General features: G+C 33.3%; 1 protein-coding gene and 1 pseudogene across 1 annotated transcript; one reads left to right on the plus strand and one right to left on the minus strand.

The window, feature by feature from the left end:
- Positions 1–15,318: 15,318 nt before the first annotated feature.
- On the minus strand, positions 15,319–17,041 carry LOC117929529 (DELLA protein GAI-like). The gene has a single exon (XM_034849837.1). The coding sequence runs from the start codon at positions 17,010–17,012 to the stop codon at positions 15,528–15,530; it is 1,485 nt and encodes a 494-aa protein (XP_034705728.1). The 5' UTR covers positions 17,013–17,041; the 3' UTR covers positions 15,319–15,527.
- Positions 17,042–17,249: 208 nt separating this feature from the next.
- Positions 17,250–45,475, plus strand: LOC117930499 (annotated as a pseudogene).
- Positions 45,476–72,089: the final 26,614 nt, after the last annotated feature.

Raw genomic sequence — 72,089 nt, forward strand, 5'->3', positions numbered from 1 at the left:
AAATGGAGAGGTGGCTGTTCATGAGTTCCAGAAGGTACTCAGCTGGTGCGTGGGGCTCTGTTGGCATTTTAGCAACTTCCCTTAGCTTTGCAAGGTGTTTTTGCAAACTTCCCTCCATTTTGCAAGTCAATTTCACAATTTGAAGGCCATTTCGAAGCTTTGAGATGATTTGGCAGCCATTTCGAAGCTTGGAGATCATTTCATAATCATTTCGAAGCTTGGAGGTGATTTTGCAGCCCAAAAGTGCCCTGCAAAATGGAGCTTTGGCTGCGAAATTGGAAGTTTTTACGTTCGCAGCCATTTTGCAGCTTTTAAATACCCTGCGAAATTGGGACTTTGGCTGCGAAATTGGGAGTTTTTATGCTTCACAACCGTTTCGCAGCTGCGAAATAAGGGTCACCGTGCTGCAAAAATGGCACTCGTGTGCCAAAAGTTGGTTTTGCAGCTTCGAAATCCTCTGCGAAATGAAGCTTTCCCCGCGGGAATGGGATCTTTCATGCTTTGGTGGTTCGCAGCCCACTTCGGAGCTGCGAAACGGGGGTCACTGTACTGCGGAGTGGCACTCGTGTGCCAAAAGGTGGTTTCGCAGCTGCGAAACACCCCGCGGAATGGAAAAATTGCTGAGAAATCGCTGCGGAATTGGGGCTTTTTACGCCTTAGTGATTCGCAGAGCACTTCGCAGCTGCGAAATGGGGGTCACTGTACTGCGGAGTGGCACTCGTGTGCCAAACACCGGTTTCGCAGCTGCGAAACCGTTCGCAGAGGGCTAAAAAGTGTTGCGAAGTGATTTTTCAGCAAAAAGCCGATTTCGCAGAGGCTGCGAAATCTCGCAGACCCCTGTTTTCCCCTGTTTTTGCTCTGTTTTCGCTCCGATTTCTTCCCGATTTCTTCCTTTGCAATTCCTCTTGATTTTGATCATCCAAAAACCTATATTACATCAAAACAAAGTAGAATTAAATCATTAAAATCAAAATTAAAGCATTTAAATCAAAATTAAAACATTGAAATCAAAATTAAAACAAGTAATAAATAAAACAAAAAGCTATGGACTAGTTAGTCTTAAGAAAGACTAAGTCCATCAAAAAATTTGATCCTGATTTAGCTTGCCCGGATCCCATATGAAGTTTGCATCTCTCACTAGAGATTTGCTGAGTATGATGGCAACAAAACCAATTCCCTTTTTGCCATGCAAAGCTTGGAGAAAAAGTGGATGCATGTGTTTCTTCATTTTTTTCCTTGATGACTATCCTCTGTGGTTCTTCATCCAATTTAAGATCATAGTCATCTTTCTCTATGCTTTTCCCCTTTTTCTTTCCTTTGATTTCCTCCCTATTTTCTTTTTCTGTTTCACTCTCTACCTTATGCTCTAGCTTGCATGTGGGCAGATCAACCTCTTTACCACTCAAAGTGATCACTTCTTTGACTTCCCTCTTTTGTGAAGATTCTCCCTCCTTAGCCTCCATTTCATGGATACTCATGGAATTTTGATAAGGTTGAGAAGGAGAGTTTTCTTTCTCTTGCACTGTGTTGAGGTTGGCAAACCTTGAGATTGAATCTTGGAGATTATCTATCTTCTGAGATAGATAATTTTGCACTTCATCCATCTTTTTCTCTACACAGTCATTTCTTTGACTGAGCTGAGCATTGATGGATTTGTTAGCTTCAACAAAGTCTTCCATGACCTTGTTAAGATTCATCATAGCTTGGTCAAGGTTTGAGGCTTGCTGAGGTGCTTGAGCAGGTTGCTGATACTGAGGCGGCTGTGGTTTCCAAAAGAATGTTGGATGGTCCCTTCAATTGGAATTGTAGGTGTTGCAATCACCAAACATTTCCCTCTCTGTTGGAATAATAGGACACTCTTCAACCAAGTGCTCATATGATCGACAAAGGGAACAAGGCATAGGTAGCAATGGTGTTTGAGAGATGGCTTGCACTTCTTGCATGTTCTTCATTTCTAGCTCATCCAATCTCCTTTCCATAGCTGCAATCTCTGCCTTCATGTCTATGCCATCATTTAAAATATACATCTCATTTTTGGCATTAGGTTGAGACATCATTCTTCCCATATTTCTAGCATTTGGTTCACCCCATTCTCTTGAAACTTCAGCCACATAACTCATGAAGTTCATGGCTTCCTCTGCTATCTCGTATTCAATATGGCATGCACAACTAGCAAATTGTGAATTAAAAACAGAGAAAACAAAAGAAAAACAATTCAAAGAAAGAAAATTAAGGTAAACTAAAAACTAAATAAAAGGTATACTAAAATATGAACAAAGAGAGAAACAAAAACAAATAAAAAGAGTTAGTAAAAGGAAAAGAAAAGTCACCAAACTTGTGATGAAGATCACAAGTGTTCTCAAAAGATCATATCACTGCAAAGTGGCGCCATCCCCGGCAACGGCGCCATTTGATTCATGCCTAATTGGTGTCTCAGCTGATTCGTGTCCAGCTGGTGCTCCTTGATTGAGGGATTAATCAACAAAATTTATAACCTATTACACCATATACTAGGGTAGCAAAGACAAAGCTACTATGGCATAGTGGCTCTAGGATCGTTCACTGGGATGGGTTTTCACTTCACAAATGATATCAATTCAAAGCTGAATTGGTGCCTTTTCATTTCAAGGTTAGCTTTGAAAGAAAACATAAAGATGTTTGAATGAAAAAGGAAAGGTTTTAAACTAACCAAAAAAATAGTAACTGATTTTTCTTACAAAGAAAAGTGTTTCTTGGAGTTTCAGATCACTAGGCTCAGATTCTTCATACAAAAAGGAGAGTTCCGGTCACTTGTTTCTTTTCCTCGCATTAGAGAATTAACATATAGTTCCTTCTCCAACCGGTGTTGTACAGATGCTTCCCATTAATGGGTTCAAACACTAAATCCCTCTCACTGATGCAACTTGCAATGGCTCATACCTCTCACCTAGCACTTGCCATTCAAGGTGATCTTTAACCTTGGATTTCCCTTCAAAAGCTCGCAAGAGATAACTAATGGATGTCTCCTTGGAGTCCAAAAGATTACCAAGTGTTGGCTATTCTAGAAAATCCTACCTTCAAGTCACCTCCCAGAGGCTCGCAAGGGGTAAACTAGTGAATCTCCATGGACGGAGATCACTTGCCTTACCAAGTGTTGGCCCAGGTGATTTAAAGGCGTTTTAAGTTAACTAAAAAGATAAAAACCATTAACGGGTCACACTTTCTCTTCATTAAAAACTAAAACAACAAAACTTCCAATTTATGCATGTGGAAACTTACCTGGTTACCTTAGCTCCAAGAGACAAAGAGTCTAGCCTCTCATCCTCTGAGAAAACATCTCAGAGAATGTTTGGCTAGCAAGAAAATGAAAATGAAAGAGAAGACAAAAAAAATATATGAAAAGCAGAGCAAGTGCTCTGTATTTTACTTCCTTCCCAAAACTGTACAAAGGATCCCCCTGGAACCCAAAACTCTAACACTCCCTGAGAGTTTATATAGGAAGGTAATTTACCCTTCCTTGGATACTTCCTAGCTAAGGAATTACATAAGTGGCTGAATACAAGGAGAAAATGGAAATTTAGACACAAAAATATCAGAAGAAAAGATCTAAAAGAGTCGGTGCACAACTATCAGGAAGCTTCAGGACCATTTCGCAGGTGAAAATGAGGTCTGCGAGATTTTGCAGATGCACAAAAAGGCTGCGAAATTTCTTCATAGCAACCAGCTGATTTCGCACTACTGCAAAGTTGGCTTTCATCTTGTGGTGTTTGGCTTCCATCGCATCGTGAAGCTTCAGGGGAAATCCATGGTACTGTACAAAAAGGCTGCGAAATATCTCGCAACAAAAATGGTGATTTCGCAGCACTTTTCTGAAGCCTTCCTTCAGCTTGGAGTGATTGGCTTCCAATGATTGTAACTTCCTCATTTCAGCTCCAAATCGTGCACCGTTTGAAGCATTGGATTCTTGACTTCCTGAGCTTTGAAATGGTATATAGCATGTAGAAAATGGACTTCGGGAAGTGCTCCAAAAGTGCGAAAGAAGACTGCAGCTGCTGTCCTCTGTTTTCTTCTTTGCTTTTCTCCTCTTTGCTTCTCTCCTTGCATACTTTGAACGACTTTGGAAAAGGGCTATGGAGCTCCAAATCTTGGTTCTTCATGAATTTGAGCTCTTCATTGCTTTGCCATGGATTCCAAATAACTCTCCTCAATCTCCTAATGCTTTGGTGATCAAAATACTAACAAAAACACCAAAACTTACACATTTTGATTAGAATTAATTGAAAGGGGCCTTAACATGCTAACTGGGTTAAAAGGCACTAACTACTACTCAAAAGTGTTTAATAGGATTAATTACAAGCTATGAAATAGCACTTTTTGAGTAGTAATCACTCAAGTCATGTACAATGTAAGTAATGCAAACTTGAATAAATAAATAATGCATAAATGAGATAGTGAAAGGGTAAGTGTGGACCCCGCATTTCGGCTCATGCGTCTTCCACTCGATGATGAGCTCAATTTTAATTCGAAAAATGATTTTTATTGATTAAGAAAATGACTTGGAGTCGCCACTTATTTTTGTTTTATTTTTAAAAGGGTAAACAAAATAAGAAAGAAAACCCTAAGTGCAACTCCTTATTTTGGAAAAGGTGATCTACAAAAAATCGGATCAGGCTCGGGGGTCAGGTTACTTATCAGGAAGATACGGTGAAAGACCATAGCACCCCTCTAAGTCCCTAAAGTCGGGTCTCTACTAATAAAATGAAGCTGACGTGGCAATTTACGAGTAAATTAATGAATATCCTGAATGATCATGCACACATAAGAGTCGAGACATGCATAGAGAACGATTAGAGGGAAAATGGGTACATACTTGGGCAACGAGCCACCATGTGCTATCAATAGAGAGGGTTAGTGCACAATTTAGGAATAATCGCATGTATGTCGGAGAGTAGGGTAAATCAATCACGTATGATAATCAAAGCAAGCGATCAATCAATCAATCATAAAGTCACCCATGTTGGGCCCCCATCAAAGCCCGTTTATTTAGCATGACTTAATGTCACAGATTCCATTATTCTGGAATTATGAAAAATTCGTTCACGCTTATTAAGATCAAGAGGAGCGGAAGATCGTTTGAAAACCAGAGCGGAATTAAAGCTATTTGAGAGAAAATTAGACTTTTGAAGTTTAATTGAAAAAATGGAATCTCGAAGATCACTAAAAAGTTGGAGTTTTAGAGTTTATTTGAAGATCAGACTCTTAGAGATTGAATGCGAGAATGTGAATTTTAGAAATCGAATTTGAAAGAGGTTGGAATTTTGAAAATGATTTGAGGGTTCGGGATCTTAAAAAAAAAAAAAAAGATTAAGTTACGAAAATTGGGATTATGAGAGTTGAATTTTGAAAGAGATCAGAATCGTAAGTTATTTGAGAAGTAGAAATTATGAAAGTTGATTTATGAAAATTGGAAATCTCGAAAATCATTTGAAGGCGGGCTTTTTAGAAATGAACAAATAAAATGGTAATAAAAATAATGATGGTAACAAATGAGTAACTGGGTAAATACGGTAATCGGAACATTAGGAATTGAAAATTAGGTTCGGAGATAGGACACTTGGAGTTTTAGATAGCTAAATTTAGAAATCGGAATTTTGAAGAATTAGACTTTAATGATTGAGATTTTTAAGAGAAATAAATGGGTAAATATGGAATAATGTTATTAATTAATCAAAACGATATTTGGACGGATGAATAGTGAATAGTGGGGTCTGTGAGATTAAAAATTAAATTTGGAAAATCGGATTTTGACGAAAGTGATATTTGAACGGATGAAAGTGAATAGTGAGATTTTGAAAATTAAGTTTGGAAGTTGGATCTTTGAATAATTGGACTCTAATTACTGGAATTTTTAGAAGAAAGAAATAAGCAAACGTGGAATTTATAACAATGATAAGGAAGATGATATTTGAATAAATAAAAGTGAATGGTGGAATTTTTGAGTCTCAAGGTTAAATTTGGAAATCCGATTTTGAAGAATTGAATTTTAATGATTGAAATAAATAAATAAATAAACATAGAATAATGATACTAATTAACAAAAATAATGTTTAAACAAATAAAAAAAAAAAAGAATAGTGGAATTTTTCTAATTGAGAATTTGAATTAGGGCGTTGGATTTTTAAAGGATATGACTTTGAATAGATAGGTAGGTATGAGATTATAATACTAATTAACGAGAATAATATTTAGGCGAATAAAGATGGATAGTAGAATTTTTGGGATTGAAGTTTTAATTAAGGCATGGGGTTTTAGGAAGATTGGACTTTGAATAGACATGGAATAATGATTCTAATTGATGAGGATAAAATTTAGACGGACTGTAGAATTTTTAGGATTGAAAAATTGAGTTAAGACAAGAGATTTTTGAAGAACTAGGTTTTAAATAAATAGACGAATATGAGATAATAATCCTAATTGATGAAAATAAGATTTAAACGAATTACTGAGAAACTAAATTAAGACAGAGGATTTTTGAAGGATTAGACTTTGAATAACTAATAATACGGGATGATGATTCGATTTATGAAAATAAGATTTAAACGAGTATTTGAAGAATTAAATTAAAACTTAGGATTTTCGAAGGATTGGCATAGATAGATAGGAGAATATAGGATAATAATTCTAGTTGATAAATATGAGATTTGAAAGAGTATTTGAAGAATTAAATTAAAACATGTGACTTTTTTGATAGATTGGACTTTGAATAAATAATAAATACAGGATAATGATTTGATTTATGAAAATGAGATTTAAACGAGTATTTGAAGAATTAAATTAAAACTTAGGATTTTTGAAGGATTGGCATAGATAGATAGGAGAATATAAGATAATAATTCTAGTTGATAAATATGAGATTTGAAAGAGTATTTGAAGAATTAAATTAAAACATGTGACTTTTTTGATAGATTGGACTTTGAATAAATAATAAATACAGGATAATGATTTGATTTATGAAAATATGATTTAAACAAGAATTAAATTAAAACTTAGGATTTTTGAAGGATTGGCATAGATAGATAGGAGAATATAGGATAGTAATTCTAGTTGATAAGTATGAGATTTAAAAGAGTATTTGAAGAATTAAATTAAAACATGTGACTTTTTTGATAGATTGGACTTTGAATAAATCATAAATACGGGATAATGATTTGATTTATGAAAATATGATTTAAACAAGAATTAAATTAAAACTTAGGATTTTTGAAGGATTGGCGTAGATAGATAGGAGAATATAGGATAGTAATTCTAGTTGATAAGTATGAGATTTAAAAGAGTATTTAAAGAATTAAATTAAAACATGTGACTTTTTTGACAGATTGGACTTTGAATAAATAATAAATACGGGATAATGATTTGATTTATGATAATATGATTTAAACAAGAATTAAATTAAAACTTAGGATTTTTGAAGGATTGGCATAGAGCCTTTCATCCACACGAACTAGGCCTGGGCTCCAACTCAAGCCCAAGTCTAATGTTTTCATGGGCAAGCCCAAAGCAATCATCCATCATGAATTTGGGCCTAGTGCCACAACTTAAACCCAAGTCTAAAGACATTAGTGGGCAAGCCCAAAGCACTCACTTCCAGCTAGACAAACCTGGACCTTTTCAACCGGTCTAGCCCATTAAGGCCCAAGTCAATCCTCATCTCTCCTTGGGGCCGTTCAATCACGTGTTCTTCTCCACTTCAGGCGGTGACGACGGAGGAGACGGAGACGAGAGGCGTCGCCGGAGCCCTCAAAGCTGGTCCAAGCTGCAGCCGTTCCGTGCCGTTTTGCCACCGCGTCGCCGTGCGTGCTACCCCCTTCGCCGCGTCAAACAGTGCGCCTCCACTGCCTGCACCGCCACGGGTCTCAGCTAGCCGCCTCTCCGTGATCTCTTCATTCGAATTCGCTGGAAATGGCGATGGGACTTTGACGACTTGGCGGCTGGCACGGCAGAGACATGGATGGGCTTCTTGACGGCACCACTTCCATGGCGAATCCGCTTCAGTCTGTGACGATAGGGTCGAGGTTTGGACGCCAAAAAGAGAGGAAAGTAGAGAGATAGAAAGAGAGAGAGAGAGAGAGAGAGAGAGAAGGTGGTGGCTGATTCGTGGGGTGTGTTGGGTGTAGGATGCATGCATGGGATTCATGGAATGGGTAGTGGGCTGGTTTGATGAGTAATAAAAGTGGCCATGGCGAGAGTGCTATGATAATCAGCAATATCAACGATCAACAACAAGAAAATAATCCAGAAAATCAATGAAATATAACATGTAATCCAATCCAAACAGATAAGCAATGCCAAGTAAACCCAAAATGAGGAAAAGACGAGAAGAAAATGAATCAAACGGGGCAAAAGACCTACCTCAAGCTCGCCTGCAGCAGCTTTTTTTCTCCGTGTTCCCCCTCTCCAGTCCGTTCTCTCCCAAAGTCCCCCTCTCTCTGGCTTTTTTTCTTTTTCTTCTCCTCTCTTCTTTGGCAAGTCACTACTTGCTCCCCTATTCACCCGTCAACAGCATGGCCTCCTTCATCAGCAGCATGGTGTCTCTGCTCCTCTCCATCTGCACGTCTCATGCAGACGACATCCCACCTCCAGCTGGGGGTCCCCTACCCCTTCTAACAATATAATGAAAATTCCAAAAAAACAAACCCCCGAGTCCTCACCACCAAAGGGGTCTACAGTAAGCAAAATCATAATATAAATATTAATGAAATCTATTTATTGTTATATTATGTCATGCATTTAAGGGCTCCCAATAAGATTTACTTAACCATTAATACTTTTTGAGACTTACATCTTTCTACCTACACTTAACCTCATGTCTGCAACATAGCACTATCATGCACTTTAGTGGACTCCTTAACACTTTGAGGTGATACGATTCTCTCTCATAAACTTAAGAATGAAAGCAAACACCTTTGAGAGTTTTGAGTAACGGAAAGTGTAATAACTTTTAGGCTTTTGCATAAATAGGAAATGAAAATTTTAAGGCACATATATACAAGTAATACCCTTATGGACTCGAACTATTTCCAAAATCCCATTTTTCCAAAACGGGCTTGCCAAAATATGGCAAAATAATAATAATAATAATAATAATAATAATAAAATAAAAAATTCACAAAGTGAAATTTGGCAAATTTGGTCTCACCATTTGATCTCCTTTGGACAATGCTTGAGTACTCTCAAGTTGAGCTTGAGTACTCTCAAGTTGTGCTTGAGCACTTTAGTGCTTGAGTAATTAAAAGTATGCTTGGGTGCTCAATCTCAAAATCCTTTTTGCTAAAAAAATAAATTGTTTAATTTTCTAAATTTTCTAAAATTTCTAAAATCCACTTTATGCCACTAATAAAAGTTGTTGCACTTTTTGAAGATCCTTATTATTATCTATGCTATCCTTATTGATGTTGTAGCAATCTTGGATCTTCAATGGAGTGTAAGTCACAAGAAAATATAAAAAATCCTAAAATAGGATTAATAGAGCAAAATTGTCAACTTAATCTAATTATACTAATGCATTAATATCTAACAATTTTGTGACAAAAAATTGATCACATAAACCCCTAATACTCTTAAATGGAGTTTACAAATAACTCAATATCACTTGTCAACCAAACATCCTAAATACCGATATTCAATGTCAACACCATATTAGAAAAAGTCAAATGGAAGGAACTAGTGATTTGCAAACACTAAAACAATAAAACTCCTGAAACACAATCATATCCTCAATGATCACAGTCCAACAAATGATAATCATTCAATCATATTATCAATAATCTATCATGTCATCAATACTTAATCACATCCTAAACATCATCTCACCTTTTTTGTCATAAAATTGACAAAGTAGATATAAATCAATTAACACAAAATGGAGAACGAAACAACATATATAGATAAACAAGGTTTAGGATTGAATCATAGACTAAAAGAACATAAACAAATAAGATTTCAACATATTGAAAATACATGCAAACTCAATACATCTAAAACAAGTAAGAAATATATCAAGAAAAAAAAACATAGTTAGAGTAATACACAAAAAAAAAAAACCTTAAAAATCTAGCTATCATGATTTGGAGGAGGTAGTGGAACATGGCTTGACCTCAAGCTAGGTTGTGATGTACCCAAGTAGAAATGGAGCCTAAGACTCGGTCCATAAAAGCAAGATGACCATCTATATGCTGAGAACAATCATACAACTCATCAACACGACCATCTAGATGTGTTTGCAAACCATCGATATGTGCATCCATGAGAAGGTGCAATTGATCCATAGATGCCAACAGACAATTGATAGAAGACATTAGAGGGCCATGAAGATCTATAGTTGTGCGGAAAAAGCTTGCATGATGTCCTTGAGTGCCTCAACCTTGAGTGCAAGGACCTCGACACTATGCCTCTTACTCAATAGCTCTAGTCTCATCCTCATTATCAATAAGAAGGGCAATGATTGATTGCTCCACAAGTTGGGTTGACATGCTTAGACCATGAGCTTGCATGACTTGTATAATACAATACTTCCCATTCTTTAAAATACTCAAGTGCTCATTCTTTTGATGTTTCTAATCTCATTATCAAGCTTGATTAATGAAAAAGTGTCTTAAGTTGTATAAGTGACATATAGGTGCTTGGACATATTCCAATTCAATGGCATTAAGGTCCACCTATACAATTAATGAACTTCAATAAATAGATATTTAGCAGTCGTAAAGGAATCCTTAAACCATTTGAACAAAATTTTAAGATGGCCAACTAAAGGACCATAAACTATATTAAAACATTGGTCATGTTCATTAATCGGGTTGCGATTAAAAGATTTTTAAACAGAAAAATAGGTAAAATATCCTTGGTCATGAGCAACTAAACAGTCAACATTGTAGGAAAACCTTACAAAAAATGTGGTATGTATTGAAACATACAGTGATGCTCTGTTGCTGCCACAATCAAAAGCCTGTCATAGTTATAGTAGCGGCCACCGTAAAAAGTTGTTCACCAAAAATCTTTTTTCTTATAATGGTTGTTTGACTTATCATCTAAAGCTTTACGTAGACTTTGAGGTCAATTTGTTTTACAGTTTCCTAGTGTTTTAATGGACTTGATAATTTTTATTTGTTGTCATTGTTTGATGGTTGAGAGAGGGTATAGATTTCATGTCAAAGTTAGGCCTTGGTGAATCCATGACTTGAGTAGTAGCTTAGAGTTGGTGTCGCTTAAAATAACATCCTTTCTGGACAAACAAATTGTAGATATAAAAAGAAAGAGCACAATCAAGCAGGGATTTAGTATACAGAATGCACATCAAAAGGTCAAAACAAAAAACAAGCCTTGGGTATAAACTCAATGAAGGGCAAAGAAAGAAATATTAGGAAACCTAAAGGAATTCCTAGACTATTTGGAACCAAGTGCTTCTAAACATACCCAAAAACCCTTTGTGCCGACAACCAACATAGAGGCATATGTAGAATTAAAACTTATATAAGCAAACAATAAAAGAAGTCACAAGGGATGCAATTTTTTTTTGTATGACTTGTTTCTCATACCTTTAGGCTCTGTTTGGTTCCCGGAAAATGCTAAAGAAAGGAAAAAAAATGTAGAGGAAAATAGTTTTCTTTAGTTTGGATGACATGGAAAATAAGATGGAAAAAAAATATAAAGGAAAGTATGAAAGAAAATATTGTAATATTTTCCCTATTATTTTCCTTAAAAAATAACGAGGAAAATAAGGGAAAAAGAGAAGGGAAAGGGGGGAAAATTTTATCGGGGCTCTATTCAACGCTTCACCTTTCACTCCCTCTTCATCTGCGACTATGGCTTCTCACCGTCGTCGACCCTTTCAACGGCCACCACAATCACTCCGACCACCTTGCAGGGCCGAAAACCTACCCTCTTCAGGCACCCGAGTTCCCATGGATGAAGTGCGCTCTTCAAATCAAGTTCTCATTGATGAAATGGATTCTTCAAATCCAGTGAATGTATTCGGATCCATATCTTCAGATCAGGTATGAATTGAACTCCAATCCACCTCATCTTGTGAAAACCTGGAACCCAAGGTAATCGTTCTCTCTTGGGTTCTCTGTTTGGGTTTCTAGTTGCTTTCGCCTTTCCCGTTATCCCTCAATTTTCCCCTCTTTTTCGTGAACCGGATTGTTAATTTTATCCTTTATGACAGTTACACACTCATAGGTGATCATTTGTTTGATTTTTGTGTATTCATGCTGCTGTGGATTCGTTTATTTACTATGTTTTCTGTTGTGAGAATCATAGGTTTTGATTTTCCGCATGGGTAACTTTCTAGTAAGTTCATTAAATCCACGGATTCTCTGGTACATGAATGCTTTGTAACTTATTTTTCAGAAAATAAGTTATGTAATGGGTACTTCAGCTAGCTGTTTGTTTCTTGGATTCAACCCTATGTCCATATAATAATGAACCCACCGACAATGCCCATTCTCACAAGTAAATCACAGCATCAACCCCTTTTCATCATGGGTTCTTTTCATGAGTTTGAAGGCTCAACTGCTTTTTAGGTTGTAAATCACTGAACCCAGATCTTATATAGTGAGTTCTTACCAACCATGGAGGCAGGATGCAGGATGCAGGATGCAGGAGGCTACTCCCCATATCTACCTCTCTGTCTTTGGATTCAAGTCAAAAGTTGGGTATTAATGCAATTCAAAAGCAAACCATTTGGACTAGTAAAAAGGGGGCTGAGAACAGGGCAATGGGGACATGTTGATTCTCTGCTTTTTTTTCTTGGGTAGATGGCAAAGTGGGGGTGTCAAATTTTGTATTTTCTTAGCTCCGTATGTATTCATATTTTGTTTGGTTTGGGGGTGTGAGGGATGAGGATTTTTACATTGAGAGTACTGAAAATGGACAGTTGGGAAAGAGGATTTTTACAGCATTCTTCATTCCAAGAGCCAAACCTTAGAGCTGTATGAAAGGAAAATATTAATTGATGAAAAGAAAAATTGAAAATTTTTAATTAATTGATGAAGTGCTACATTATTGGAGTACTGTTCTATTGGGACACTGTCTCATTTTTCTCTCTGTGAAGAAGGTTGCAGGTCCTGAGACACTGCAAGCCCCTTTTTTCCTTTTCTTTTTGTTTTTGTTGGGCAGACCTGAGGCATTTAGCTTTAGAAAAGTGGAGTTATTCAAAATTCTTTTATATCAATAATGATACTGGTTGAACCAATATTGGGAGTGTTGTAGGCAGCCCTTTCCTTTGTCAAAACCTACATCATGGCAAAAACATACCCAATTTAAATTATGAATGAGCAGACATACCCAGTTTAAAATAAGGAAGAGTGATCTCTGCTTTTGTTATTTTTGAGTAGGGAAAGTAGAGTTTATTCCACTTGTTCCACAAGTATCAATGGGTGTGCAGATCAAACAAGCCTAATGGACAGCCTAAGTGGCTTCTTTCTCTTATTCCAGATTATTCGCTGCTCAACTTCATGCTCACAACTGCCATCTATATCTTAGTAAGCAGATTTTTCCTTGATGCTTCAAATTTTATAAGTGAAAAATACTAATGAATCTCCTTTTTTTATTTGCTTGTGTTGCCCTCTCTGCAGGTCCCCTCGGCTTTTTGAACTAACCAGTACACTTAAAGACAGCTTTTATTCCTACAAAGGACAATCACCGGCTGCTGCATAAATTTTCTTTCTGGAATTTCATATTTCTCTGTGCTTATATTGCATTGGGTTCATTCTTCTTCAGATTCTTCATGCACAATTAAGTTCTAATTCTTGCTTCTATGTTATTGGAATGAATCAGATTTGCAAGATGTATTGCAAAATGCATTTTTAAGGATTTTAACTGGATCATGTCATTCAGAATCCATCAAACTAATTTTGATGTTTGAACGTTCATTTAAGAAGTAATGCAATTTACTCCTACAGGCTTGACAAATCAGGACTGAAAGGACATGCATGGGGCCATTGTGGTCCTCGCGCTGGTTACTTTCCTCACTAGATGATTAGGGTGGCCTGTTCTCCAGTTCAGCATTGTTTCTTTAGAGTCCTGTGGGTGCTGCTAACCAGTTTCATATAGCAATGTTTAATCATCATTATTGTATCTGGATCTATTGTGCCCATTATTTTTATCAATTCTGCCCAGCCTCCTCTCCTTTAGGACTTCAAAGCACCTTGCTACTGTTAAAGGCCAGAAAGAATTTTATACAATTCAGCAATTTTATTTTTTTTTATTTTTAAGAAAAAACCAAGGCAATTTTTGGAAATTATTTTTGAAAACAATTTTTGAAACTTGAATTATTCTTAACCAGTTTTTTTTTAAATCTTTTTACTATACTTTAAATATAATCTTTATATGTAATATTTTACCTTTTTCTATTATTTATCATTATTTTTAAGGTAATTTTTTTAAAAATAAGTGAAAGTAATGCAAATATATTATTTAAAAATATCATATTTTGTGATTTTAAGAAAATTATTTTATGTTTTTAAAAATATAAAATTATTTTCTATTTTTTAATTATTAAACTTATTTTTTTGATCTTTTATTTTAGAAAACAGGAAACTGTTTTAAAAAATAATTCATAAACATAATTCGAAACTATATCTATCATTATTTCATAATATTGAATAAAAATAAAAATAAAAATAAATAAGACCTAGCTAAAAAATGATGAAATGAATTCTTTTTTTCTTCCATTTTCCTTACATTTTTTTTTTTTTTGTGGTTAACCAAACAAAAGAAAATGAATTCTTTTTTTTTTTCCCTTAAATTTTCCATAGTTAACCAAACAAGTGAAAAAAATTATATTCATTTCCTTACCTTTTTCTTTCCTTTCATTTTTCCTCCCAATTTTCTTTCTCTCGCATTTTCCGGTAACCAAACAGAGCCTTAGAGTTTCTAACTTTCGAGGTCAGGGAATGAATAAGAATTAAGAAACATCAAAATAGCCTCCTTCAACAATTGGCTTTCTTCAAACTTTGCTTCAACCAACAACCATTGACCCTCCCAGGGTCCTATCACTTTCAGGAGAGTGATGCGAAATTATTGCAAACATGAACCCAACCCCTCACCTGACACTCTAGTACAAGATTAGTCTTGAGAGTCATCCCATTGGAGAACCGTCCTAAATCTATCTATGCCCAGTCACGCTTCTTCTTCAAAATGGCATCATATTAGGCCCTGCATCCTCCACACCATGAACTTGCATGCATGACCAGGTCACTTAATTTTCAGATAATTAAAAATTTGCAAGAAGCTTAGTAATGATAGTATAATCATTCTATAGAGTAGAGAATTCCAGAGGAAGAAATTGGAACATCTACCGCCTACCGTCTCCCGTCTCCCATCTCCGCTCTCCGCCAGAGAAGTGAGAACTGAGACTACCTTACCTTTTTATTAAAAAGTGAGAAATATAATAATAGCTAGATACACAATCCATCGGTCCACCCTGGATATGATAATTAAGGAAAAATATCTAAGCAAATAGATTACAAACTAGCAAGAAGAGAGAAAAATCAGGAATGGAGAGTCAAGTCAGAGAGACTCAGGAGAGAATGAGCAGAGGTGGAGGTGGGGTTGAAGTTGGAGTTGAGTTGCCACGCGGAGGTGGCGATGAGGGGACGAGTGTGCCAGCCAAGCATCAGACACCCATTATTTTCTTCCACTCTGTACCCGTCCCCACCCGCGAATAAAGCCAACAGCATGCTCGCCTGCTTGAAGGCGTTGGAGCCCAGGTGAACCGGGTCGAACCCTGCTGAGCCCATCCGACTCCTCCACTGACTCAGTGTCTCGTGCCTCTCAACCCGCTCCGCTCCTTCACACGCCACCACGTTGCATATCTGCCGCCCCAGGTATATCTCCGACATCATCAGGTCTTGGCTACCCGGTGGCGAAACCCCGCACCCTTCCAGTGAGTCGAACAGGTTCGAGTAGTAGTGCAGCGCCTCCGTGAATCTGTCCAGAAACACCGGCCCGTTGTGGCTCGCCTCTTGCTCCACTACCGTCACGATTTTCGGCTTCATGGCTTTGATAGACGACAACACCTTCTCGATGGCCCCCGGTCGAGCCAGCAGGCGATGCAGCTCCAGCACGGAGTTCACCGCCACGGCCTCCACCTCTGGCGGCCGGATTTGGAGCATGGATGGCTCCAGATCCGCCAAGCTGTTCGCCACGAATCCCCTGAATTCGAACTCAACGCCTATGGTATCAGCCAATTGGGCCAGCTTCCATCCCACTTGCTGCAACGCGTCGGTATTGTCCGGCTGCGGAGGGCCAATTCCAGTGAGTCGAAAGGCCGGTGGGCCACCAGGGCGCAATGCTAGGGCCTGCATAAGAGCCGGCCACTGCATCCCCTGTTTCAGGCCGAAATCGATGACATGAACTCTGTTGGCGCCGGCGAAGGCGTCGAGGATGGCTTGATTGGCTGTGAAGTGGGCGAATTTGAGGTAGGGGCAGGCCTCATAGAAGTGCATCTGGAGAATATCCGAGTAAGACGATTCCAGAGAGTCTTGAGGGTAGATTCTGTAGATTCGACGAGCCAGAGCTTCTGCGAAGTAGGTGGCGACCTTTCTCATAGCGCCAGCTTGGGACGCCGCCAGCAGGACTATGTGCTTCACCAGTGCATCTGCCAACTTCATATTGTCCTGTTGAACCGCGTCTGCACAAGCCATCAAGGTGCGAACCAGTCGCACACACGTTTCCTGCGAGTCCACCACTACAACCGGCCGAGTCGACTCGGCGACACTCGCCAACCAATTCTCCTGTACTTGTTGCGTCGATGACAAAGAACACGACGACGCCGTTTTCATCCGCTTGCTGCTCTTCTCCCCATCCTCCTGAGCATTACCCATAGCCATCTCAAGCTGCTCCAGCTTCTGAGCCATGTCCACCATGTCCGACGACCGAACATTGTAACCCAAAACAGCCAAGAGCTCGCCCATGCCCGCATCTTGCTGCTGCCCATCGTCCTGAACATTGAAATCCTCCTGAGCATTAGCCATAACCGGAAAGCTTCCCAGGTCATAATAATATGGGGATATATCATTTTAAAATTTAATTTTCAATTTAAAAATGATTTTATGTGTATATATATTTTTCGGCCATGCAACCACCTAAAAAAAAAAAAGCATCAAGAGCCGTAGCGGCACCGCAATGCTAAAAAGATGCCTTTTCTGTGATAGCATACAGCTCATGTGTACCCAAGAGCATACACTGGAAACTTGGTGGCCGTAGGCGCAATGGAGATGGGGGATGGGGATATTGGGACAGTGGTGGGGATCAGCTCGAATGCTCATCTAGTTGAATTCGGGAAGCTACTCCACGCTCTTTTATGGCTTGTGTTGCGCACGCTCTTAAGAATAAATAAAATAACACCCATCCTTATTCCTTATCTTGGGTTGGGGTTGGGGTTGGGGTTGGGTAATTGGCAGTTGAGCAGAGGCGTTGGAGAGCTGGTGTTTTCCTTTTGTGAGTAATTGATAGGGTCTTGTACCAAATCTTGAACGCCAGGACAGCACTAAAATAGAATTTTTATGGCTATAGTTGTACCTCTTTCAACATTGACCTCTACATGAAACCGCACTTGTCATTCTCAAAATCATTCTACAGTGCCCAATGCCGTAAGCGACTTAGATAGCGCGACATTAGACGCCTAAGGATAGGGGTGAAGTTGAGGGGAGGTGAGGAGGTGATTTGACAAGTTTTTGCGAGTAATAGACTCCAACACAGTGCTTTAAGGACATGGTGGACAGTGGGCATGCGCCGGCCTAATTGCATTTTTTGTAAGGTCCCTTTGTTTAGGGCAGTGCCCTTACTCCTTATCCGTTGGAATTTGCATGTGAACCAAGTTGGTTGTGGAGTTTTATCTTAATCTTAAACGTAAATGTAAACGGTGGTTCAATAAAGGGAAAAGCATTTGTTTTTGCGCACAATGATTGGATTTAAGGCTGGATGTAAGTGGTACGCACCCAAATGATGCACAAGGCAGAAATTGAGAAGGGCATTTGAGGGCACACGCGTCCTGTCTCGGGGAAGAAGAGGGAATAGCCGACAGAGAGAGGACTTATGAATACGGGGATTCAGACGTCAACATCAGTTAAGTGAGCGTCAGGTGGGACCCACTGAATATGACCCCAATCCCCCCTTCCCTTTCTTTTTTTTTCTTTTTTTTTTTAAAAGAAAAAATTAAAAATAAATAAAGCTAACGGAGTTAGAAACGGGGTTGCCTCCCCCTCAATCATTCATTGCCTTTCCAGGGGATGCCGCACTCACACACCATGGTCCATGGTCCATGAGTCCATCACACATGGCACACCCCGACTTTATCATTTCCTCCTCTCTCGCCATGTGATTCCGCCACCTCTCCCATCTCTTCCTCGTCATGGTCCCCTACAGCCACCACCCCTTCTCTCTCTCTCTCTCTCTCTCTCTCTTTCTCCCTCTCCTTTTCATCTTATTTTACCATAACATTACTCTATTTGGTCTCTCGCAAGGAAAAGAATTTGTGCTCTAAAAATTCCCTTATGTTTGCTTTTTCGAGATATCTAAGCACTTAATCACCTCGATCGAGAATTCATATTGATTGCTTGGGGGGAGTAAAGTTCCTTGGTAGAAACGGGTTGGCCTGTCACCACACTGTTGGCTGCTTCCTCTTCTCTGCTCCCTCTTCTCTGCTCACCTTTCCCAACGGACGCTCATCACCCCCCCAAGAACTTGTTTCAATGCAATGACCCTTTATCAGTTTTCAGTCTTTTAAATTAAATCATCCCATAACAATACTCTCAAACTCCAAAACTTTTTGAAGAGATCAATCGATAGCCCCTAAATGCTAAAAAAAAAAAAGTTTTGGATAGCCAAAACCTTAATCTATGTTTGGTTATTGGAAAAGTAACCGAAAAAAATTGTAAAAAAAAAAAATGATTTTCTCACTATTAACTTACCATAAAAATTAGTTAAAAAATATATTACACAACTAAAATTAATTAAAAACTTATATAGTTTTAAATTATTTACTCTTTTAAAAAAAGTGAAATAAATTTGAAGATATATATTTCCTCAAAATTTTCAAGAAGGAAACATATTGTAAAAGAATGTATAATTTAAGGAAAGTAATTACAAAAAGAAGATATATATATATATTTGATTTACAATAAATAAATAATTTTTATGTATTTTGAAAAATATTTAATTTTTATATAATTGAGAAAAAATAAGTCAACTTTAAATCCATTTTTATTTTTCTTTATTTTTTATTTTAACTAGTCTCATTTCTAATAAATGATTCAAATATAGCAATAATAGATGAATCTAATAAATTATCCCTTCTCATTTCCTATTTCAATAATTCAAACACATTCTAAATGTTATGTTACATTAAAATTTATAAATCCATTATCAATCACAAAAAGTGTTAATTCAAGGTTCAATATTCCAAAAATCACATATATTAAGAAGAGGAGCCAATATTTACTCGAAAGTTAAAACCAAATGAAATGGATTCATATCGAAATAATCAAATAAAGGAAACATAAATTGTACCCGAAACCTTCTAGCAAACCAAGTTCTGATACCTATATTAAATTATCAATTTTCCTAGAAGCTCAAGATTTAAGCTCAATATACATATCATGTTCCTTGATAATATAGAAAAAAAAAGTGAGGTTTTCACACTCATAAAAGTAATTATAAAATGAAGACTTTTTAAAAATAATTCAAATCTCATAAGCTGGTCAATGATAATACCTAAGATAGTTAAATGTAATACATATATCATTAAAAGATAATATGAAATATAAATTATTTTTAAATAACAGCTAGAAATTTATATTTTATAAACTTAGATTCGTATTTTGTAGTTTTTTTTTTGTATTAATAAATAAATATAATAATTTGAGAAGAAGAATTGAAGATGGCATATTCCAAATAGGATGTGAAAAGCATAATGAAATGGGATGGGTGTCACAGTTATGCATGCACATTAGGTACTTCACCTTGATTGATAGACTAAATGGTTAATGATTATCTTCCATTTGTCATCCCATGTTGATTCAAGCACTCCCCCATTCAAAACCAAGTCAAAAAGATTCCCTTTTAAGTCCCGCATTCAGATCCCATTGGATGACTCCCACGCTTAGACCATTATTATATCCCCAATCCCTTTAATTTTACGTTGTCGATAGGAGACATAAATCCATTTCTTAAATTAATGATGATCAATGCCGGCTCAGCGATACAAACCAAGCAGTTGAAAGGGAAAATAATTGATACTCTAATACCCCTTGCTATGCTACCCTCCAAATAATCAAGGGATGATCATATATATAGAAAAATGTCCAAGTTGCTTTCCTTGACTCCTGACTCCTGAGAGAGGTCAGATTGGGGCATGGACATGGTCACGCTCCTCATTTTCACAACTACTCCATTTACCAACAACCGTTATCAGCTTTATGCCTCTTGCCTATCCCTCTAAACTACACATGTGCCTAACTACGCTACACCATCGTTTTTTCTTTTTATTTCAAAACGCTTCTTCTTTTCCGTCATAATTTACTTTATTTTGAAATCAACGCAACCTTTCCTGCTTACCAGACTTCTTATTCACGTTGTTTTGTCAGATTTTTCTAATGTGTAACTTTTTTTTTTTTTTTCCATTTTCAGATCCTCCCACTACTAGCTTTTTGCCACTTTGTCAAACTTTTGATAATTTATTGTCGGCCAGCTTTTGATATGGTACGTTGTTTTTTCAATGGCTTTCAAATGCACGAGGACTACTACTTAATATCTTATGCATGCATCTCATATACCAACTCTCGGAGTTTCCTTTCCTCAATGGCGTTTTCTTTCACAATTGCAATTGCTTTTACGAAAAATTAATTAGGATAAATTTGAGACTAGGTCTTCTTTCATTCCACTTCTACCCTAGACCTTGGGCGTCTTTCAAATATATCTCTTTCCTTTGGTTTGTAAAAGTAAGTTCAGGGGAGATAAAGTTCTGGTTGCGCCAACCTCTCTTCATTAGTCGAGTTAACTATGATTCTAGGTAAGAGATTTAGAGTGTGTTTGAAAGTGATTTTAGAAAGCATTTTTAACATTTTTAACACTTAAATAATAAAAAATTTCAAGTATTATAAATATTAAAAACGTTTTCTAGAATCAATACCAAACGGGTTTTTAAAGTGCATTTGACAATACTTCTAAGAAGTGTTTCTACCATTTACAATACTTGAAAAATAAAAATTTTCAAGTATTAAAAAGATTATAAATACTTTCTAAAATCATTACCAAACGTACTTTTAATCGATATAGTGATTGTTTTAATTATCTTGCTTTAGGAAATAGCTTCATTTTTATACTTCATTTGAGATGTGATTAGTACATTTTCCAAATAGTCAAGTGGAGTAATAATGGGGTTGTCAATTAAATAGGAACCATGAAGTAATCTATTAAGGCTTAGCAATGATTGTTGTGCAAATGAATTTGGTCATTTCTACTATAAAAGGGATTATACCTTGAAGTTATTAATATGTGATAGCCATTAGAAGGGATGAACTTGTCTTCATTTGAATGAGAGGTAATTAAATTTTATGGATATATAAAAAATATGAGTAAAATATCAATAAATATTTTGACAAATATTAGTGAATCGAAAATTATCCCAAATTCATGAAAATACTTAAAAAGACTTCAAAAAATGATAAAATAAATAAAATTACATTATTAAAGTTATTTTGTAAGTGTAATTGATACAAGTAAACTTAAGAATAATATTTGTCAACTATTCTTTAAAAAAATTATCTTAAGTTCTTTTAATATATTTATTTTTCATTTGTTTTATCTGAGATTTAATTTCAAAAATTTTATTATAAATTTATGGTGACAAATTTTTCTATGGACATTAATTTATTTAAATAATTAAAAATATTAAAAATTATATTAATAATTTATCTTATCAAATTAATTTTAATTTATAAAATATTAGAATTTCATTCATTTTTTGTTTTACATTTTAGCAATTTTTGAATAAATTTATATGTTTAATATTTTAAAATAAAAGCATTCAAAATTAAATAAAATTAAAAGGATAAATATAAACAAATTTAAAAGTGAAGTAATAGTAATATTTTAAAATAGGGTTATGACATAAATAAGAAAAATAATTAAAAATAAAAGGATAATAAAATTTAAAATAAAAGATAAATTAGACAAAAAAAAAAAAAAAAAAACCCTAAGGCCCCATTTTGATTTTTTTTTTTAGTGATTTTATCAATAAAAATCAATATTTCATCGATACATCGACAACATTATCAAAATTTCCCTGATTTTTTGTGCAACCTATAATCAATAATTGATTTCATTTCGACCCTTCCTTATATCTGATATTTCAAAGAAATTTTCCAATATTTTTTGTCCATGGGAATGATCCCCCATTGTAATGATGAAAGTGGTCAACTCGCATTGTATATGTGTTAGCCTAAGGGTTCTCCTAATCAGGTTTTGATGATAACAAACTATGGTTAAGTTACTAATTGATTGAATTATAAAGAATTTCATGTGTTAATTTGGAAATTCATCAAAGAACCAAACGGATGCAAGATCGAGACCTTTGGAAGACTTTTAATCATAGGAAACATTTGTAAGGTGAATGCATAAGTACGCTTAGGATTTACATATCATTTCATGTATCTTTGAAAAACTCGGTTTATCCTTTAAAGTTACAGTTTCATTAAAACCTGAGTTTTATCAAATGACTCTTAGGCAAATCACTTCAAAATTGACATATTAATTTACCTAAAGACCTTGCCTAAGTGTTAGAAGAGAAAAGACCAGAAGAAAATAGGTTTTTGAGCCAAAAATGGTGAACCAGTTGAGGCACTGCCCAAACTGGCTCAACCGGTCAAGGTACCAGTCGATCGGTTTCCTCTTTCCGGTCGAGGTCCTATTGAGAAGTGTAAAAAGCACTCTCTCTCTTCCAGTAGCTTTTCCTTCTCCGTCGAGGGTAACGGTCACATGCTAAGCATTAAATGCTCAACCGGCTAATGAACCGGTCAACCCCCAGTTCGACCGGTTGAGGCTGCTTTTTGGTTTTCTTAGCTCCCAAGGTTCGAAACCTATAAATAGAGAGCTCCACTTCATTTATGAGTAAGAGAACACCTGCATTTATTTGTTTATCCACTTGTTCTTACCTTAAAAGCTCTCATTTCTTTTCTTGGTGCATTAAATCCCATTTGCATATCCTTTAGTGCACCTTTGTTATTCATCCTAGCCTTGAGTTGTATTTGAGCCTTTGTTGAGCTAGGTTGAGAGATTCATATCTGTTAATTGAGTGTTAAAGCCTTCAAGTGAGTTGAAACTTGAAAAGATTGTGTAAGAGCCCATTGGAGTGGAATCCAAGTGTAAAGGTGATTAGAAGCTTGGTTGAAGTTTCAAGTTAGTGGAACCCTCATGTGAAACCAAGATTTGGTTAATCTTGATTTTGATGATAACAAAACAAGATTTAGAACTAATGATTATATTTCAAGTGTGATTAGGCAAGACGATTTCCAAAGTGGCAATCACAAAGACAAATCAAGCCAAGGAGAAATCATGAAGAAGAAGACCACCTCAAAGAGAAGTGTTTTTCAAGACCCAAGCTTCATAAGAACTCTTTGTAAAGTTGTTGGTGCACTAGGATTTTCATGCATTACATTCTTTACTTATGCACCAAAATCATCCAAGAGTCATTTTGTTTTAAATATATTTAGAATTGGATGATTTCATGTTTTCAACTAAAACTTTGTGATTAAATGTTTTTCAAATTGTTTTAGAAGGTTTTAAGTTGAAAAGGTTGGGTGTTGAGCAAAAAAATGGCTCAACCGGTTGAACCGGATGAGGAACCGGTCGATCGTAAGCTCAACCGGTTGAGTTTCGGATCGACCCCCAGCTCAACCGGTCAAGGTCCGGGTTGCCCCCAGCTCAACTGGTCGAGGTCCGAGTCGACCCACAGCTCAACCGGTCGAGGCCCGGGTAGACCCCCAACTCAACCGGTCGAGGGTGCAAAAAAACATTCTCTTTCTTTCAGAATGGTTGTTCAACCGGTCAAAGTTGAACCCCAACTGGTTGAGGTCCGGTCGAGGTCCAACGATCATTTACCAAACGTTAAATGCTAACGGCTAGTCAACCGGTCAAACCCCCAACGACTAGTTTGGATTTTTTCTTCTATAAAAAAACTCCAATCTTCATTGTTTAAGAGAGCTTAACCTTCCCAAATCTTTCTTGATTATATTTGAGTCTTGGAAGAGTGTTTTTGAGTGCACCATTGTTCTAAAACTTGCATATCTTTAGTGCACCATTCAATCCTAATTTTCTTGTATCAATTGAACTTAAAGTTCTTGTGCTAGGATTTTTATGAAGATCTTTTATTTGTTAATACTTGAGAGGAAATTGTTCAAGAGTGGGATATCTCTTGAGAAGTGTAAAGGGTGCTTGGAGCCAAAAGTCCAAGAGGGTGAATTGGAACCATAATCCAATTGTATTGCTTGAAGGCTTGGTTTGGAAGCCTTGAATTAGTGGAACCTCAAGCTTGGGATTGAAGCTAGAGGAGAGTGGATGTAGGCCGGGTTGCGCTGAACCACTATAAACTCTTGTGTTTGCATTCTCTCTTCCCTATTCTTTAATTTATATGCAATTGTCTTTATATTGCTTATTATATACTTGCATATAATTGTCTCTTACATTCACTTAGTTTAAATTTGCAAAAGGAGACCATCACCATATTCACCTCCCCCTCTCCCTCCCTCTAGGGTGATTACCATAGGTTGGATTAGCCTAATATTCCTAACACCTCATTTGATTAGGAGCTTGAGGAGAGTGAACGTAGACAAGGAAATGTCGAACCATTATAAAATCTGAATTTAATTTCTCTAACTCTATCTCTTTATATTTGCTTCTCTTGTGCTTAAGTTTGTTGTGTTTAAAAAGAATTTTTAAAAAACCCAATTCACGCCTCTCTTGGGTGTTTTTGTCATTTAATATTAGCCTTTATTTTCTCAATATGCTATGATATTGAGGAGCCTGTTAGGATGATGTGGTAAGTGGGCATCTTCCAATTATGTAGTGTCTTATATTATTATTTGATCATTCCATGTGTCAATAGATTATCTCGTCCCTACATTTCATTCCCTTTTGTTTAGCGAATTTTAAATAAATGAGTGAAAATATCTAAATGCTAGAGGTACATTTTTTTTTCCTTAGGCCATGGGAATACTCAATCCATATAAAACATTTGGAGGTTGGCTTTTTTCTTCTCTTACTATTGTTCTTTCAATGTTTCTTTTCTTTTGTTAAGGTGTCTCTACACCATTTCAATCATAACACTATTTTATGAAAACCAAACCGGACAGATCAGATCGACTTGGTGAAATGGACCAAATAGAGGTTAGACTATTGTTGAACCACTTGAGTTAGTAGTTGGACCGTATGATGGACGAACTGTCCGGTTTCAAAACCTATATAGGCCCCTATTCTTCTTGCCCAATTTCCTTCCCTCCAAGCCCATTTGGTTTTCCTAATATGTGCGCATATAAATACTACGTAAATGGTTTAGAGATTTCTAATGTAGGAATGAGCTTTGCATGGTGGGGAATTGAATTGGGACTTGTGGTTAACAAAATTAGTAACGAACCAATGAGTTGCACAACCATTTAATTAATAATAGAATAACTATCTATATATCTTTCTATTAAATTTTTATAATATAAGACATTTAAATGATAAATATGAAAGTAATACAAATGAATTAATATAGTAATTTTTATAATTTTAAAATAACAAAATATATAGATATATAATTAAATTAATTACTATAATTTATTTTCATTTTAAATATATCTTCATATTTAAATATTATTCATATTCTATTTAATAAAATGTAATATATTAATACACTTATTTTTATATTTATCATTTAATTTGGTATATCAAATATAGACAATAAAATATTATTAAAAAAATTATATATTAATAAAATATAAATGATATATTTGTGATGTCTTGGTTTAACTGTGGTTCAACCACTGATCTGACCAATAAACCATGAATCGATAACTTTTCCGTTTTAATATTCGGTTTAATTCTGAAAAACATTATGCATCATACTCTTAAAATAAGATAGGTGTGGGGAGTTAACCTTTTTTTTTTGGTTACTAGGTGAAGCGTCACAACATTTGTACATGTTTTTTTTGGAATTCAAGACTTTAGAAAAAAGTGGAGGGATCAAGGCTTCATTATGGTCAGTGGAGAATAGGAGGAGACTTAATATGTTAGGGGACGTTCTTGCAATGCCCATTATAGAGAGGATGGAGTTAGTATAACGACCTTTCCTCTTCTTATATTTTATTCGTGAAAAACCGTTGTCTAGTAGGATAATATCCAGAGAAGGGGGGTAGGGAAGGGGGGTAGGGAAGGTGAATGGGTGTATTTTTGAAGATTATAAATTATGAATTGAATTAATAACCCAATTTAATACCAAAAGATATTAGTGATAAATAAAATAACCAAAATCAAACAAATAATCAAAGGACACAAGAATTTTTATACGGAAAACCCCCACATTGACCATGGAGATAAAAAATCATAGGGTCTAAGACCTTTAATATAAAATCTACTATTTGAGATCAAGTTACATAGAATTACTTGTTTGCTTACTCGTAGGACTTACTCTCTAGAACCTATAACTTGATCCACGTCTACAACGCAAGAATCTTCAATTGTTCTAGTGAATTCTCTTTAGCTTCGTTAAAGGGATGCAGGTCTTCCAACAACCCAAGATCTAAGCTTTGAATTTTTTTTGAGAGAGTGAGAATGATAGGGAAAGTTTGGCTTAGCTTCTTTATGAGTGTCCTTCCTTAAAGAGGTTAAAGAAAGGTTTATATAGGCATATAAGCCCTAGGATATTGATATCCCGAATTTTTCAAATATAATATTTTTGAATTTCCAAAAATATTCTGCCATATTATGGAAGATTCGAGATGAGCGCTTGAGCATTGGACAATTACTTGAGTGATTTTAGCACTTGAGTGTTGCTTCCACCACTTGAGCATTCCATGTTTTTCCAAAATAAAAATTTAAACATTTTTAATTTATTGAAAATATACTAATCCTCTTTTAACCCTTTAGTTACCTAAGTTACCACCAATCATACCTTTTAGATTTACCTGTGACTTTTTAGTTGAACTAGCAACAACCTTAGACCTTCAATGGAGAGTAAGTCACTATCTAAAAAGTTTCCTAAGCAAAACAAATTGAAACAAAATTGCCAACAAACAATGTACTAGACTCATTGTCATAATAATTTATGTTCATCATTTTAGGTTTTCTACTAATTTTCTTTGTTTTTTAGGCAAAATCCAAAGGGTAGTGGGTAACTCACTTCTCACAGGATCGATACCATTGAGTGCTCAAGGCGATAATTTTTGGAGCCCCTTGATACATGACAGTTTTGAAGTTGCAATCGCTTAACAACATTAGTTTATCACCGTATTCAGTTGACTATAGAACCTTTGCCCAAATTCCATCTTCTTCCTATCAATTTTAGGATTTTATGGTTTTCCTTCAATAGGAATGCGTTGTTCAAAGATATGGACACCCTTATTCCAAAACTATTAGAGGCGTTAGGCATTCATGTGTCTTTTCTAAGAAAGAGTGTATCCATTAGTGACGGTTCGACTTAGCTAAAAAAAAACTCAAGTAGGGATCATTTTCATTGCAATCACTATCTAACCAAAAGAAAGATAGTAATCAAGCTTCGACTCTTAAGGATCATGGGCATTGAATTGAATGGGTATTTGAGATTTTCTTGATGATTGTTGATTCCTCCCCCTTAGTCAATGCTACATTTCAAGTCGAATCATGACCTTTACTTGATGTTCCTCCTTGAAGGACAAAGGAATAGTTATAAGAATCTCTCAAAGGCAACTCTTCCAAGAGTGTTCCTCTTGGGTAAGGGCTTAAGCCCATAGCTTAATCTTTACGTTTCCATTCTTTAACTCTTAGATGAGGCTTGTTAGACCTCTCTCTTAAGCCTTTGCCTTCTTCAAATTTTTCTAATAAAAAGATTGAGGATGTCTCCTAAACTCTTGTTGTTTTTCAAGTTTTACATAAGATAATCGAGCATGAGATTAAGCTCATATTTGATGACAAGGAGCACCACATGGGGAATAAGTTGGTCATTTTCAACATCAAGGCTTTTATGTCATTCCTTACCCTTGAAGACAACACACCCCACTGTCATATTACTCTAAAGATGGGGTTATTATGGAATTCAAGATGGCTAATAAGATTTTCCAATTTTTGGACAATCTTCTTCCATTTTTATAGCCAAAATTGTATGTACTATTTGAGGTTGTTTTTTTTTTTTCCTCTTAAACTCTTGAAACTAATCGTTACTTTATTAGGTTGTCTTGCATGATCACCATCAGAATTGTGGGTCAAGCTAATTAGGGTAAGGAAATTGCTACCAACAACAAGGAGAAGGCTAAGTAATTGTGGCACACTTTAAACAAGCAGTCACTTATTTAAGCTCATGCTAATAAGATGATCTTAATGCTAAAAAGGAAACTAGAGAGTAAGGAGGCACTCTTAAAGGAAAGGGAAGAGAAATTGGCTACTATTAAGGTTATTCTTTCCATTGTCTAAAAAGACATTCAAGCTCTTCAGGATGAGAATAGATCACTCTTGGATCCAACTAGTACCCTCAAGGTTGAGTTTGTTGATTACTACTCAAAAAGTGTTATTTCATAGCTTGTAATTAACTCTTTTAAACACTTTTGAGTAGTAGTTATCACTTTTTAACCCAATTAACATATTAAGGACCCTTGCAATCAATTCTAATCAAATTGTGTTAAGTTTTGGTGTTTTGATAGCTTTTTTATCACCAAAGCAATCCGAGATTGAGGAGAGTTCTTTGAAATCCATGGTAAAGATGTCCGAACAGGGCATCCGGACAGGATGGCGGCGGAGCGTGGGCTGTGGCAGGCTGTCGGAATGATATAGTAAGACTTGCTCACTTTAAAATGATCCGGACAGCATATCCGGATAGGATTTGTTATCATCCGGGTGTGATGTTCTCGAGTACCGTGTGCTTCTCCCTGAGGGAGTACGGATAGGGGAGCGCACCACATATCCTCTTGGGGAATCCGAATGGAGTTGATCCGAATAGCCTTGCGCACTTCGTGTCATCCGGGAGAGGGGTCCCTACACCTTGCACACGCAGACGGTCCCCTTTGCGCAGCATAGCTCAGTCCACCCGGGGAGGAATTCCGTCCGCCGACATTTCACATCCGGAATTCCTTGCACCGACATTTTATATCCGGATATCTCACAGCAGGATGGGAGAGGAGGACGCTTTAACTTCTCCAGTCAGACATGTCCGGATCCTCTGATAACGCCTACCCAGAGAGTTTTTTTCTCAGTATGCAGTACCGCGGTGTTCTCCTGAAGCTTCCTGATATTTCTGACCGACATCTTGAGATATTTTGCTTTAGATATTTGTTGTCTAAATCCCCAAAGTCTCCTTGTAATCCACCTATCATAGGATTCCTTAGTCTTTAAGCAAGGAAAATGGTGAATAACCTCATATATATAGTTTGTAATTTTCTTTATAGGAAGAATTATTATGTAATCAGTGGAAGGAAGAAATGTATTTTAAAGAGCTTGCTCTATTTTTCCTTCATATATTTGTTTTCTCGTTAGTTTTCTTTCTAGCCAAACAAACTCTGAGGAAGTTTCTTCAGAGAATGAGTGGCTAGACTTTTAGTTCCTTGGAGTTAAGATTGCCGGGAAAGGTTCCAAGTGCATAAATTAGTAGCTTTGTGGTTTCAACCATTAATGAAGAGAAAGTGTGATCCTTTAATGATTTCTATGTTTTTAGTTAACTTAAAACACCTTCAAGTCACTTGAGCCAACACTTGGTAAGGCACGTGATCTCCGTCCATGGAGATGCACTTGTTTATCTCTTGCGAGCTTTTGGGAAGTGACTTGGAGGTAGGATTTTCTAGAATTGCCAACACTTGGTAAACTTTTGGACTCCAATGAGACATCCATTAGTTATCTCTTGCGAGCTTGAGAAGGGAAGTCCAAAGTTAAAGATCACCTTGAATGGCAAATGCTAGGTGAGAGGCACGAGCCATTGCAAGTTGCATCAGTGAGAAAGAATTAGAGCTGAAACCCATTTAAAGGTTACATCTGTACAACATCGGTTAGAGAATTGACTATATGTTAATTCTCTAATGCGAGGAAATGAACCAAATGATCGGAGCTCTGTTTTTGCATAAGGAACCTCCCCTGTGAACCTAAACCTCCAAGGAATGTTTTTCTTCCTAAGTAATTTCCATTACTTTCTTTTTAGTTAGCTTTAAACAAAACCTCATTTAAACAAAGTTTGTGTTTTTTTTCTTAAGCTAACCTTGAAATGAAAAAGCACCAATTTACTTTGAATTGGTATCAGTTGTGAGTTGAAAACCTTTCCCAGTGAACGATCCTAGAGCCACTATGCTATATTAGCTAAGCTATCCTAATGCATGGTGATATAGGTTATAAATTTTGTTGATTACTCTCTCAATCATCAAAGAGCACCAGCTGGACATGAATCAGTTGAGACACCAATTGGGAACGAATCAAATGGCACCGTTGCCGGGGATCGAACCCGGGTCATACGAGATTGTAGAGGAAGGCTTGTTAAACTTGAAACACCTCATAATAAGGAGTTGGAAGTAATCTTGAACATCATGGAAACTACACCTGAGGATCAGCATAGTCACCATGATCATCAGGACAATCCCAATGAATTCAGATCAATGAGGGACCGTATGCATCCACCTCGTATGAGTGCACCATCATGTATAGTGCCCCCTACAGAGCAGCTAGTGATCAAACCCCATATTGTGCCACTTCTGCCAACTTTCCATGGAATGGAAAGTGAGAATCCTTATGCCCATATCAAGGAATTTGAAGATGTTTGTAATACATTCCGAGAGGGAGGAGCTTCTATCGACCTGATGAGGCTTAAACTATTTCCTTTTACTTTAAAGGATAAGGCCAAGATTTGGCTTAATTCTTTAAGGCCAAGGAGCATTCGTACTTGGACTGATTTACAAGCTGAATTCCTCAAGAAGTTTTTTCCTACTCACAGAACAAATAGCTTGAAAAGGCAAATTTCAAACTTCTCAGCTAAAGAGGATGAGAAATTCTATGAGTGTTGGGAAAGATACATGGAAGCCATTAATGCTTGTCCTCACCATGGCTTTGATACATGGCTGTTGGTGAGTTATTTCTATGATGGGATGTCTTCCTCAATGAAGCAACTCCTCGAAACAATGTGTGGAGGGGATTTCATGAGTAAGAATCCTAAGGAAGCTATGGATTTCTTGAGTTATGTAGCTGAAGTCTCAAGGGGATGGGATGAATCGCACAGAGGAGAAGTGGGAAAGATGAAGTCTCAACCAAATGCTCTTTATGCTAAGGCTGGGATGTACACCTTGAATGAGGATGTTGATATGAAAGCAAAATTTGCAGCTATGACAAGAAGAGTGGAGGAGCTAGAACTGAAAAGGATGCATGAAGTGCAAGCTGTTGCTGAAACACCAGTGCAAGTAAAGCCATGTTCTATTTGTCAATCTTATGAACACTTGGTGGATGAGTGCCCTTCAATTCCAGTTGCTAGAGAAATGTATGGAGAACAAGCAAATGTCATTGGACAATTCAAGCCCAATAGCAATGTTTCGTATGGCAATACTTATAACTCAAGTTGGAGGAATCATCCAAATTTTTCATGGAAGCCAAGAGCACCTCAGTACCAACAGCCGGCTCAACCATCTCAACCATCCCAACAAGCTTCAAGTCTTGAACAAGCAATAGTGAATCTCAGCAAGGTTGTGGGAGATTTTGTTGAAGAACAAAAATCCATCAATGCTCAACTCAGTCAAAGAATTGACAGTGTAGAGAGTTCATTGAACAAAAGGATTGATGGGCTGCAAAATGACTTATCTCAGAAGATAGATAATCTCCAATACTCAATCTCAAGGCTCACTAATTTGAACACAGTGCAAGAGAAGGGTAGATTTCCTTCTCAATCTCACCAAAACCCCAAGGGTACCCATGAAGTGGAAACTCATGAAGGAGAATCTTCACAGGTGAGAGATGTTAAAGCCTTGATCACTCTAAGGAGTGGTAAAAAGGTTGAGTCACCAACACCCAAGCCATATGTTAAAGAGAAGGAAGAAGAAGAGACAAAGATGAGGGAGGAAATGAAAGGAAATAAGAAAGACATCAGTGAAGAGAAGGAGGACCGTGATTCCATAGTGAATGCAAATCCGGAGAAAGAGCTTATTAAGGAAGAATTGATGAAGAAACGCACATCTCCACCTTTTCCTCAAGCTTTGCATGGGAAAAAGTGGATCAAAAATGCATCAGAAGTCCTTGAAGTATTGAGCCAAGTGAAGGTCAACATTCCATTGCTGGACATGATTAAGCAAGTTCCAACATATGCAAAGTTCCTAAAGGACCTCTGTACTATCAAAAGAGGGTTGAATGTGAATAAGAAAGCCTTCTTGACTGAACAAGTAAGTGCCATCATACAATGCAAATCTCCTTTGAAGTACAAAGATCCGGGATGTCCTACCATTTCAGTTATGATTGGAGGAAAGGTAGTGGAAAAAGCTTTGTTAGATTTGGGAGCAAGTGTGAATTTGCTACCATACTCTGTTTATAAGCAATTGGGACTTGGTGAATTAAAGCCAAAATCAATCACTCTATCTTTAGCTGATAGGTCAGTGAAAATTCCAAGGGGGATAATTGAGGATGTTTTAGTTCAAGTTGATAATTTCTACTATCCAGTAGATTTTGTTGTTCTTGATACTAATCCTTTAGTTAAGGAAGCTAATTATGTTCCTATCATCCTTGGAAGGCCATTTCTTGCTACTTCAAATGCAATCATAAATTGTAGGAATGGACTTATGCAACTCACTTTTGGTAACATAACACTTGAGCTTAATATCTTTCATATGTCAAAGAAGCAAATTACTCCGGAAGAAGAAGCAGGTTCAGAAGAGGTATGCATTATTGACACTCTAGTGGAGGAGCATTGTGATCAGAATATGCAAGACGAGTTGAATGAAAGTCTTGAGGATCTTGAAGAAGGGTTGTCTGAACCCGCTGATGTGCTTGCTACTCTACAAGGTTGGACGAGGAACCAAGAGATCCTACCTTTATTCGATAAGGAGAAGGGACAAGATGATGTAACAGAAGAATTCCCGAAGCTCAATTTGAAACCTCTACCCATGGAGTTAAAATATACATACCTGGAAGAAAATAACCAATGTCCTGTTGTAATATCTTCATCTCTTACTGGTCATCAGGAGATTTCTCTACTTGAAGTTCTTAAGAGGTGCAAGAAAGCAATAGGATGGAAAATATCTGACTTAAAAGGAATCAGTCCTTTGGTTTGTACACATCACATATATATGGAGGAAGAAGCTAAACCAATTCGTCAACCTCAAAGAAGATTGAATCCTCATTTACAAGAAGTGGTGCGAACTGAGGTACTGAAGCTACTCCAAGTGGGTATTATTTATCCCATATTTGACAGCCCTTGGGTGAGTCCTACTCAAGTGGTACCAAAGAAGTCAGGTATTACTGTGGTTCATAATGAAAAAGGCGAAGAAATTGCTACATGCCTCACTTCAGGTTGGAGGGTGTGTATTGACTACAGGAAATTGAATGCTGTGATAAAGAAAGATCGTTTTCCACTCCCATTTATTGATCAGGTGCTGGAGAGAGTCTCTGGCCATCCTTTCTATTGTTTCTTGGACGGGTACTCAGGGTATTTCCAAATTGAAATTGATGTTGAAGATCAGGAGAAGACCACTTTCACATGTTCGTTTGGAATATACGCCTACAGAAAAATGTCTTTTGGTTTATGCAATGCACCTGTAACATTCCAAAGATGTATGCTTAGTATCTTCAGTGATATGGTGGAGCAAATTATGGAGGTTTTCATGGATGATATCACCGTATATGGAGGTACATTTGAAGAATGCTTAGTAAATTTGGAAGCGGTTCTTAGAAGATGCATTGAAAAAAATTTGGTGCTCAACTGGGAAAAATACCATTTTATCGTACATCAAGGAATTGTCCTTGGCCATATCATCTCTGAGAAAGGCATTGAAGTTGATAAAGTAAAGGTGGAACTTATTGCCAAATTGCCATCCCCAACCACTGTAAAAGAAGTAAGGCAATTTCTTGGCTATGCAGGGTTCTACAGGAGATTTATACAAGACTTCTCTAAGCTTTCAAGGCCTCTTTGTGAACTTTTTGCTAAGGATGCTAAGTTTGTCTGGGATGAGAGATGTCAAAAGAGTTTTGATCAACTGAAACAATTTTTGACAACTACTCCAATAGTAAAGGCTCCTAACTGGCAATTACCCTTTGAAGTAATGTGTGATGCCAGTGACTTTGCTATAGGAGCTGTACTTGGCCAAAGAGAAGATGGGAAGCCCTATGTGATCTACTATGCAAGCAAAACATTGAACGAGGCTCAAAGAAACTACACAACTACAGAGAAAGAATTGTTAGCTATGGTGTTTGCTTTAGACAAGTTTCGTGCTTATTTGGTAGGGTCTTTCATCATTGTTTTCACTGACCATTCGGCCTTGAAGTATTTATTGATTAAGCAAGATGCAAAAGCAAGGTTGATTAGATCGATTCTTTTGTTACAAGAGTTTGATCTCCAAATCAGAGACAAGAAAGGGGTGGAGAACGTGGTAGCTGACCACCTTTCAAGGTTGGCTATAGCACATAATTCCCATGTATTACCTATTAATAATGACTTTCCTGAGGAATCACTTATGTTGCTAGAGAAAGCTCCTTGGTATGCTCATATTGCTAACTATTTGGTTACTAGTGAAATTCCAAGTGAGTGGAAAGCGCAAGACAGGAAGCACTTCTTTGCAAAGATTCATGCTTATTATTGGGAAGAGCCCTTTCTTTTCAAGTATTGTGCAAATCAGATCATAAGGAAGTGTGTCCCTAAAGAAGAGCAACAAGGGATCCTCAGCCATTGCCATGAGAATGCATGTGGAGGCCACTTTGCCTCTCAGAAAACAGCCATGAAGGTCTTGCAATCAGGGTTTACTTGGTCATCGCTTTTCAAAGATTCCCACATCATGTGTAGGAGTTGTGATAGATGCCAAAGATTCGGGAAGCTTACAAAAAGAAACCAAATGCCCATGAACCCCACCCTTATAGTTGATCTTTTTGATGTTTGGGGTATTGACTTCATGGGACCTTTCCCAATGTCTTTTGGTAACTCTTATATATTGGTGGGGGTGGACTATGTTTCCAAATGGGTGGAGGCAATCCCCTGTAAACATAATGATCACAGGGTGGTTCTCAAATTTCTTAAGGAGAACATCTTCTCAAGATTTGGGGTGCCCAAGGCCATAATCAGTGATGGAGGTACTCATTTTTGCAACAAACCTTTTGAAGCCTTATTAGCCAAGTAGGGAGTGAAGCATAAGGTAGCTACACCTTATCATCCTCAAACTTCCGGGCAAGTGGAGCTAGCAAACAGGGAAATAAAGAACATACTGATGAAAGTGGTGATTACAAGCAGAAAGGATTGGTCTATTAAGCTACATGATTCATTATGGGCATATAGAACAACTTATAAGACTATTCTTGGCATGTCCCCCTATCGTCTTGTCTATGGCAAAGCATGCCACCTTCCTATGGAACTTGAATATAAGGCTTGGTGGGCAATCAAGAGGTTGAATATGGACTTGATCAGAGCTGGGGTAAAGAGATGCTTAGACCTGAATGAGATGGAGGAATTAAGAAATAATGCTTACATCAATTCCAAAGTTGCAAAACAGAGGATGAAGAAGTGGCATGATCAACTAATCTCCAACAAAGAATTGCGGAACGGACAAAGAGTCCTACTCTATGACTCAAGGCTCCATATCTTTCCAGGGAAACTCAAGTCAAGGTGGATAAGTCCTTTCATTATTCACCAAGTGCATCTCAATGGAGTGGTGGAATTACTAAATTCCAATGGCATAGACACCTTTAGAGTCAATGGTCATCGTCTCAAGCCATTCATTGAGCCGTTCAAGCCAGAAAAGGAGGAAATCAACCTCCTTGAGCCACAGAAATCCTGATCAGAGAAGGGTTAGATGGACTTGGTTTCACCAAAGTCCATAATTTTGTTAAATATGTTAATTTTTAAGTTTTGTAAATTATTTGATTGTAATTTTAGTCTTAAATTATGTTAATTGTAACTAACTTTTTGAATGATTAAAATCAGGAGGAATTGCAAGAAAATCGAAAGAAGCTGCTCCGAGCTGATGCAATTCCCAACTCCTCAGAGCCATCACAGGCCCCTCATTTTGTTGATCAACCTTTGCCTCATCAGGAGCCTACTACAGGAGAAGCGCTGAGCCATTATTTCCACAGCATCACTTCATGTCACTAAGGAGGTACCACTTCCTCCCTATTTTTCAATCGCTTTTGTCACATTGAGGACAATGTTCAGCTTGGTTGGGGAGAGAGTTGAGGAAAGAAGTATTGTTAATAATGCTAAGTTATTTTGGTAATTTAGTTGCTTTTTGCTTAATTTTAAAATTTTTTAAGTTTTTATTCTACTCTCCACGGTTATTAAGGAAAAATTTTCAAAATGAAATGAGAGAAATTAAATTTTTGTCTTTTTACTTGACTTAGATTTTGTATTATGCTTACTAAAGTTGATGAATTGTTGAAACTTCTATTGAATTCAACCTTAGTTCTTCCACTTTAAGCTATTCACACACCGTGCACAATAGGTTCCGAGTATAAGATGAAAAACTATTTCCCTCTTGACTTAGGAAAATTTTAGACTTGGTACTTTTGACCTCATTTTAATAGTGTTGGGACACCTTGTAAAAGGCCAATGAGTCTTTGAAAAAAAGAAAGAAAGAAAGATGTTTGCTTGCCTTGAAACCCGAGCAAGGTTCGAGGGGTATATGGTGAAAATCTTTAAAACCTGGTGCCCTAAGCCTTCATTGGTTGGGAGTCACCGACCTCAATGCTCGTTACAAGGGTGGATAGGTGGAGTTTAACATACTGCAGGTGCTTGGGTATTAAAAATTCATTCTCAAAAGTCCGGGGTAAAATCCAAGGAGTTAGTGGTTGAAAGATCCTTAAAGCTTGATGCCCTAAACCTTAATTGGTTGGGGTCATCGATGGACCCTCGTTACATGGACAATTTAGAAAAGAATACCTTTAAGCCTTGTACTCCTACAAGAAAAAAATTGTGAAAAAAAAGAAGAGGTGCGTTCTTAGCCTATTAGAGGTTGATTAGTTTGCTAAGCTATGAAAAAGAGCTAGGTTGGGAGGAGAGATTAGTTCAACATACTATATTCGGAAACTAATAAATAACACTTAGATTTTTGTGGAAGAGTAAGGTTTGACCCTTTGGGAGTGGAAACTCTTTTAAAGCTTAAATTTGCATAATGCCTTCTCTTTAAGAATTGTGATTAGACAAGTTATTTGATAACTCTTGTTGAAGTTTGAGTTTTATTTCTTTAATGTTCCATGTGAGAGTTAGATCATCATGACACGTGAAAATTGTTTTTGATCAGCATGATGTTGTAAATTATAGTACTGTTTATTTTTATTTTTCTCTTATTCATTGCTAAGGGACTAGCAATATGTCAGTTGGGGGAGTGATTACTACTCAAAAAGTTCTATTTCATAGCTTGTAATTAACTCTTTTAAACACTTTTGAGTAATAGTTATCACCTTTTAACCCAATTAACATATTAAGGACCCTTACAATCAATTCTAATCAAATTGTGTTAAGTTTTGGTGTTTGGAGGTAAGATTTTCTAGAATTGCCAACACTTGGTAAGCTTTTGGACTCCAAGGAGACATCCATTAGTTATCTCTTGCGAGCTTGAGAAGGGAAGTCTAAAGTTAAAGATCACCTTGAATGGCAAATGCTAGGTGAGAGGCACGAGCCATTGCAAGTTGCATCAGTGAGAGGGAATTAGAGCTGAAATCCATTTAAAGGTTACATCTGTACAACACCGGTTAGAGAATTGACTATATGTTAATTCTCTAATGCGAGGAAATGAACCAAATGACCGGAGCTCTGTTTTTGCATAAGGAACCTCCCCTATGAACCTAAACCTCCAAGGAATGTTTTTCTTCCTAAGTAATTTCCATTACTTTCTTTTTAGTTAGCTTTAAACAAAACCTCATTTAAACAAAGTTTGTGTTTTATTTCTTAAGCTAACCTTGAAATGAAAAAGCACCAATTTACTTTGAATTGGTATCAGTTGTGAGTTGAAAACCCTTCCCAGTGAACGATCCTAGAGCCACTATGCTAATGCATGGTGATATAGGTTATAAATTTTGTTGATTACTCTCTCAATCAAAGAGCACCAGCTGGACATGAATCAGCTGAGACACCAATTGGGAACGAATCACTTGCTATCGTCCTAGTCACTAAGGTTGGTGACTTGCCATGGTCCTTGAGAAGAAATCTTAAGTGATTTACCATGCCAATACCATAGAGTTTTTGGTTGTTGATGTGGTTATTGCTTGTTCAAAGACCTTCAAGATGAGGATAGAGTTTAATTAAAGCCTTTTTTGCTTAAGTGCAATCAATATTTGAGTTTGGGAAGTAGTAAGGTCGATACAAGGCTGATCTCAACAACATTGAGGAGGTCAAGGAGGAGGTTGAAGATTAAAAGAGAGATGATAGAAATAATGGAGAATGATCCTCTCTTTTATCACTTTTTAGGTTTTTTTTCTTTTTAAGGGTTGCATTTGAAAAAAAAAAAGGTATTGCTTGGAATACTACTAATAATAACCAAAAGTCTAATAGGGAACACCCAAAGAGGGGGTGAATGCGTGATTTAAAACAATATTTGCAAATTATAAGCATTTTTCTTATCCCAAGATATTATAGGGATAACCTAAATATTCAAATAGGATTTCACTCAAATTAAAAATCTTATTTTTATGGTTAATTGATATCCAAAGATTAGCAATATATGTTAACTATGTTAAAGATAATAATAATCACTACTAGAATGACCAACCTAACAAATTCAACAATAATCCTAACAAATCAATAATTGGTTATAGGTATAACCACCGTAAGATAACCAATTCAACAAACTCAATAACCAATTAACCAATCAATCCAATATATTTAATATCTTCAACCATGATAGATGCAGGAATAGATATAAACCTTTTAGAATAGCTCTGCAAAATATTGAGTTAAAACAAATTAACCTATTTTAGGCAATTCAAACATAATATAAAATATAAAAAGATAGATAATGAGATACAAAGTTTTTACATGGAAAACCACCATAAACTGTGGAGATAAAAAACCATGAGGTCTAAGACCTATAAATCGAAATCCACTATTCGAAATCAAGTCACACAGATTTACCTGGTTGTTTTACCCTAAAGGCTTACTCTTCAGTACCTACAACTTTATCCACATCTGCAACGCAACAACTACCTATTGCTTCTTAGTAGATCCTTCGGTCCCTCCAAAGGGATTACAGTCTTCAACTAACAATTCAAAGAATTGAATCGTTGAATGAGAGAAAGGGGTTGGTGTGGCAATAAGGCTTTTATCACAAGGAGTACCTCTAAAGGATAAAAACCCCAACAAACTCTAAGATCTTTATGATTTTTCTAATCTTTAATCTCTAACCCACAAAGAGTTACAAAGGAGGTATTTGTAGGCAAATTCCATAAGGCTTTCGGTATTTTAAGTTTCCAAATTAGTGTTTGATTGAAATTCATTCAAGATATGTTTCTAAACTTGATAGGACTGTCATGATCGCTTGAGTGGACTTAGACCGCTTGAGTGCTCTAATCCCTTGAGCACTCTAACCGCTTGAGTGGGATTAATCGCTTGAGTGCTCCAATCACTTGAGTGAGATTAACTGCTTGAACGATCCTTGCTTTTTGAAAAAATATTTTAAAAACATTTTAAGCTTAAAAATGGTATCGAACCTTTTATACCTCAAATAAGCTTTATATGTCACAAATCAAACCTTTTTAGATGTACCCATGACTTCCCAGTTGGACGAACAACAACCCTTGATCATCAATGGAGAGCAAGTCACTATCTAAAACAACTTCTATGATCAAACATAAATTAAAACAAAATTACCAACAAATAACAAGACTCAATGTCCTAACAACGTTCATAGGGAGTTGCTTAGCCAAGGTATTTAGGTCCCTTAAGCTAATGTTCTTCAAGGATTTGGCCTTAAGGGGCCACCAAGAGAGGGTCATTTTAGGGAGTTGCTCAACTTAGACAAATAAGGTTCCTTAGGCAAATGCCCTTGAGGGATTTGTCTATAAGGGGGTCATCAATAGACGATTTTCTTATGGAAATGCTTTGACTTGGTCAATTGAGGTCTCTTAGGCAAATACCCATAAGAGAAATTGCCTTAAGGGGTCATTAAGAGAGAGTCATCCTGAAGAGATATGTGACCTAGTTGACTAGGGCCCCTTAAGCAGTTGTCCTTAAGGGGATATGGGCTTAAGGGACCATCAAGAGAGTCCTAGGGAGATGTTCGACTTATTCAATTAAGGTCTCTTTTGTAGATGCCCTTGAGGGAAATGGCTTAAAGAGGCCATCAAGAGAGGGTTGTCGCATCGATCAAGATCCCTTATGTAGATGCCCTTAAGGAATATGGCTTCAAGGGGCCATCAAGAAAGGGTCATCCCAAGTAGATGTTCAACTTGGTCAATTGAGGTCCCTTAGGCAAACTATGTTTGAGGGATTTGCGGAATTGCTAGACTTGAACTAATAAAATCACTTTCAATACGTAGTGCTTTTATCTCAAAACACTTTTGTAAAAATGAGTGAATATTTAAATACATATAAAAGGTATTTTGATAGTATTTTTAGTGATATATTATATAACAAAGAATAATTTTTTAAAAATATTTATCAAATTCTAGTGTAAGAAGTTTAAATGATTATTTGGATTTTTAAAATTGTGTCAAAAGCACCTAATTTTTATAAAGAAACAACTTTCAAATGGATATTTAATATTTTATATAAATTAAAAAAAAAAATATTTTTGAAAAATATATTAAATAATAAAAATTTCTACCAAATACTACTTCAAAAATCAGTTCAAATAATTTTATAGATTTTTAAAGAAGACTTTTAAAACTTTATTAAACATTTAAATTAGGAGACCTTCTTATCTTCTCAAATTCACTCTGAAATGGGCTTAACTCGGTAACATGTCTCTTCAAATATGATCACCAAAATTTCAAAGAAATGTATTAATTTTAAGGACATTAATAAAGTAAGATGCTGGGCTACGGCAAAAATGACCTAAGACATTGAGTGGGTGGAATGAGAGAGATGAACATGGGCCATGGACAGTGAAGAATCACCGTCGTCAACTAAACGGAAAAACCTTTACTTATCCACAAAAATGGTATTCAAATAAATTTAGTGTTGAAGTAGAATAAACAACACGATTTCAGGTATCTTTGATCATAAACTTACTACCAATAAACCCCAATTTTTTTAATGAGATTTTTTCTTAGAATAAGCTAATGAAGCAACACTCCCCACTTGATTAAGAAATTGACCACAGCTTAATCTATTTCAGCAATTCCAAACCTGCTATTTACTTCTCTTAGAAAATTCTCTTGTTATGATGAAATCTAATAGCACTTTGAAAATTTTCTTCATTCCCAATCTGAATCATCATTATTGCCTGTTGGTATTTACTTAATTCAACTTTGGAAGCCAACAAAGGAGGTTTGAAATTATGTAATGGAGTTATTGGTAGAGATATATAAGTCAGATATGGGATTTATTTTGTGGGTTTGACATATGATAATGTTTTAAGATGTCGGTAATGGATAAAATTGTCAAGCTAAGAGTCATATGATTTGATTGTGGGAGAGAAAAGGAGGTTGAGATTTATATTCATGCATCTAGTCTCTCTTGGCATGATTATGATATATGGATAGAATTATTAAGCTATGATTGATGATTGATAATTGATAAGACAATCTCAATTTAGCTATTTAAGTGACAGTGAATTGGTTAATTAGAAAATGAAGAGAGAGAGAGATGAGAAATCCCATTTGAAATTGGCTTCAATATATTAATGTATTGCTGATGGGAGAGAGAGAGAGAGAGAGAGAGAGAGAGAGAGATGAGAAATCCCATTTGAAATTGGCTTCAAAATATTAATGTATTGCTGATGGGAGAATTTTCAACTCCAGTTGGACTATTTTACCAGCTTTCATGATTTATAAATGGAATGTTAGTCTTTATCAACCGCAGCAATAATATTAGATCTTCAATTATTATTCAAATCTTATATTTATTAATACCATTAATAAGCATACAAGAAAATTGATATTCAGCATTGCTGTTCAATAAAATCAGTTGAATAACTCTAATCTATTATTTACTTTTTACTTTTTTTAAAAAAAATTCTTTAAAGTTTATATACTTGTTAGGTTGTTGTTTTGAAGTTGTTTTTAAAAGTGAATAAAAAATATTTTTTAGAGAACAAATATGTTATTTTATGTTATTTAAAAGAATAAAATGAAAATAAGAACAAATATATAATTAAAAAAATTGCAAAGAGATTTTTACGACAGAGAAAGGATGCAATTGTGATGCAAAGAGATACCTTTTTTGGTGGAATTGTTGGAAATGGATTTGGGTACCAAGTGGGCTTACTAGATCCAACTTGACCCCAATATTCTTAACCATGGAGTGACCAGAATGTTTGAGTTTTTTAACTACTCAGAAAGAATAATAATAATAATAATAATAATAATAAATCTTTTATTTTATTTTATTTTAATAATAGAAGAGAGTTTTCCATTAAAAGGTTTTTTTTTTAAAAAAAAAAGTTTTTTAGTTCTCTGTATGAAAATAAAAGTTTAGGCTTTTATGCTATGAAAATTTTGAGTGATTCTCATATTTGTAGTTCCATTTATGACATAGGGTTCAAAATGATGGGAACTTTGGATTTTTCCATTTCTTTACCTTAGATCAAATAAGGAGCATGTAATTTATCTTAGGCTTCTCTAGAAACTATTCTACAGAAAACGATAACAATAAAAACCATATAGAATAATAATCTAGAGAAAACAAAACTATACCTAGAACTAAATGTTCCTAAATCAAATCCGTGTAGTGTAGAACAAGTCAAAAAATGTTGAGGATTATCATCTACCCACTAGGCTTTCACCCAATCTCTCCTCATAAGGCTTTAGACACAAGAAAAGAACAGACTTTTCTGTCTTAGAGGAAAACTAGGGTTCACCCTCTGGAGGCTCTCTAGAAGAAGATAGTAAAAAAAAGCATAGAAAACCCTAACCCTAAGGAGTATATATAGGGCTCTTAGTGGGCTTACATGACTAGAGCCCAATTAGGCTTGGGTCACCTAATCTAGCCCACATTAATTAATTAGCCTTTTTAGGCTTCAATTAATTAATTAATTGATTAATTAGCCCATGATAGAAAGCCAATTCATAAAATCTAATGCAACTTTGCATTTTTACCAAAATGTTCTTATGCACACTTATGAACCTAAAATCTAATATCCTAAAAAAAAAATTGTGCCTCCTATTGGGATTGAGCCTAAAAAAAAAAGATATGATACAACAAAGTTACACTTAACTATCCCTTTGCTTAGTATATTGATATTGAATTGAGCATTCAGCTCACGTCTCTTACGTTGTACTTAACTTGAATGTATTAGGAGTTGCATAGAAGATACAAGTCATGGGTTCTTTGTAAGTAAATAAGTTGTTCACAGTTGGTTCATGAATTTGTACAATCCAATAGAGATTGTAGTGCACCACCTCCTAATTGGATAAAGACTTGTCTTGGTTGTCGAGATGGGTTTCACATGGTGGTGGCGAGCATAGGTGAAACCAATTTTCATATAGAAATGGAAATTTCTGGTTTACATGTTTCTCCTGCAGCTTGCTTTTGAATAGTTTTCTTCAGTTTTATTAGTTGGCCTTTACCCTTCATTTGGTTTCTGGAAATGATACTAGAAAAAGAAAAAAGATACCCAGAATGACCAGAGCTGGTCATAATTTAATTATTGTACTGCTTGGATATTTTCAGGCAGTACGCTACCTAATGAGGTTTCAGACTGAGTACACATGTGGCTTATTGAACATTTAGCGCCATACTGCACTTGGATGGGAAGCTGCAAAAATGGTTCTTGCAGGTCTCGGCCAAGAATGGCCAGAGGTTTGTCAATCTACACCCTTATGCCTTGTTTGGTTGTTGACAGGAGGGAGGAAATGTTGGAACATTGTTCTTCAATATATATATATGTGTGTGTGCGCGCGCGCGCATATGTAATAAAATGCCATCTCATAGTTAGCAGTTGATCTAATTTTAAGGTTTAGCAGTGAGAACTTCCTGATGACTATCATGTTTGATCAATCTATATGAAAAGAATGATGCCAAATCCATTGTTGATGACCTTAATCTCTCGGTGGAATTTTTAAGCAAACTTAAATCTAAGTCTATGCGGAGTATCTCATTTTCTATTTTAAAGCCATAATGAAATTGATATGATATGTACCTCCAAGTGATGATCAAGAATCAACTGATAAACTTGAATACTGGTTACAATGCAGTTCCCATTATTCTTTGACAGACAATGTTAGTTCAAGTTGGACTAAGTGCATATGTAGATAATGAATTCACCTGTCATTTATTTATTTTTTATTTGGGGGGGGCTGTGTTGAAGCTCATATTCTCATGAGCCAGATCTCTTTTCCATAGGATGTTACGAACAAACCAAGATCTGATATTGAAGAATTTGTATGGTCAAATCACAAAGCATGGATTCCTAGGCCACTCCTAAGCATGCATGTGAGAATGGGAGACACAAGGCATGTGAAATGAAGGTGGTTGAGTTTGAAGAGTACATGCGGCTTGCTGACCGCATTAGACAGCAGTTTCCACACCTTGATAGCATATGGCTCTCCACAGAAATGGAGGTCAGAAAAATCTCCAGTTGTGTTGAATCTTTTTTTCTTAAGTACAATATAGGGTTACTAGCACATACATGGATATGTTTGTAACATTAATGCTGGCATTATGTTTTCAGGAAGTTATAGAGAAATCAAATTTGTATCCACATTGGAAATTCTACTACACAGATGTGAGCCGGCAAGTGGGAAACACAACGATGGCGACGTATGAAGCAAGTCTTGGCCGGGAAACCAGCACAAACTATCCGATGGTTAATTTCTGGATGGCAGCTGAAGCTGACTTCTTTGTTGGAGCATTGGGTTCAACATGGTGCTTTCTCATAGATGGCATGAGGAACACCGGAGGAAAAGTAATGGCCGGATATTTAAGTGTCAACAAGGATAGATTCTGGTAGTGAATTGTATATAACTTGGAAGGATAGTCTACAGCTCCATCCAATTTAATGCATTGTAAATCTACACACATGTTCATAATAAACCAGTGGTGTAGATCTCTTTCTTCCTGCATGATAGGAATAAAAGGTTACTGTGGAAGAGTCGTGTTGGAAATCTTTCATATTACCATAGTAAAATCGAGAATTACTTCATTTCACAGCACAAAAGTCTCTCACCTCTCTTCAGAGAACTATTGTCTTTGTTGTTCAAAGAAAAATTAAAAGTGAGCAAGAGAGATAGATCTCCATCTTTTTTATTATTATTATTTATTTATTTAGTGGGTGGCTTCTTGCAGTTCCAACTCCCAAAAACTACTCCCTCGATCTATGATTTGGTTGGATGGGATTGGGTTAGTCCGACTTGGGCACCCACCCAACTCCAACAACTTGTAAATCTAAACACAAGTTCATAAAAACCATTTTTCATTTATATGAACGAGATTACTATGGAAGAGTTGGCGGTGTTCTGATAGGAGAATTATAATTTAGGATGTGGAATGAAAGGTTGTTTAAATTAAATATTTGATTCATGAGTTCTGCTTTAATTCTTTTTGTTTTATTTTATTGTACACGTTATGATTTTTATACACTTTATTATTTATAATATTTATATTAAAATGTCAATAAAAATGTTGTTTTTACTATTTTTAATTATAAATAATTATTTATAATAATTAGAAAATAATAATAATAAATAATAAATAATAAATAATAATGATAATAGTTATATAATAATAATATTATTAAAAGATGATATTAATACCACTATTGATAATATTTTACTAATAACAATAACACATTTTAATATAAATATTATTCATATATTTTTAATAATAAGTAATTATTTTCAACAATATGTCAAATAATTAATAATATTAAAATATTAATAGATATAATATATATTTCATGATTGTGTTAAAAAATACTAAAAAGTGTAAATAATAATGATAATAAAAGTAAAAAAGTAGGATCGAAAGATAAATAATAACACAAAAAAAAAACATGACAAAATAAAGAAAAAGACAAGAATAGTATTTTTGTAATTTTATTCATTACAAATTTGCTATCAATGGCAAATTATATTTGAATCCACCAAATTGTTCTTTGCATCGAACTTTTGAATAATTTTTTGAGGACAAAAATGTCATTTAATGAAATCCTTAAACCACCATTTCTTATACCTTCACTTCTTCACTTTTAATATTTCCATAATTCTGATAAAATTTATCGCGAAAGTTGTGTTTTTCACTAACAGATATTTAAATAATCATCTTTAATGACGGTACTGGTGGGATTGAGTCCTATAAAGTATGATATGATGTAATAGATTGATATTCATTTATAAATTTATTTATCTTTATTTCTTTATTTCCCTTTATTATCTCATATATATTAATTGGTTGTTTGAGCATACACAATCATATCTTTACATTGTACATGACCCGGGTGTATTAAGAGTTAAAGAGATGATATAACTCATGGTTTCCTTATAAGTATATAAGCTGTCCATAATTAGTTCATGGATTTAGACAATCCAGTAGAGACTATAATGTACTAGCTCTTAATTGAAGGGATGATTTGTCTTTGTCATCGGGATAGGTTTCCCATAGTAAGTGCACTAGTATATGTGATGCACAATAGATAGGACCCATAGTGAATCGATCATGACGTAAAGCTATCGATTGTCATGATTCACCAAGTTACTATACTACATAGACTTTTAACCTTGAAAGGATATTGAGTATGTGTTGAAATCAATAAGACACTTTGACCTATGAGTGACACCCTAAAATGGTCATATATCTCTATGGATTTAGTCACTATTGATGGAGGTTAGTGACAACAAGTATTCTCATTAGAGATACCATTATATCTCATGGGTTTGAGATGACATGTCTCATTGGGTAATCCAAAAGACATGTGATCATGAAATTTGTGGTTGTAGTAGTTCCTTTAGTGGAATTTGACATATGCTCATTGGGGCTAAAGTATGTCAATTAATCACATAATAAGTGGAATATGTAATTCAAGGATTGGAAAGGTAATCTTAATAGGTGATAATACTACCTTATTAGATTATAGACAGTAGTTCATTGGGAGTCTATATGAAGTGGATAGTAGGTTACGGATTCGAGCTTTGTCTCGGTGTTATTTACATAGGGTATTGGAGTGTAGTTGATTCTCTATAATGAAATGTTGAATCAACTTCAAAATTGAATTCTGAGGGAGTTAGTACTCATATGGGTCTTAATGGTCCCCACTTTGAGCTTACATACCGTGTTGGTGTAGTTTATAAGGACTTTAATATGACCATTGTCTTCCACCTCTAGAGAAAGAGTCAAAGCTTCCTTCTTTTTAAAGCCCACCCATTGGAATTCCAAGGTTATGCTAAATTCATCGGATGGACGATTTTGAATGTACGAGACCTCCGCATATTACAAGCTTTTTCTTAATTGCACGTATTTAATATGGGATTATCCAAATCTAGGTATAAGTCTCTCAATCTCTAGATTTGTATTCTAATATGGTTTTTGATACCATATTTTTTTGCAATGCTAGATCTAGAGAACCCTAGGGATAGATGCATACACACTATGAGATCTAGGGCCTGAGAATAGAGTAATACAAAGTTCCCAATTAACTGGTATAAGACCTTTAAGTTAAGATTTTGCATGCTAGATCTATTTTGGGGTATGCTCACATCTTTTTTACAGGATTGGCTATTCATCCCATGGTCCAAAGGGATTAATGTTTTTTTTTCATATTTCAAATATTCTTATGATTGTTCATATAATGAATATGTGGTTGTTTGGTGGTTTTAATTAGTGTGTTCCTTTTCGGTTTAAGTTGTAAACTCTATGGTTAAGAGCATAGGAATTTCTTTTTGAATGTAAATTTTTTTTTTCTTTTAGGCTAGATTGATTGTAAACTCTGTTTTAAGGAGTATAGGACTTTTGATTACGTAAAAGTTTGGTTTTTTTATCAATCTTGTAACCCCAAAAGACCATGAAAGCATTCCGACCCATCACAATGGATCCATGGACAATTTAATTGCAAATTTTTGTAATAAATAAAATATTAGAGCTTAAATATGCCTTAATATATGATAACTCTAGTCAAGAAAAACTAGAAATAGAGTTACCATGACTTTATAGTATTCTGGATTGTCGTCCTTTAGGATCAGCTCTAATATATTTATTTATTTTTAAATTAAAAGAATTAATTATTTACTAAAGATATTGAAATTCTAAATTAAATAAATACGGATAAAATATGAATAAAATTTTCCAAAAATATTAAATGAAATAAATCAAACAAAAGAAATAATGTTTCAGAGAGTTTCATAATCCAATGTCAAATCCTTAAAAAGAGAGCATTATAAAATTTAGGGTTTAAGATTAAAGTCAATTCGCAACTAAATGAATCTTAAGACCAATATTGCATCTGAAACTTAGATTTTTTTCTTTTTAAAATAAATTCTTAAAACCATTAGGTTAATGAGATTAATTAACGGTTAAAATTTTGACTTTTTAACCTTTCCTATTCCTTATAACCTTGTTTTGGGAGAAGATAGGGAAGACCAGGATAACTAATTATCAGGAGTTACTAAAAATTACTAGTATAAGGTAATAATCTATTGTATTATTCCCTAATACAACTCACAAAGATAAGTGATGGTTAATTTTGATTTTCAATCTTATTCAATCAAAACATATATAATCTATTTTTAATTTGTAGATTTAAGCCTTAGATTCGTTAATAGTAGGATCAAATTATAGTAACTAGTGATCAAGGTCTTCCCAAGAATCACTAGCATCTTTATAAGAATCCTCTATAAATTATCTAGGGTGATCTCACATGGAGGATTTATTCCTATCAATTAAATCTTGAAAACATAAAGAAAATCACAACTTCAATGTGTTCTTGCTACTCTTTTTTAGATTCTTCACCTTCATGTTAGTATCCCTAGATCAATCAAGTTAGCTAAACATGGTGGAGGATTTCTCCTCACAATGTTTGGTTGCTAGGAAAATAAAATATAAAGATAAAAAAATTATAAATAAATAAATAAAAAACCTAAAACTTTATTAAAGACTTTTAAGATGAGAGAACAATTTCTTGTTTTACATTCTTTCTCTTTATCCTCCTACTAAACCTAGAAGTAAAAGAGTTTATATATTTATATAATAAATTCAACAACCTAACATGTGGCACACTTCCATTGGCCACTTATTACAAAGAAAAGTAGTAAAAAACATTCTAAGTTCTAAATGGGTATCATGCATTTCGAATTAGGTAAAGGCATTTGGAACTTGTTTCAACAAGTTTTGGGGCTCAAACTCAATCACCAATGGTTGAGTTCAAAATTAAGGTGAGTTCTAACTCAATTTTGAACTCATAAGTGGAGGAAAAATTGCCAATTCAAAATCCAATAAGTGAGTTTGAAATTCTCTATGAATTTTGAACTCACCCATTGCCAGTTTGATTCCAACATGTGTAACTTCCTTGTTTTAGATCCAATTCACACACCATTTGAAACATTGGACTCTTGACTTCTCAAGCTTCGAAACAATATATAGCATGCCCAACATCGATAAGTGCTCCAAATTTCACCTCAAAGTTAGAGTACATGTTGTAGCCAAATTTTGAGTTCCAAATTTCCATTTGAACTTGATTGCATTTTCTTCAAACCTCCTCCATTATGGTCGTTTGATCTCTATCTCACTTCATAACATTTGTTGTTAATATTTCATGCTTATGACTTGCTTATTACACCCTTGCTTGGACTTTTCATGGTTCACAAGTCCGAAGTCTCTCATTTATGCATATGTAACCCCTTCTACTCCCTTGAACCTAGAATTAGGCTCAAAATAGAAGTTAGATCCATAACTAGGATCTCAACATCAATTTGAGTTAAGATAGATAATTTGAAATTTTCATATTCCATAAATCACATCATATTTGTGCCATTGGAGTACATATTTTGGCTTCAATCATCCCCCTCAACCTAAACTTTGCTAGTCCCTAGAAAATAAAGAGAGTAAAAAGAATAAAAAATATGTAATGGAATTAATGAAAGCATAGCGAATCAATATAGCATGTTTCACACTAGATACTCAAGTAATCTAGTTTCCTAGAATTGAACAAGATAAAATAAGATATGCAATCTTTTAGTTTCCCCACCTTATTTTCTTATACATAAGCATGCATCCATGTTTAGCATCCCTCTTATTATTAATTAGATTTTCCTTGATTGGTTTTTTCCATCTAAACCTCATATGTTTAATGTTGGTGTCCTTTTATAGTATTCTTCTTAAGACTTCCTCCTTAAACTTAAATTTCATCATTCTTTAAGTTAAAAAGGGAAGAAAATTAATTTTTATTTTTTTCCTAGTTAGTTTAGGAAATCTTCTTCTATATGGATAAATAACGATCCACCAACAACTCTTAGGAATTCACCTAAGGTGCCATGTATTGAGGACTTTTACAAGTCATGACTTGAGCCCATATGGGCTTGGGTCACTCAATCAAACCTAAAATGTGTCCTAGTTGATTAATTAACCACACAAGGGTTATCTAATTAATCAATTGGCCTAATATAGCGACATTGTTCACTATCTTGTGTGCAACCTTGCGTGATTACCAATACAACCTTATGTACAAGATTGAACCTAGAGTCAATCTAACCCTCATAAACTGTGTCATCATGGTACATGAGCTCAAAGCAGGAACCATTAGGACCCATATGAGTATTGGCTCCCTCATAATCGAATTCTAAAGTTAATTCAACATCTCAATATAAAGAATTAACTACACTCCAACACCCTATGTAAATAATAATAATGAGACGAAGCTTAAGTCTTTGACCTACTATCCATTGCAAGCAAACTTCCCATGAACTGGTGTCTATAATCTAACAAGGTAGTACTATCACCTATTAAGATTATGTCTTCAATCCTTGAGTTACATATCTCGCTTATTATGTGATTAACTAGCATACTCTAGCTTCAAGGAACATATGTTAAATTCTACTAAAGGAATTATTGTGACCACAGATTTCATGATCACATGTCCTTTAGATCACCTAAGGGCACATGTTGTCTCAATCTCATGAGATATCATAGTGTCTCTATTGATAATATATGTTTCCACCAACCTCCATCAATAGTGACTCATTTCTTAGGGATATATGACCATTTTAAGATCTCACCCATACGTCAAAGCCTCATGTTCATTTTGGTACAAGCTCAATATTCTCTCCAGGTTGAAAGTTCATATAGATAGTAGCTTGGTGAATCATGACAATTGATAGTCTTATGTCATGATTTACTATGAATCATGTCCAATATGCATCACATAAACTAGTGCACTTACCATAGAAAACCCATCTCAATGGTCAAGAAAAATCATTCCTCCAATTAAAAGATAGTGCACTATAGTTTCTACTAGATTGCCCAAATCCATGAATTGATTGTAGACAACTTATTTACTTTAAAGGAACCCATGAGTTATATCCCTTGTTCAACTCACAAGGCACCCAGGTCATGTACAATATAAAATATATGAGTTGAATGCTCAAATCAATATCAATGCATAAAAATGATAGCAAGGGAACAGTCAAGTCTAACTTTGTTACATTATGTCTTGCTTTTAAGGAGCCAATCCTAACACATGGGTCACTTAATCTAGCCTAAAACGTGTTCTAGGTGATTAATTAGTCATGCATGGTCATCTAATTAACTAATTAATCCAATCTAGAAACCTTATTCACTATACCCTATGCAACCTTACATAATTATCAAAATGCCCTTATGTATAAGAGTGAACTTAGAGTCAGTGCAATCTTCATAAACTATGTCATCATAGTCTTCTAGATCACATATCCTTTAAATCACCCAATGGGACACATTGTTTCAATCTCATAAGATCTCATGGTGCCGTTATACCTGTTGTCACCAACCTCCATCAACAATGACCCAATCCACAAGGATACGTAACTACTTTAGGGTCTCACCCATAGGTCAAGGACTCCTAATAGACTTTAGCACAAGCTCAATATACTCTCAAGGTGGAGAGTCCAATGTGCATCACATACACTAGTGCACTATGTACGCTAGTGCACTATGTACGCTAGTGCACTATGTACACTAGTGTAATCACCATGTGAAACTCATCTCGACAGTTAAGACAAATCATCCCTCTAATTAGGAGGTCGTGCACTACAATCTCTATCAAATTGCCCAAATCTATGAACTTGACTATGGACAACTTATCTACTTACAAGAAACCTATGAGTTGTACCCTCTCTACAACTCTTAATACACCCAAGTCATGTACCATGTAAAAGATATAAATTGAGTGCTCAAATCAATGTCAATGCATAAAAATGATAGTAAGAGGTCAATCAAGTTTAACTTTGTTACATCATATCTTACTTTTAGAGGTTTAATCACAATAGTAACATCAAAATAGATTCTAGAAATAATAAGGAGCCTCGGTCATTCAACAACAAAGATAGCTTATGGTGAAATTATTGCAAGAAGCCATGACATACCAAAGAAACTTTTTGGAAACTTCATGGAAAACTCAATCCTTGGGTAGAGGCATTGGAAACCGAAATGGCACATAGGAAGGACAAGCTAATTTGGCTCACTTCGTTGATAATGCTGCTTTAAATTCTCCTATTAATGGTGATTTCAACAAGAACAAGATTGAAAGACGTTGAACCCTTCTCTCTTAACTAGACAAGCTAAGTGTCTTCTATTCTATGGCATAACCAAGTAAGTACTCATTTCTCATTCTCTTAGTGTCTTAAAAAATTGTTTTTCTAGGTCATAAATTGTTAATTCATGTGCCATAGGCCACATAACCCACTCCTCTAGCCATTTCACTACACATAACCCATGCTCCGGAAACTAAAAAATCAAGGTTGCTAATGGCACACTTGTAGCCATTGTTAGATAAGGAACCATTGATTTTACTCCCTCTCTAACACTTAAATATGTATTACATGTTTCTAACTTTCAATCAACTTATTGTTCATTCTTCAAATAACAAGAGACTTGAATTATAATATAAAATTTTTCCTATCTTATTATGTTTTTTAGGATTGGATTACGAAGAGGATGATTGGACATGTTAGAGAACAAAAGGGACTCTACTTCCTTGAAGCAAGTAGTAGTAATTGTGATCGATTAACTCTTTCTTATCTTTCAACAACATCTCCACCCAATAAAAACCAAATTTGGCTTCATCATTTTTGTTTAAGGCATCCACTTTTTTCTTTATTGAAGAAAACATTTTCTTTATTATTTACATATTTAAATGTTCACAATTTTGATTATGAGACTTGTGAATTGGTCAAACACCACTGTGTGTTCTTTTCTTTGAGTAATAGAAAGTCTTCTACCCTTTTTTTTATTAATTCATACCTATGATTAGGGCCCTCCTAAATTCCAAACATTTTCGGACCACGGTGGTTTTTGTCATATATTGATGATTGTTTTATAAGTACTTGACTTTTTCTTCTAAAAAATAAATATGATGTAGGTAATGTGTTTCCTATTTTTCGCAAAATGATTAGCAACCAACTTGGGGTCCAAAGTAAAACTATCAGGTCTCATAATAAGAGGGAATACTTCAATAAAATATTATCCCTATTCATTTAAAGAAGATGATATTATTCACCTTTCCTCTTGCATAGATACCCTATAGAAAAATGACATTGCTAAACAAAAAAATCAATACTTGTTAGAAGTCACTCAAGCCTTATCATTTCAAAAAGTATTCTTAAGTCATGTTAAGGATAGCAGTTTCAACTGTAGCCCACTTAAAAATCAATTTCCATATGGGATCTTGGGTGACTAAACGTACAATGGTTGTTTTCTTTGAGTTTTTTTCCTAACTTTCATGGATTTTGAAAACCACCCCCTAAAGGGTTTGGTTGTGTGTCCTTTGTTCATATCTTTGCTTAATATCATACAAAACTCAATCCATGTGCTCTCAAATGTGTTTTCATAAGGTATTTAACAACAACAACAACAAAAAAAAGGTATCAAAGCTATCACCCAACCACAAGAATAATTTTCACATCTATGGATGTTACATTTGTGCAAAACAAGAGTTTTTTTTCCCTACTCCTTATCTTCAAGGAGAGACTTTGATGAAAAATAAGGAAGATTTGTTATGCCTTAACCTACTTATTACTTTTCTTACAAGCTCTATTGACACAACCAACTCTAACCCACTTATACCTACCATGTCAAAGTATGATGGTGAAATTCGAGAGACAGTTGGTCCTTTAATCACCTTACCACTATAGGTTTATTCAAGAAGGAAGCTACCCATACCTACACATGTACAAGTCTAAGAATCCAATCCTATAACAGGTATTGAAACTTCAGCATTACCTTTATTATCATCATTTACATCATCTTCGATTGTTGAAGATTTACAGTTGCATACTGCCCTTAGGAAAAGAATTAGAAAGTATACCCAACATCCCATCTCTAATTTTATTTCATTTGATAAATTGTTACCACATACTGAGCTTGCCTCACACAAATAAATCTTATTGAAAACCCTCAAACAATCTAATAGGCACTTAGGGATTATAATTGGAGAAAATGCATGAATGAGGAGATGAGAGCTCTAGAAAAGTACAAAACATGGGAGATTGTAGAACTTCCTAAAGAAAAGAAACCAGTGGGGTGTAAATGAGTGTTTAACATAAGGTGCAAAGTTGATGAGACTTTAGAAAGGTACAAGACTAGATTGGTTGCCAAGGGCTATACCCAAACTTATGGAGTGGATTACTAGGAGACTTTTGCACTAGTGGCAAAGATAAATATTGTTATAATTTTATTATCATTGGCAACTAACTATGACAAGACATTGCAACAATTTGATGTAAAAAAAATGCATTCTTACATGGTAATTTAGAGGATGAGACATATATGGATACTCCACCAATTTTTAATAAAAGGTTTACAACTAACCATCTATGTAAACTCAAGAAGGCATTGTATAGACTTAAACAACTCTCAAAGCTTGCTTTGGAAAGTTCACCAAGGCCATGATAGAGATGGAGTTTCAGCAAAGTTAAGGAGATCACACTCTCTTTATCAAACACTCTTCTTCTCGAAAGGTCATTACTCTAATAGTTTATGTTGATGATATCATTGTTAGAGGTGATGATTTAGAGAAGATAAAACAACTTAAACAACAACTAGCCAGGAGTTTGAGATAAAAGACCTAACAAAATTGAAATACTTTCAACAAATTGAAGTTTCTCTCTTAAGAAATGGTATCTTTGTGTCACAATAGAAGTACACTCTTGATCTCTTTAAAGAAACATAAATGCTAAGATATAAGCCAAGATAAATGTTAATTGAATGGAATTATAGGCTAAGTGATTCATTTGAATCAATAGTTATAGATTAAGGGCAATATCAATGTTTAGGTGGAAAATTAATCTACTTGTCATACACAAGACTGGACATGGAACATGCTTTAAGTGTAAGGAGTCAATTCATGCACTTTCCTAGGGAAGAACATTTAAAAGTAGTGTACAAAGTTCTTCACTATCTAAAGACTACACTAAGAAAAAAGAATTTCATTTAAGAAGAATGAAGAACTAAACTTGGAAGCTTATATAGATACAAATTGAGCAAGATTAGTGATAGATCGAAGGTTAACATTAGGCTATTATACCTTTTTAGGTGTAAATCTAGTTCGAAGAAGTAAGAAGCAAACAATTGTTGCTAGATTGAGTACAAAAGTAGGATTTAGAGTAATGACATAAGGAATTTGTGAGGTGTTTTGGTTAAAAATCACTCTTAATGATCTTGGAATAAGATGAGAATGAATAATGATGTTACACTGTGATAATAAGTTAATTATCAATATTGCTCATAATTTGGCACATCATGATCGTATTAAACATGTGGAAATTGACACACATTTCATAATAATAATAATAAATAAAAAAAGGATAGTGGGTTGATTCATACTCCATATGTTTCAATAAGTAGACAACTTGCTAATATCCTAACCAAGAGACTAGCTAATCACTCATTTCAAACAATCAATCACAAGTTGGGAATAAAAAATATCTATTCTCATGCTTAAGGGGGGAATGTTGGAAATTCGCCATATATCCTAACCAAGAAACCAGCTAATCACTCATTTCAAGCAATCAATAACAAGTTGAGAATATAAGATATCTATTTTCCAACTTAAGATGGAGTGTCTGAAAGTCACCATAATACAAAATTAAGAATAAGCTATATATTTTGTATTTAATTTAGGCTAGTTTATGATATTATGAGTATATATATATATATATATATATATATATATATATATTAGGCTAGTTTATGATATTATGAGTATATATATACAAAATATATAGTTCATTCTTAATTTTAATAATACCCAACATGTATATAATAGATTTATTGGATGGTTGAGCTATTAATAATTTAATAATACCCAAACTATCTTTGATAGATAAAAGATAAATCTAAAAAAATATATTCGAAAAAAAACCAGTAAAAACTTAAGATTTTGTTTTATTTTCTAAAAAAAATTATCAATTTCTACGTTTTCTTTTCTTGAAATTATGTTTGATTATAAAAAATGAAAACCGTGTTAAACAATGAAAATTGGAAACCTCACTTGGTCCTTATTTTCTGTTTTTTGCATTTAAATCATGAAAATAATCAAATTAGATTGGTTGATTATTTTTCTTATTCTTTTCTTTATTAGTTATTTTAATATTATAATAAAAATATATATATAGTATGTCTATAACTAAAAAAGAAATTGACCAATTCTGCATATTTTGATACATTAAAATGAATTACTTTTTAATATAAAATTTTCTAAATTCTCAAATTCCTTCTAGTGAATCGTAACCCTAAAAATCACGATTACCATACTCAATTTTCTAATTAGTAATAAACAACGATGATTAGTGTTTCTCTTGTGATTGATAGAGTAAGATTGAAATCTAAACACAAATACTACTATTTTGGCTTGCTTATGTATGAGAACTGTGTTGTTGTAAAAAAATATGTTTTTTAATTCATTTTTTAAATCTTCTTTTAATTTGTTTTCTTTGCTTTAAAAAGATGGGAGATAGAGACATGGGCAATAAGAAAGTTATGTTTTTTTATTATTTTTTTTTTCAAATTGAATATTAAGTGCATACTTTTTGTTTTTTTCTCTAATAATTTTTTTATGAGTTGTGTAATATTGTTAATTAATTAATTCAACAGTAAAAGAGAATGTCATACGCAAAGAGGAAAGAAAACATCGGTAGAAAACAAAATAAATAAATAAAAAAAAAATCGAACCTATATGTATATAATTATATTTTAACGAAATATTTGTCATTTTTAATCATAACTATTTTCATTTTCTAGCTTCATCGTGTATCAAAATAGGTATTTTTGTCCATATATATCAATGACAAATGAATTGTATAATAGATGGCTAAATACAAGAATTAGAAATTATTTTACAAAAAGAAAATAAAATAAAATAAATAAATAAATAAAATAAACCTTTAATATTTTCAAAGGGAGAGAATTACCTTTCCAATTAAAAGGATTATCCCTTCCCTCTTAAGTCTAATATTCCGTAAACTTTAGCACCAAAACGTGGAAACAAAAAAAGTTTATATAATGTCCCAAACCCAATTTAGGGGTAAAATCGTAATTTAAAAATTAATAATTATTTAAAGTAATTTAATAAGAGTAAAAAAAGTATTTTCATATTTAAAATCCCTAAGTATAAATTAGATTTTTCCTATTTTCTCTACTAAAAAAAACCTTTTATACGAAGATCAGAAATATCAAAAAACGTAAGACTGAAGAATTAGAGATTTAGGGTTGAAGATCAAATTTTCAGGTAAGATTTTTAATCCTTAAATTAATATTTTATTTTTGTTAATTAATTTTGAACACTTTGAATATTCTTTGGAAGATCTCAATCTAATTTGTTAAATTAATTTTTAGATAAAAAAATTAAAAATTTATGAATATGAATAGAGTTATTAATAAAGATTGGAAAGTTTGGAATATTCGAATTAATAGAAAAAAATAAAATAAAATTGGAAAGGGAGGAAGGTTGGAGAGGCGTGCCCAATTATCAAAAGAAAACAAAGAAAAAAAATGGTGGAGTGTTGACGCCAAGTTAAAAAAAAATAATAATAATAATAAATAAATAACTAACACAGGGGAGTTGGTGTGAAGTTGTTGGAAAAATAAATAAAGAAAAATCAAGTGCGAAAAAGGTATTAGTAAAATAATAATAGTTTTTGGTGTAAGTTTTAATTTAATTTAAGCCTCTATAAAAATATATAATTAGGGTAAAATGAGAAAAGAATATAAATTTTATACAAATTTGGAAACTCGTTAAATTAATTTATTATTGAATAGGAAGTTAAAAATAATATTAATGATAATAATGTTAATATAGAAATTAATTAGAATTACTAAAATTAAATAAAATATTTTTAGGATTGTTAAATTTATATCTTTAGATAAATAATCAATAATAAATGTGGTGTATGATATTATGTTAAGGAATGAGTAAATTCTTTAAGATTTTGAGTGCTTCTTCAATGTAAGGGAAATTAATGTAAATTTTTATAAAAGAAAATAATTTTCTTTTTATATTGTATTTTGAAATGTGTAAAAATATTATTTTTATATTTACGCATGGATCAAATATATGTTTTATATGAAAAATATATTTGAATCTTTTCTTTGTTTATGAAAAATGAAAAATTGAGGAGATATGATGTTTTGTTTTATAAGTTTGAATTAATGAAACAAAGTGTTTGACTCTAAATTATATAACCCTAGTCAATGGGTTATAATTGTTGACATTTTTAGCCCTGGTCAACGGGTTATAATAGTTGATATTATATGACCCTAATTAACGGGTTATAATAGTTGACCTTATGGCTCTAGTCAACGGGTTATAAAAGTTGATTTTATGACCCTAGTCAATATTAGGTTATAATTGTTGACATTTGGTTTTATTCACCTTAAATGAAACAAATTTGAAACTAGTTACTCAATTGTGAAGTCTCACCTAATTGGGTATTATTTGTCATACGATAGCCAAAGTAAAAATATTTTGAATATATTCGATTTGGTTTTGATGAGAAATTGTTTTGAAATGGATATGAGAAAGTTTTGTTGAAAAGTTTGAATGTATTAGCATTTTGAACTCAAAAGTTTTTATGAAAATAAGTATATGTTATATCTCCTATTTGCAAGCATAATTGAAAATGTTTGATCCATGAAACTGTATTAATGTTCCTTATTGGGTTTTGAATTTATCTCCTTTATTGATAATCTTTTAAATAACCTTAGTTCAGGCTAGAAGTGACCTTTAGGAAGGAAATTTGACTTTATTAGGACATTTGTTTAAACCATCTTTATTTTGGACATTGTTTAGATGTTAAAACTTAATTCTCGTTTGAATTATTTTGAGTTTGAAGTTATTTGGATAATAACACTTTGGTTGATATATTAGTTTTTTTTTTTTTTTTAAGTTAATACTTGGAGATTTTAGAATTTTGTTATAATACTTTGAACAAAAATTTAGCACTTAGTAAATAATAAATTTTTAGTTACAATACAAATGTTTATATCGTTTTTACTTAAAGCCCTTAGATTTGAGATGTGAAAATACCGTCATGCCCTTGGAATAGGTTTTGGGGCGTAACAGTTTATACATGTTGATGCACGCGGACAAACTCATACCACCTTATTCAAAACAATAATGCCTCAAACTTTGACCTTTCTTTTCTTTAGAAACTACAGACAAATTTAAAAAAAAATGAACGATAGAAGGGAGCTAAGAAGGACATTTATTTGAAAGTTTGGTCCAGAAGTGCATGGGGCCGGGTGGTCCTCAGTCTCCAGCAAAGCTGTTGGCATTTTGTTTGAGCTACGCGAGTGTCAATAATTAATTAATTAATGTTTTTACTTTTTATTCCCAATGTGGCCCCAACTTTCAAATTTCAATCACCCAACTTTGCGTCTTCATCAATTCAAAAGCCAAAAAGAAAGAGGCTTCAACTATTCATTGCTTATCAACTACTGCTTCATCTTATCATTAATTAGAAGTTGAATGCGGACTCCATCTAGTTTTGAAGGTAATTTGCTTCTTCTTCTTTTTTTTTCTTGTGAAATTATGGACATTTTTCACGTCATTAATTTGGATCTTCTATCAACCAATAAAAAGCAATATTTAGGACTTTAATTATGCTTCTAATAATGGATGTTTACACCTCAAGATGAGTCCTAAACATGGAGGAAAATATCGGGATATATCGGCGATATATCGCCGATATATCTTGTATCGGGAGGCGGCGACACGACATTTTGAGGAGAAAAATCGAGGAGAGATATTTCCGTAAATATCGCCAAAATATCAGCGATATATCGGCGATATATCGGTTCAGGGAGATATATCGGAGATTTTTTGAAAAAATCACTTCTGGTGGCAAAATATCGGTGATATATCGCCGATATATCGATGATATATCGGTGATATATCGGAGATATATCGCTGATTTTTTTGTGATATTTCTCCTCCTTCATGCAACTTGATCTGACGGCCCAGATCACGCCCGTGTTGATCCGACGGCCTAGATGTGATTCCAATGGTAATATGGCGATCCAACGGCCAGATTGCTCCCAATTTTTTATCCAACGGCCAAAATTGATTTTCAACGGTAAATTAATGTTCCAACGGCTATTTTGGCCCAAATTTATTCTATAAATAGCCCAAATTTCATCTATTTCATCCATTTTTGCTTTCATTCTTCATTTGCTCTCTCATTACTCCAATTTTTATAAAGGTTGCTCAATTATTTAATCATTTTAAGGTATATTTGTTTTAAATTGTAATTAATTTTGTTTGCAATTGTAATTAATTCATGTATTTTCAATTAATTAGTATGTTTGCAATATGGATGATTTAATGCTATTTTTACATTCAATTGTAATTAATTTTTATATTTTTATCGAATTAACTTAGGTTAATTTGATTATTTAATTATAAATTGATATGTTTATTTTAGATGATTATTTGTGATTTATTTTCACATCTAGAATTAAATTAAACTAGTTAACTTAGCTAAATTATTTAATTAATTTAATTAACATGAACTAGTATATTTTGAATATGAAATATGTTTATTTAATGAATTTAATGTGTACAAATTATTGATATTTAATGAAATGAAATATTTTATGTGACTTTATAATGAGAACAATTACAAAATTAACATTTCTTATAGATCGATATGATATAATTACATCTAATATCGCAAATTATATTATATATATATATCAAATTTTTCAATAAAACAACTTTAAAATGTCCATTATACTTCTAATTATATTATTATGAGGTTTTCCTTGCATTTCTATGAGTTTTTAATAATTTTAAGCCTACCGATATTTTTTTCCAGAATATCTGCCGATATATCTCCGATATATCCGATATATCCTTAAAATCGAAGTACCGATATATCCGTGATTACCGATATTTTCATCCTTGGTACTAAATGATTTCTTTTTACTTTATATAGTTCCATTGTTGGAGTAGTAAGAATAGTGGGTGTTATGAAAGAGTTGCGTGGAAGCAACCACACCTGCAACACCAATGTTGACCAAATGATTAATGGTAGAAGTATGAGGTTGACAAGTCTCAAGGGTTGCAAGTAAAGAGGCGACCACCTTGGACACATGATCCCTGCTCCCTCCTTGGATGAGGAGCTTTTTCTTTATATATGTAAAAAAAATAAAATAATTTGCATTATTGGCCCAGATTCCAATGACTGTCGTTTTGCGTCGGCTCCTCAATCAACCAAACCTAATTATAATTAACAAAAATAATATTTACTTGTAGTTTATCACCTACCAATTAGCTCCCCACCATTATTAAATGTCCAACACTCCCTCCTATTTCTAATCATAAGCATACATTACCCTTTTATTGCAACAAATCAAACCTGCCTTACTTATTTTTATCATCCCTTACCAACCTCATTAAGAGCTTGTTTGGAGGTGTTTCTATATTTCAAGTGTTTTTGGCGGACGTATTTGAAATATTTTTAAAATAATTATCTATCAAATATTTCTCTAAAAAAGCGTTACAAGTGCATAATCTTTTATACCATAATAATTTTTCAGATTTTTTAAAGTGTTTCTTAAAATTTGTTGATGGGCTAAAAATTTTCTTAAAATCATACTCAACTATGTTTGATAGTGAGTTTAGGAAATATTTCTAAAATTTAAATTTTATTATTTTTTTTATGTTAAAAATACTTCCTGAAATTACTACTAAACGTAAGTGTATGTTTGATAATGTTTTTTACTCGAAATGCATGTGTTTAGTGAAAGTGTTTTATGTTAAAGTGTTTTTAAAAGAATAAATCATTAAATGTTTTTTTAGAAAACACTATAAGTGATGTTTCAATACTATAAGTAAAATTTCAAATATTCGAAAGTGTTATCTAAATTTTTCCAAATACCTACTTTTTAAAATAAAAAAAACACTTTTTAGATTAAAATCGCTTCTTAAAATCACTGTCAAGTAAACTCTTATGTTATTAGACTATTAACTCTTCAAAAGAAAAAAAACTAATTTTGGTTAGTGTTTATTAAATAAAAATAGTACAAATATTATCTATCACTTTTATTTCATTTTTTAAAATGTACAAAATATCAATTATTTTTTAATTATCTTTAAATTTTTAAAAATATTAAATATGTTTGATGTTTTAATTTTATTTTTTTGTTTTCAAAAATAAAAATAAAAAGATCTTTTGTAACAATATGATAATAAGTACATAAAAAAAAAAAAAACCTTTTAAATAATTTTAATGGTTATATAGTAAATTTTCATAATTTTTTAATATTTATAGATGTAACACCAATGTTAATTTGAAGTGATAAAAATATTTGCAAAATTATTTTTTAAATATTTTAATTAAAAACAAAAAATTTGAAAACAGATGGAATTAACTAAATTAATTTGATGAATGGTAGATGCCAGATATTTTGAAGGATAAAAGAAAAAAAATTTAAAAAAATAGTGGCAAAAGTCCAAGCAACGCTGATGAACACGAGTGATCATAAGAAGCAGCGAGGGAGAGGGAGTGAGGGTCAAAGTCTTCTTCTGGTAATCAGGATTTTGGGACAATTGTGTTTTGGACTCACTTGACCTAAAAATTAATATTTGACCCATAAAAATTGCATAATTGATGGGAATGGTATAAAATGTGAAGAGATCAATATACACTTCAAAACTATTTTAAGTATTTTCTACCGCAATATTTGACAAACTTTTTTATCTTAAATTGTTTTGTTTAATAATTATTATGAAAATTTATTATTTTTAGAAAACTAATTTTTTAAAAAAATATATTCTAAAAATATATCATTTAAAAAAAATAATTTTGACATATTTTTAGTTATTTTTTACATACATAACTTTAAAATATATATATTTCCCAAGATGTTTGATTTTTAATAATAATAATAATAATAATTTATTTTTATTTTTTTGGAAAATTGCATAATTTTTTCCAAATCACTAAATTAAATTAAATTTTATTGAGGTTTACAAAAGGAATAAAATTTAAATTAATATTTTTTTACTCTCTTTTTTTCATAGTCAATAAAGGTCATTTTTGGAAAGATAAGAAATTCATATCATTCTTTTTAATTTTCACACTTCCTTTAGGTCTTGGGCTTAAATAGTGAATTTATACGGACCAAAACTTAATTTTTTGGCCCAATTAGGTTCAAAACACAATTGTCCCTCAAGATTTTGTTATACAATTTTGGGTTTTCACAATCCAAAACCCAACTTAATCAACAAAGATTTTAGGAAGGCCAAAGCTTGGGCATGGTGATATGATAAATTTAAAATGAAAATTAAAAGGAAAATAGTGTAAATAATAAAATAGTATTATAAATATATTTGTGCTTTTACATATGATAGAATTTACAAAATAAATAAATCTTTTGTTTAGTATTAATATAAAAAATCTTATATCATAAACTTCTAAATAATAAAATAGAATTTCAAATTTAAACTTAATTTATCAAATGTATTGTTATAATTAATATTTAAAATCATCAAGTATATTATTTGTGGGATAATATTTTCATTTTTGTCCATTATATATATATATATATATTAATTATTTAATTTTTTATATTAAATATTTATTATATATATCATTTTAAGTTTAATATGTCAAAAAAATAATTAAAATCAATAAATATGGAGAAATTAAAGATTTAAAAAAATTAAAATTAAAGAAGTTTTATGAGAAAATACATGAGCATATTAAAAATATATAAAAGAAAAAAAGAAAAATAATAATAAAAACTATAATAGTTGACAATGGATTATGGTGGCCGGATAGGGAAAAAAAGGAAAAAAAGGAAAAAAGAAAAAGTGGGAACGTGGTAAGTGGTAAATGAGATATATTGATGTGAGAGAAATAATAAAAATGTATTAAATTAGTGTGTACTTTGTTATTTACTTTTGAATGTAATTGTGGAACAAATTTGAAAGTATTATTGGAGTGCATGAATAGACAATATTTTTTCTCATTTTATACTAAAATTAGAAAAGAAAAAGTAAAGTTCTAAAGTCTCATTTTTATTTTTATTTTAGTTGGTGTATGGTTACATAACTTTCCCATACTTTTTTGTAAGGTATAAGCCGAGTCATGTCATAAAAGATATATATATATATATTCAAAACTTAAGTTGTAGTCTCAATTACCAATCGAGGCTTCATTTTTTAAGTAAAGTTGTAATTGACAAGTGAGACTTCATTTTTAAATCGAAGTCGAGACTTCCTTTTTAAATTTAAGCCATAATTGGTAATTGAGATTTCATTTTTTAACTAAAGCCTCAATTGCCAATTGAGGTTTCAGTTAGTTATTTTTATTACTTAAAATTTAAAATATTAAGTTACAAATTATTATTGAAATTAAAAATATATACTTTAATAATAAAAAATTATATATTTAAACTTAAAGATCTAATATTACTTTAATAAAAATAAATTGATAGATATAATAATAAATGAATATTTTATTTATCAATAAATTAATATTCTTAAAGTAATAAATTTATATGACATATGGATAAAATATAAATTATATAATTTATTAATTTAAGATATTTAATTTATTGTATTTTAAATATATTAATTTATTTGTATTTTGACAAATTATCTTTATTGAAACAATAGTATACTTTTAAGTTTCCATATATAGATTTTTTGTTATTTTAAAGCAAATGTTTATAATTTTATGTAAAAAGAAAAAGAAAAAAGAAAAAAAAGTATTATTTGTACACACACAACATATATGTTTTGAAAATACATTTTGAAATTAGTTAATGAAATTAATTTAAAAAAAAAGTCTACTACAAAATGTAATTTTTAGTAATTTCATCAAAGTCACAAAAAATGTTCACTAAACATTTATATAGTGGAAAAAAAATACTTGTCCCTAATTATAGCAAGTACCACATGTGATATACCTTAAATTAATAAATTATATAATTTTATATCTTAAAAATACAATAAATTAAATTAATAAATTATATAATTTTACATCTTATTTATATGTCATATAACTTTATTATTTTAAGATTATTAATTTATTGATAAATAAAATATTCATCTATTATTCTATTTATCAATTTATCTTTATTGAAATAATATTATATCATTAAGTTTAAATATATAATTTTTTTTATTAAAGTATATATTTTTTAATTTCAATAATAATTTGTAATTTAATATTTTTTTAATTAAATTTAAAAGTAAAAAAAAAAAAAAAAAAACTAAAGCCACGATTAGCAATTGAGGCTTCAGTTAAAAAATGAAGGTTCAATTGTCAATTGCAACTTCAATTCAAAAATGAAGTCTTAATTGGTAATTGAGGCTTAAACTTAAATTTTGAAAATATATATATTATGACATGACTCCTATGTAGCAATAAATTTGAATATAAGTTTTGCAAATGGGCTAAACCCTATATTTTTTTTCTATAAAAGGGCTATTTTGCCCCAAAACTCTGTTTCTTGAGAAACTTCAAACCAAATTGGTTACCTTCCCAATGCCCTTCTCAATTCTCACTCATGCCTGATTTTACTTTCTTTTTCCTATTAGGAAACGTGGAGTGTCTTCTTCTAGTGTTGGTGATGGTTACTTTGGAGATGTCGTTCTTATCTCTTTTGTATGGTGGTTTATTTCCCGTGAACCTCACCACTATAGGTTTACTCAAGAATGAAGCTATCCATACCTAAACCTGTGTACATCCAAGAATCTGATCTTATAATAGGCATTGAAACTTCAACCTTATTTTTATTGTTATCTTCTACACTATCTCCGATCATTAAAGATTTACATTTGCATATTGCCCTCATGGAAGGAATTAGAAAGTATACGCAACATCCCATCTCTAATTTAATTTCATTTGATAAGTTGTCACCATCACATCAAGCCTTCCCCACACAACTCAATCCTATTAAAAATCCTCCAACAATCTAAGAGGCACTTAGGGATGGGAATTGGAGAGAAGCCATGAGTGAGGAGATGAGAGATCTGAAGAAAAACAAAACATAGGAGATTGTGGAACTTCGTAAATGAAATATATCAATGCGGTGTAAATGGGTGTTTACAATAAAGTATAAAGTTAATGAGACTTAAGAAAGGTATAAAGACTAGATTTTGCCAAAGCCCAAACCTATGGAGTGGATTACTAGGAGATTTTTGCACCAATGGCAAAGATGAATATTGTTAAAAATTTATTATCATTAGCAAGTAACTATGATTGAACATTGGAACAATTTGATGTTAAAAATGCATTTGATAATTTAGAGGAGGTATATATGGATGCTCCACTATGGTTTAATAAAAGGTTTACAACTAACCATATGTACAAACTCAAGAAGGTATTTTATGAACTTAAACAATTCCCAAAACTTGATTTGGAAGGTTCAACAAGGCCATAATAGACATGGAGTTTTAGTAGAATTAAGGAGATCACACTTTCTTTATCAAGCACTCCTCTTCTAGAAAGGTCATTATTGTTATAGTTTATATTGACGATATCATTGTCATAGGTGATGATTTTAGAGGAGATAAAACAATTTAAACAACGACTAGCTAGGAGTTTGAGATAAAAGGCCTATGAAAATTAAATATTCTCTCAGAATTGAAGTTTATTTCTTAAGAAATGGTATTTTTGTCTCACAATAGAGGTACACTCTTGATCTCCTTAAAGAAACGTGAATACTAGGATGCAAGACAAGTGAAAAGCCGATTGAATAGAATTATAGGTTAGGTGATTCATTTGAATCAATAGTGGTAGATTAAGGGCAATATCAATGTTTAGGTGGAAAAAATTAATCTACTTGTCACACACAAGCCCAGAAATAGCATATGTTGTAAGTGTAGTAAGCCAATCCATACACTGAAGCACATCTAAAAGCAATATACAAAGTTATTCGCAATCTAAACACTACATCAAGAAAAATGAATTCTATTTCAAAATGATGAAGAACTAAACTTGGAAGCTCATATAAACACATATTGAGCAAGATTAGTGACAAATCTAAGGTTAAAATCAGGTTATTGTGCCTCTTTAGGTGGAAATCTAGTTACTTTGAGAAATAGGAAGTAAATAATTGTTACTAGATTGAGTGCAAACGTAGAATTTAGAACAATGACATAGGGAATATGCAAGCTACTCTAGTTAAAAATCATTCTTAATCTTGAAATAAGATGGAATGGAATAATGAAGTTATATTGTGATAACAAGTCAACCATCAACATTACTTATAATATGGTACAACACGATTGTACCAAATATGAGGAGATTGACAAACATTTCATAAAAGGGAAATTGGATAGTGGCTTGATTTGGACTTCATATGTTTCAATAAGAGGTCAACTAGCTAATCACTCATTTTATGCAATCAGTGACAAGTTAGGAATAGAAAATATTTATTTTTGCACTAGGAAGAGTGTTGAAAAGTCACCATAACACAAAATTAGGAATAAGCTATATATTTATGATATTATGATTTTTATTTTTTTTTACTTTACTATAAATCTAACAATTCTCCTCCCTGAATTATACAGACAAACAAACACACACACACACACACACACACACACACACACACACACATATATAAGATGAATTATTCTTCTTCTTCATTATTGATTTATTGGATATTTGAGCTATTAAACTTAAAGTTACATTTGGTTTCAAAAATATTTTCTAGTTTTTATTTTCTAAATATAATTATCTTTTTTCTACATTTTCTTTCCTTGAAATTACGTTTGATTATAAAAAATAAAAATCGTTTTAAACAATGATAACTAGGAAACATCACTTGGTCCTTAATTTTTGTTTTTTTGCATATAAATCATGAAAATAATCAAATTACATTGGTTGGATATTCTCTTTTATTCTTTTCTTTATTGTTATTTCAATATTATAATAAAAAATATAGTATATCTATAATTAACAAAAGATTAGACCAGTCTAGCATAATTTGACCAGTTAAAATGAATTACTTTATAATATAAAAATTCCCAAATTTCCAAATTCCTTATAGTAAATCACAACCCTAAAAATCATGATTACTATGCTCTCCTTCCTAACTATTAATAGACAACAATAATTAATGTTACTCTTGTAATTTGTAGTGTAAGGTTAAAATCTAAACACAAATAGTGCGACTTTGACTTCCTTATATGTGAAAATTGAGTTGTTGTAAAAAAGTTGTTTTTTTCTAATTCGTTTTATAATCTTCTTTTAATTTGTTTTCTTTGCATTAAAAATATGGGAGATAGAAACATGGGCAATAAGAAAATTTTGTTTTTTCAAATTTTTTTAATTGAATATTAAGCGCATTTTCTCTAATAATTTTTTTGTGAGTTGTATAATATTCTTAATTAACTAATTCAACCATAAAAGAGAATGCACATATGCAAAGAGGAATGAAACGAAAACAGTAAAAAAAAAATGGTGTGGTGAAATAAAAGAATGAAAAGAAAAAAAAAAAAAAGAATAAACTGAAATAGTCCAAGAAAAGTAGAATATTATTTCATTAGCATGTTTCCTTCTTTTATAGAGATTTAGGAAGAGATTTACATCAATATGGATGATCATTCACAAGTTCCCACAACTCAATAAATTTTCATCTTTTATAACACTCTCCCTTGGATGATCATAAGAATATGTCTCATTAAAGCCTTACACCCTAAGGCTATGTTTGATTGGTCGGATTAGAGGGAGGGATAGGATTTAAAATTCCAATCCCACAATTGGATTGTGGTTGGATAGTAAATAAGGTAGAATTACTAATCCGGTGCTTATTTTTAATCCTCCATACGAGAGATTTAAAAATCTTGTGCCCTGAGATAGGATATACTTATCTTGGGATTTAAAAATCCCATCTCATTTCCTTTCCACAAACAAAACCCGATATAGGCTGGCATTTCCAATTGATGAAATCTGATTAAATTGAAGGATTTTTTAGAGAGGGTTACTTGTCTCTGACCACCAATGAAGATTTAGATGCTTGAAAATAAGTGTTTCATTTATGAGAATCTTTAGTTAATGTTTCTAGGGATTTTTTTATTTTTTTTTTTGGATTTCATCATTTATCATTTTAGATTTTCTATTTAATTTATTTTTGGTCACCTGACTCTAAGATTTTTTGTTTGTTCTCTGGGAAACTCAGGTCTTTGAATCTATGTGTTTTTATGTGAATATGTGTGTTCTTTTTAGCTTTCTTGCATTTTCTCTATACAACTAGTGTTGGATGTTCACATTTTAGTCATTCATTTTTATTTTCTATTTGATGGGGTAGAGCCTTGCCATTCTTTCTAGATGCTCTGTACAATTGGTGTTGGATGTTTACATTTTAGTCATTCATTTCTATTTTATGTTTGATGTGGTGGAACCATGCTATTCTTTCCAGATGCTTTGCTTGTGCTTCTAGTTTTCAGAGTTTGCTTTGTACCTTTTAGTTTGATCTATATGGATATTTGTTGCAATTTAATATTGTAGTTTAGTTGCTTGTATTTACTTTAGCATCTTCACTTGGGACTTGTCACAATTACAATTTTCTAGCTCCATCTAGATAGAAAATCATTCATGTGGCATTATTCATACACACATGTAGTTTTAGTAAATGGTTGATTTTGGAGCGATAGGATTGTTCAATCTCTCTGGCGGATTCATGGAACCTCACCCTGGTTTTGACCATGATCCTACTACGTCAAAAGTTTGTATATATAGTTTATTTTTTGTCTTCTAATTGAGCTAAACTATACATAATTGTCAGCTTAATTCTCTTGGAAAAAAAATTAGTAGACAATTCAATCTAGCTCACCATGAAATATATCCTACAAAACAAGCAGAAAAATGCGCCTAATCTCTTCCTACTCAATTTGCAACTTACATTTTTGCCATGCTTTTTTAAGGGCTCAATTCACTTCTCCTTGTTTCCTTGTCTCCCTGAGTTCAAGCCCTAGTACTAGTAGCATAACTAACCCGCAATATTAAGAGAACTGTGTCATCTTGTGAAAAAATTAATTTTGAATCTATGGATTATTAATAAGTAGTGTTAAATTCAAATTTTAGGCTTACATTTATTTCTTGCTCTTTCTAACTTTTTGATAATTATACAATGCATGTGCATAGTGGGTACATGTGCTAATTATATAGGGGGAAAAGAACCTAAAATCAAGTGTTCCAAGTACACACTTCCCACACTAAGACTACTTATCACTTTGCCTTAGCGATCAGTTTATAAGATCATCATGTCATTTATCCTATTAGTGAGAACAGAATGACAAAAAATTAGGGCCCTATCCATAAAAGATTCTTTCTCCCCCAATTTCAACACTGTAGGGTAATGTAGTATTGAGTTCAAATGTCTTTGACCACCAAAAGGTTTTACAGATTCTCACATGAAATTCAAAACAACAAGAAACTTCTATTTGATTGGAAAATAGAAAAGGTTTGTAGTGGTAGCATCTCAAATCATACATACTTGATGAACCAAAAAGTTCTTGTTCAACACAAGGAAATGAAATCTTTCGAAAAAAGAAAAAGAAAAAGGGATAACCAAGATGCTAGTTGCATTTCCAGAGTGAGCTAAGAGCCTTCCTTGGAAATTGGAGATGCTCTATGGGCATAGGAGATAAATGAGGCTTACTAGGGTCAGTGTTATTGTTCAATTTTATTTTTTATTTTTGAAAAGTTTTCACGCATTTTAGTGGTTTGTTTTTTTTGAATTGAATTATGGGGTTATTTAGTTTGATTGAGTGATATTTAGTATACAAATAATGAGGATTTTGGTTTGTTTTCCCCTTCCCAATTATCAACTAGAAGGAGAGTAATATATTCTCTAAAAAAAAAAAATCATTTGCTTCACTAACTATAGTATGTGCATTTTGTCAATAATTGAATTAGTACATTAGCCTTTACAAAGCGTT

Source organism: Vitis riparia, chromosome 14, assembly GCF_004353265.1.
Source record: "Vitis riparia cultivar Riparia Gloire de Montpellier isolate 1030 chromosome 14, EGFV_Vit.rip_1.0, whole genome shotgun sequence".
NCBI lineage: Eukaryota > Viridiplantae > Streptophyta > Magnoliopsida > Vitales > Vitaceae > Vitis > Vitis riparia.

Excerpts from the sequence above, each read along its gene's own strand:
- LOC117929529 (XM_034849837.1), bottom strand. The coding sequence starts at position 17,012 with ATGGCTAATGCTCAGGAGGATTTCAATGTTCAGGACGATGGGCAGCAG.